This window comes from Diadema setosum, chromosome 9, assembly GCF_964275005.1.
Source record: "Diadema setosum chromosome 9, eeDiaSeto1, whole genome shotgun sequence".
Classification (NCBI taxonomy): Eukaryota; Metazoa; Echinodermata; class Echinoidea; order Diadematoida; family Diadematidae; genus Diadema; species Diadema setosum.
Window position 1 is genome coordinate 14,560,792 of NC_092693.1, and position 61,246 is coordinate 14,622,037.

Genomic DNA, 61,246 nt, shown 5'->3' on the forward strand with positions numbered 1-61,246 from the left:
TAGTGTCCAGCAATTGCTATGTTTGTGCCTCTAACCCCGCTTCCTTTCCAGTAATCTTTCTTTCTCTATAATAATCCCCGCCCCTTCTCGATTTTTCTTGCTTTTTTGTCCTGTCTACGGGTTGTTTTTTTTTTTATTCCTCGATCCTGTGGGTGTGTGTGTGTGTGTGTGTGTGTGTGTGTGTGTGTGTGTGTGTGCTTCTGTGTGATCCCATTACTTTACCTTTTATTCTTTTCTGCTTCCAGTAAATTCAGCATACCACATCTCCACAAGCTTGTCGTTTACGTGGGCCGGCCTCTCTTCTCCAATTACAATGATTTTGAAACGTATCAACTTGCTCATTTCTATCTTCCGGTTTCAATAAGTGCATATATATATTCCGTATTATATAAATCAATTGCTGTATAATTGTTGCTGTTGGAATTTAGCTTTGATTTGAGTTGAATTGATTTGAATATCAACGACAGGTATAACATTGACATTGCAGGTAAAATCCATATATACATGCAACTAACAACTGTAATTTGTTCGCCAAGTTTATATCAACAAATCTTCATTTTTTATTTTTTTTTTTTGGTAACTGCCAAATAATATTGCGTTACTAGAAAATTGAGACAGGTCAATTTTGTTTTAATTGTTGTTGTTTTGGAATGATATTGATGTGAATGGCATACAAAGTTGGAGTGAAACTTATAGTGAGATAATTATTTTGCGCCAGACGACTTTGTTTTTGTTTTGTTGTTGTTGTTGTTGTTGTTGCTTTCTAGTACTATTTTGACACTTTCTGATACGTGATGAGACATCAAACCTGGAACATGTTCCATGTTATTGCTTTGAAGTGACATAGTTAATTTTATATATGGCAACTGGTAGCCGTATGCAGAGGGGCAGTATATTCACGGCTTAGAGACTTTCTGGGTCAAAGGGTATAGAATGCTTTGCGGCCCAGTGATGTCTTTCTATGGGATGTTAACAAGAAGGGTGGTAACACAAACAAAGAGTGATTTTTTTTTTCCCAGTAATATGCTTGTGAAGAACGCGTTGAATCTTTATAATTGTGTGGAAAGCATCTGAAGCGCTTCGACATTTTCAGTGTTATTGTACATGTATTAATTTTGCTGAAGAGACGACGCAATATTTACGAGAGGAGAGAGAGAAATATATATACAATGTATATATATATATATATATATATAGAGAGAGAGAGAGAGAGATTGTTTACTTTAAAAAAACCCATCTAAATTGTGTCCAATGTTGTGTCCAATGAATACGCAGAAAACAGACTTTCTTGAACATAAATGGTTATGTTGTGTGTGTGAAAGTCAGAGAGCCTTGTATTGCAAGCGTGGACGCATCAGACACATTTACACATACGCCCGTACACACACACTTACACATTACACAGCAAATGACGTATAATCTTTGTAGTGCGAGAGATTGTTCCCTTCCCAAACGTACGCCGTGCCTCATTGTGGGTCATATAGTGAAAGAAATTAGACTTGAGACTCGAGAGCAACGTCCACCTCAAGTCTAATTTTCTCTCAATGTGTATATGTATATCTATATAATATATATATGTATATATATATGTACAAATCATAGTATATAAAGATATATAGAAATTATATATATATATATATATATATATATGTGTGTGTGTGTGTGTGTGTGTGTGAAAAGAGTTTGCGGAAGGATGCAGTGGATGTCGCTATGTTTCATTGTTTATTCTGAAAGTTCGTTTATCCTAAAATGAATTAAGGTTCATTAATCTGAAAACACTAACAACAACAAAAGTTGCCTACTAACGTACCTTCAGAATTGCTAACCTTATCAAATTTTCGAATTCGCAAACCTTGAACTAGCGAACTTCTTTATATTTCATTGTCGGATTAACAATTAACCTTCGGAATAACGAATCTTATTTTCGGATTGACAAACTTTCGGAATAACGAACTGTAAACGTGCTGTACATGATCGAGATCTTTTCACACACACACACACACACACACACAATACACACATACATACACACACAAACAAACACACGACCACTCTGTTACTATGCATTGCGTATACAATGTATGCTTGCATATACATGTATATGTTATAAGCATTTCTGTTTAATAGTTCATCCGTAGGTTGCACTTGCGTTAACAACTACGTACTTGCACACGTCTCGTTTGATACAACATTAACCACTCAGTACACACAAAATTAGAGAGTAAATCGAATTCATATTTCCGCCCAGCAAATAATGCATCATGCTATTTACCATCATCATTCAAAGTCTTTCCCCATTAACCACTTGCGTTAATTGCTTTGATTGTAAGTTGATGGTTGATTTTAGTTTCCTACATTTATAGTTGTATATTTCGCCTTTGCAAAGCCCCTGTTTGTATAAAGGTACCTGAAACTTAGCCTGTAATGGAGTTGCGTTAAACATTCACTCAAATGATGAGCGTTACTTCTCAAGACACGCAATATAAACGAGTAGTCCTCATATGAGAGGACAATATATAGTCATCTTCGTAATGAGAGTCTCGCTGTTGACATCATAACCATTATTGTCACAAGATATTTTACAAAGCGTTTGGCGCGGTGCAGAATGATGTATCACCGTAACCATCATGGTAACACTTATTTGCATGTAAGATTCCGAAATGCTATCCCGTTCAGAGCTCGGGTTCTGAGCATTTAGAGATTATGTGAAATGTAATCATGCATTTCAGGCTATACTAACAGCTTTTGGTTTATTCAGTGAGCCCAACAATCGAAATAAATCACCAGCTCATCTTTAGTGAGTCTATATCTACGTTAGATGCGCGGTCTATACCTCGCGATCTTTAGGAGTAGAAGGCACAATGGGTGTGCGTGGAGTGGCCGGGATAGCCCGGGCCGAGGTTTTCAACAGCTCCGTAGGCGGAACACTTTGACATCCACTGGCTATAGTAGCTAGAGCTGAATATCTGGAAGTCAACGGCTGTGCCACTGTAGTGGTACGAGTTGGTGGAGTGACAGGCACCGGCTATGGCATTTATCTGTGGTGCAAAGAAAGGAGGGAATAAAACGGCGTCAATTACCATCAATCTTTGACCACGCTATTATTGTTATGAGATTGTTTCTTTCTCTTTGCTTTGCTGGGTTTTTTTTTTTTTTTTAGGGGGGTGTTGAAACTAAAATAGGAACTTTAGGCACAAGAGTTCGTATCGGCTTTCTTCAAACGTCAGTAAAATTGGACAAGACACTCCATCTGTCATTGCAGTAGATTAAGAGAACACAACTTTCACAGAGTTCTGCGAGTGAATTTACAAAATGTGACACGAAAAACGAATGAAATAATAGTTACACGCTGTTTTTGGAGACAGAGTGAAGACAAGAGTACAAAGATCCGAAAATTGTTCTCCTTTATACAACATGTTTTCGGGTACTTGTCGAAGTATTATGGCAATGAAGAGAAGTATGAGGGAGGATGCTTATACCATTTGGCTGCATAGGAGTCGTAGAAAGTGACATAACAGTACAGGATAAAGCAGTAGAGACATAGAGTAAAGCCTCCCAAAAAAAGTAAAGATGCCATATGTTTTTATAGAAAAAAAAAGAGAAAGCTAACTTTCTTGATTAGCATAGTGGCAATCCTGAAAGTACATTGTGCATATCCTCATCGGGTGCACGTCACAAGACCGACACCCACGAGTCATACAGCCCACAAGTCATACAGCTCACAAGTCATACAGCCCACGAGTCATACAGCTCACAAGTCATACAGCCCATGAGTTCGACGCTAAACCAACAAGGCCCACGAGACCGACACATTACGCGCCGTGTTGTATCTGTTGAACTCGTGGGCTGTTTTTACCTAGTATCGAACTCATGGGCTTTATTTGCCTAGTGTCGAACTCATGGGCTGTATGACTCGTGAGCTGTATGACTCATAAACTTGTTTTCAATGTCGAACTCGTTGGCTGTATGACTCGTGGGTGTCGGTCTAGTGGGATGACCCCTCCTCATCTGGCTATCACGCAGCTTTAAATGGACGTTTAATTTTTCGCCAAAGTAGTGCATGTGCATGCTTCATCATTAAGTTTTCAGCTTTCTTCTTTGTTTGATGCATTGCAAAATACCTGAAGGTAGTGGCCGTCGTTAGCAAGGTCGATGATGTATTTCAGAAGAGTCTGGCTCAGACAAGTTGAACCTCCAGGAGTACATCCAGAAGAGCAGCAGTACCTTTGGGGAGGATTTTAAAGAGACAGAAGACACACACAAAAAAAAATGTTTACGAAGATGTGCACGAAGAACATGGTAAGACAGAGGAAGATAACAAAGATGGAGATGGTTGGAAAAAAGAAATGAAAAGGGGAGAAATTAGAACTTGGAGAAAGAGGGGAAGAGGAGAGATAAAAAGAAAGAAGGGGAGATGTGCGGGCTGAGATGTAGACAGGGGAGGGAGAAAGAAAGGCAGAGAAACAGGGAGGAAAAAGAGAAGATCGAGCTGAGAAGAGATGTGAGCATGAGAACAGGGGGCATTTCATGAAGCATTTTGTCCGACAAAGTTGTCAGACAAATTTGCTCTCAGCCAATCAGATGCAAGGATTTCAGTAGCTTGTAACAGCTTGTCAGAATAATATCCGACCAAACTGCTTCATGAAATGCCCCCCTCCCATCATATCAAGGTGAAGTATAAATACACGGAGAATTGAAATGAAAATAAAGGAGTAAAAATGATAACGGACAGGATGGTACATGTGTAACTGAGATAAAGGATTAAGATTGAAGAGTTATCCATGTGCAACGAACTTCGTATTCTTAAACTTTTGTTAGCCCGGGTTATTTCAAATTGCTATGGTACGACGACATGAGTCTTCGTGAGCAAGCCATCATTTTGAACGAACATGATACTCTAATAAACTGAGGTCATTATAATGTGAATTTTACTTGTCTCAATTCGCTCACAGTTTCATCTATTTCCTTTCCTTTTTTTTTTGCACTTTCTATTTCTTTCTATTTCTGTTTCCTCTTTGTATGCAGCTTTTCACCTAATTTTCCCCTTCCTTCCGAGGTAACCCACATTGTACAAGCATAGTCTTTTGAGCGGGTAACTCCTTTTTTTTTTCGTCGAATTGATAAGTGTGTCTGTGTACATCTCTTCTTGAATTGATCATAGACATGAAAATGTTTTTTTTTTTTTAATATATATATATATATATATACTTCATGTGGATTCTTCAAATGTATGTCCAATTTCAATCATTACTTGGGGGGGGGGGGGTTCTGTTGAAAAAAAAATGAAGTTTAAAGTTGAACTTTGAACAATTCTCTGAGAGCTGCTCGATGTGTGGATTTGATAGTTACGATCAAAAAGCAAAGCTCTGTTCGGCTCATTTACTCTCACATGCAAACTTATGACAGTAGAAAAAAAAAATCGTAAACGAAGTACAAGCATTTCATTCTGAACATGCAACCTGATCTTTTTTGGAATTTTCAGAGACACAGACACAAGGCGAATGTTATGATGAATATACAATTATACATCCGTGTAAACATACGAAGATCGTAGAGCCGTGTAGCCGTTACACGTATCGACAATGTTGGAGTACGAGTCCGCACCGTCTCCTGAGCCGGATGGATTGAGCACCCCGTTGTCTGTCAGAAGGTAGATGCTTCCCGCGTTGTGGGAGAGCGAGTACTTCGCACGCAAGCGACTGCACCGTGGAACCACAGGATCCGCCTCCTCCTCCACCTTCGATTAAAAATCGATGTCAAATGATGCAAATCGATGCACTGTCAACTACTTATATTTGCTTATCACGTAATTACCAATTTAAATATAACGTATAATTAGGTCTATTCATTTGCATCAATGATTGGCTATTTTGATTAAGTAGTTGAAAAATGTTCAGTGTTATCCACTGTTATTGGTATTGTATGTTTTATATTGTTTTATGTATCTTATGTGAAAATATGAATATAAATTTAAATTGAACTGAGACTGTCGATGTGATTTGTAGGTTTTTGAGTGTGTTTTCAAATTCAGTATGGGACCTGCATTTCAGTCTACATCGCAACAGTTATGTGTGACACTGTTGAGAATAAGCTATAATATAATGTACAGATATGTTCATGAATAAGTAAATGGATTGTTATACACATATCATTTACATACTATTATAGATCATCCAAAAAATGAATCTAAATAATGGGGGGGGGGGGGGCAGATTGATATTGGACGATTTTTTTTTCTCCAACTGCTCTCACTTAGCAAAAATGAAATATGTATACACATAATGTATGCATGGCTCGACACTAACTTTTTGTTTGGTGGCCCGAGAGAAAAATTTGGTGTCCCGAAAAAAAAAAACCAATAAAAAACATTAAACGTCTTTTTTTTAATGAGTCAAATATTTAAGTTTTATGATAGTAAGAATTAGAAGTTGGACATGATTACCTACTCATAAATAAACTTCAACAAACTTGCAACACTCACTCTCAGGCACTCATTCAGTCCTTTTCATCCATCCTTTAAACAAATTTAACTGCTAATTTCCGGCGCAAAAAGTTACGAATTTATTGACATACTTTTCAAAAAATTTTGGTGGCCCGAGGCGGGCCACCAAATTTGCCCTTTTTGAAATTTGGTGGCCCGACTTTCATTTTTGGTGGCCCCGGGCAACCGGGCCACCGTTAGTGTCGAGCCCTGATGTATGTATGTATGTATATATATATATATATATATATATATATATATATATATAGTCAGGTGTTCATCATAAAATGATAACACTGACAATGATCATGTTGATGGATATTTATAGCGATGATGATAACGATACAACTGGTGATGATGATAATCATGTTATAATTCATCTTATCGTACAATTATGCTAATCACATCATTGTTTTAATTATGAATGATTATTTTCTTCAATATCATCATCATTACAGGCCTATACTGCATTACATGTGCCTGATGGCTTGCTGAAGCAACACTTGACACTGTTTGCCTTGGTGGGACAGAGGTTGGAGATGTAATTGTTGTACGGACACTGAGACGAATCGATGCAGTGACCCACTTGTCCGTAGGTGCTGTGGGCGTATTCGGCGCATTCCTCGTCGCTGTCAACTGTCATGCACGAACGGGAGAAATTCAGAAAATGTTATATATTATTTGATGCTGTGGTATATCACACTATAACTTAGATGTGATATAGACCTACATTCTCAGGCATTATTGAGTCAACCACTCAGGGAAACGACTGTCCCCAACGCCTGAATATATACATGTACATAACAATTTTATACTATTTTCACCCACTCCCGACATTGTGCACTTTCATCTAAAGTTAGATGTGCTGGGAACAAATCCCGAAAATCAGTCGCTTACTAGTATTTAGATTTAGATATAGAGCGGCATACAATGAGTACTGTAACCACAATATTTTCAAATGGGTCTAGGGCAACAACCCCCTGGACCCCCGAACCCTTCCCCTGACCCTAACCCTAATCCTATATAATCCTGAACCTACTCCTAACCCTAACCTAAACTTTGTCCTAAACGTAACCCTATCCCTAAACTTTACTCTAACCTTATCACTAACCAGTATCTAACCGAGGGTATCCTCGGGGGTAATTGCCCTAAAACGTTTTTGAATTCATATATTCACAATTTTTGTAACAAAAGTGATATGATAGAGTAGGTATAAGTACATGTGATAAGTACATGTGGTAGTAGTAGTAGTAGTAGTAACAGTGGTAGTAATATATTGTAGGTAGTAGAAGTAGTAGTAGTATAGTGGTCGTATAGTATCAGAAGTTATAGCAGTAGTAGTAATAGTAGTATACAAGTAGAAGAGGTAGTGTCAAAAATAGTCAAAAAGAAAGTCAGTAGTAGTCCAGGCTAGAAGGCACCCAACCTTGTTTTTTGATATATACAATGTTTTTTGATGGTTTCTTGTCAATTCGAGGGTGCTGATTCCAAATCCGATTGATGCCACTCGCGTAACCTTGAGCATTTCGGCAAAATGCAAATATCCAAAATGGCCGCCAGATATGCTAATTCGGCCGTGATAAACATAATAATGCGCATTATATGACAAATTATTCCACCAAACTTTGTACATTTCTGTTCCTAGAGTTACTCCATCTGCATTTGCAAGAGAATTTTCATTTCATATAGGTCCATTTAGTATTTAAAGCTCATTTTTATTCAAAATGGCCGCCATTCCTATGCTTATGTACTATATGAATGGCAAAACATAATGCATGGGAATATAGAACAAATTTACTGTGTTTCCAGTCCCGTACCTACGCTGTCATAAAGTGTTGCATGTGTAATACAAATATGTTGGGTGTCACTTACAATATAACGGGCCTACATTTATATTTCAGCATTTGATATTCATAAACCTTACTATATGTTTAACACAATTTCTTATCTATTTCATTTTGTCTCAACAACGAATATAAGTTCACTAAACGTCTCGCAAGAAAGCAATATAATGTCATATTCTACACGCAGATTGAATATAAAAATGTAATACTAACACAATATCTTAAGAAGCCTAGATGCATGGTATTTATCACATAATGTTAAAAATGGAAGGGAATCTAGAAAACAAAGCTTTTAATATACATTCCCCTATAACCATATTAACAAAGTACAGAAAATCCTATACAGTAAGTGCAGAGATATGGTTGCCGACAAAAACATACCGGACATTCCGACACACCTAAAAACCCTTTACATTATAGATTTTTTTTTTTTTCCAGCAAGGAGTTGGGGGCGGGGGGGGGGGGGGAGGCGAGTTTGAAATGGATCATAACCTCCATCACTTTGATATGATATAATTTAGAAGTACCGCCTTGATATTATAGAGTAAACTTGATTTTCTTCTTGACTTAAAACGACAAAAACTGGTGAAGGCATAAACGAAACTGTCTAAACGCAATACCGTACAAACTATTCATTAAACATCAACCAAGGAGCAATGTGAGATACCTCTTTCAGTTCTCTCACAGTTCCCAGGTGTTGATAATAATTAGATACACTTTGACATCATGATCTCATTCAGTCTTGTCTTAAAACTAAAACTGTAATTTTTATTGTCTTTAAAGAACCCTTTAATTGGATGTTTGGCAGCAGGTGACATCAGCCCCAAATTTGCAGAATTTTCAGGCTAAAGATGCATATGAGTCCTGCAATTGCTTTAATAGAAACCACATCTGGTGATGTTCAGCACTTCCTCAGGGGTCAGAGGGCGATTATTTGCCATAGAAACAGAATGAAGACATAAAGACTTGCTTGATCACCACCCGTTGAAGCCCTATGGCTTTGTTGCCAGGCCAGAGACAAGTGTTGTAGGTAACTTAGGTGGTGTCAAAGATGACATCAGACCAGCATCTTCACCAACCGGTTTTAGGGTCAAAGCTTTCAAGTTACGGGAGGGAAATCTAGGCTTGTGGGATTTCAGACGCATTGATGGCAGGTTGTTCAAGGGGGCATTTCATGAAGCGTTTTGTTAGATCTTCTCTTTTTGACTAACTGTTATAAGCTACTAAAATCCTTGCATCTGATTGGCTGAGAGCAAATTTGTCAGACAATTTTTTCAGACGAAACGCTTCATGAAATGCCCCCATGTTTATCATGTTTGGAAGGTCAGGGTATGCGTTGACAGCACTGGTGACACTTGCCATCCTTTCCTTCCAGCGTGAGAGAGAGTGATCGAGTGCCAGTGAAGGAGGGTAGACTTCCTTAGCCTATGCTTGGAAGGCTTGCCACAGAGGGCTACCTTGAACATAGCATTGGCAAGATGGTTACTAAGATGGAAGGCATGGGTCGGATGATAATCTAATAAAGGTTGGGGCAAAGTCTCCAGAAAGTGAAGAACTTCTCTATTGTCTTGAGATGGGTCAGTACTCGGCTCATGTCATCCAAGGACTTTCTACGAGACGTAAAGGCAAGATCATCTGCAAACTTCCTACGTGAAGGGAATGTTATGTCACCATGTATATGGTAAAAAGAGCTCTAGTGGAGTTAGTTTACAGCCACCATTAAGGAGGCCATCATTCAGAGTCCTAACACTGCTGGTCCGGTTACCTAGAGCAATCCTGAATCTGCAAGTGCTCAGAGACTCCAACCCCAAGTACCTTCTGATCTGGAGATTCTCCCGCCTGAAACCCCTAGCAAACGGGAGACTCCAACTTGATGTGCGCGAAGCGCATATATTATCACGAGCGCGAAGTTCCCTGCGGCCGGGGTCCAGGGCCCGCTTGAGCTCTGGAAGCTCTAATAGGGTTCTTAGTGTTCTCTTGTGCTATCTAAGGCTTATTTTTCAATATACGAACACACAAAGTAAGAAATCATTTCAAGTGGGAGACACAGAGCCAGGGCAGGAGAAAGTAAATCTCAAGCGGGAGAACGGGAGATTTCGCAAAACGGGCTTTCGGCGGAAGATCTCCCGTCGAAAGCTGGAGAGTTGTAGTCTCTGAGTGCTGAAGATTAAGGACAAGCAGTGTGAAGTTGTTATAACACTGCTTTCAGAATGAGGCAGCACTGTACAGATCTCAGAGTCTGTCTTGACATCATATACGCAAACACATTCACTCAGAAAAAAAAATGGTGGTAGAATACATCTTCCTTATATAGTTCAGCTAGGTTAACATGAAAAACTTTTGGGCCTTGTTTTCATTTCAGAGATTTGACAACAGGAAGTGAGGTGGTCCCTTTTTTCCACTTTCCCCTGCCTCATGTTCTTTCTCTGGTGAGGGGACTGAAAAGTTTGTATGATATCGCTTTTAGATAATGTAGAACAGGAAAGGTAATTGGAAATTTCATTTGTGTCATCATCTAGGATTCAGCCTTTTATCAAATTGTTAATGTCAAATAATTCCTGATAAACGATGTTGATGTTGGCGTCAATTCAAGCTTTGGTGGGTTTTTTCCAAATTTCTTGGGAAAAATTCAGATTGACGGTAGCAAATTTGGATGTTTGCATCAAAGAATAAAACAGCTTTTGTTAGTGACAATCCTCTGATTTATAATCAGCACACAAATTGAGAAACAGTGTACCTGGGTGACAGAAAAAAAGAAAAGAAAATTTGTTTTTTTCCATGAACACTTTGCCGTTCATACTGTGCAGGGGTATGTGGGTGGCATCCATTTTGAAGTTTTGTATGAAGAAGAATATAATAAGCCTAAAAACAATACATTTTCCGTTTGTTTGCTTGTTTGTTTGCTTGTTTTGCTAGTGGCACTCATGAGATTTGCATGGCACATGCAAAATTTGATAAAAGCGTAGGTATGTGACTGAAAATTCGTCTTCTATTTATTTTCTATGCATATTTTTTGCCATTCATATAGTACATGAGTGTAGGAGTGGCGGCCATTTTGAATTGAAAATAAGCTTAAAATACTAAATGTACCTCTTCAAATGAAAGATTTTTTGCATGTGCAAGTAGAATTACTCAAGGAACAAAAATTTAAAAAACTTTGATGGAATAATTGGTCATAAAATTGACATAACTGGGATTATCATGGCCAAATTAGCATATCTGGCGGCCATTTTGGATTTTTGCATTTTGCCGAAAATGCTCAAGGTTACGCGAGTGGCATCAATCGGATTTGGAATCAGCACCCTCGAATTGACAAGAAACCATCAAAAAACATTGTATATATCAAAAAACAAGGTTAGGTGCATTTTCTATGGAGCCTAGCCTGGACTATAGCAGGAAAGCACCAACATGAGTTTATGGATGTTGTGATGTTGCCGAAGCTGCCGTAGCGGTACTTTTCTGCTAAAGGCGAAGAGTGAAGTCATTAAAAATCAATGAGTAAGACGAACCTGTGAAACAGCACTTGACGTTACTGGCCTGGCTCGGGCAGAGGTTGCTAATGTATTTGCCGCCGGGACAGGAGGTGGTCGCCACGCACTCTCCCACACACCCGTAATTGGCGTGGTCATACGAGGAGCATTCCGGATCCGTTGCGGCACCTCAATAATTTATAACAGACACATCAAAAAGAGGAACACTGTATTTGTTTAACAATTTATTTGGTAATTACAAACTGCTGCATGACTGAGTTGGAAATTTCAGTGAATTAAGATTGCATCTCATGACATAATCTGAAATAATTGTAATATTACACTTTATCTGGTTTTTCCTGAATAAGAACTAGGAAAATGTTCCCCATGGAAAGCAGGATTTGTGAAGCACTGTGGCCGTGCAGCATTGCACCCTACAAGCCCAGCTTTTAGCATTCCTCCCCATTTCCAACATTTCCGTATACTTACAATTTTTTGTATAACCCTTTATTTTGTATTATGATGACATCTATGTATTCAAGTTCTGTAATATATTTATATGTTTCTGTTGGAAATGAAGAAAAAAAATGAATGAATGAATGAATATGAAAATATGCCACCTATACAAGGACACAATTAAATACAATGTGATTTCTTTTTTTATTTATAGTTCCTCATTAAACATTTCATACAATTTTACATTCCATTTGATTTTAAAAAAAAAGTAGAACACAAAGTACTCAAATTTAGATGGGAATAAACATTAATAAGGTACAATATAAGAAACCTAACAAGCAGAAGTTTGTAAAATGTAGGTTCATTATAATGATTTAAGAATTCAACACAATGTATTGATGAAGAAAATGACGAAACATACGACAACGCAAAATTTTGAGGATGTTTGCTAGCATAATCACCATGTTTCAGGTAATTTTTGGTCAGATCGTGCGTAATGGCAACTATACAAATAAAATGTACATGCATATCCTCGAACTGAAACTTCCAAAGCCCAGAATGGCTTGTTGTCATTTAATCAAATTCTAGTTTTCATAGAACAATTCAGCAGGATTGAAAGCGGGGATTGAAAGACCGTCAAATTTTGCCCATTTGATGATAACGCACTTTACATCCAAACGTCCTCACAAAAAGATACTATCTTCTTTCGAGCTCTAAGACTGAAAACGTCACAACAGATGTATATATGACAGAGCGTAGGATCACACATGGTTCTAATAGGATATTCGTTACTTAAAGGGGAAATCCAGTCCAAATATAACTTAGTCTGATAAGAAAGAGTAAAATATTACGAGTTCAACGGTATAATTTTGATCGAAATTGGATTGAAATAAGGAAGTTATGACATTTTGAAGTTTTGCTATTTTTGGGAGAAACAGTTTTGAACAGTCAATATGAATGTGCAATTAGCGAAGTGAGCTTGTCATTCCCTTACAACTTACCATATAGTTTGCACATAAAATTTCGAAATTTCCAGTTTTTCACTCAAACGCAATAAGATGCCCGAGGCTCAAATCTATATTCATATATATTATATAATATATATTTATATCTATAAATTATCACTATTCTGATGTAATTCAGCCAGGAATAACATCATGTTTCAAACTTCAATGACAGAAACATTGCATTTTCTTCTTCTTCTTCTTTTTGTACACGATCAATGGAAAATTGTGAGGGTATGACATGGTTAGATCACTCATTTGCATATTCATATCCACTGTGCAAGAACTGTTTGCAGAAATGAGCAAATCTTCAAAATGTTATAACTTCCTTATTTTTCCATCCGATTTCAGTCGTATTTTTAACCTTCAACTCGTAAGATTTTACCTTTTTTATCAGATTAACTTATATTGGGACTGGATTTCCCCTTTAAAATATCAGTCTAGTATTGCAGACATCCGGTCACGTACTTACTCATCGACTTGGTTGAAGCAGAAACCTTTATTAATATCATTATTGGTATCAAAAGCAAAAGCGAAGATCCGAAGTGCGACAATCGCATCAAAGTGTCAACTGGTATACTGCTGAAATTATTTATAACCGTTACCGCTGAGATCATGATAAGTCTCATGTCTATATATAACAGTGATTTCACAGACAAGAAAAAGGGAAATATGACATTATGTCAAAGGAAAAGCAATTTAAAGGCCTAATAGAAGTAGTAAGGGTGTGAAAAAAAGAAGAAAATATATCAGATTCAATCATGTGACGCCTATTTGTCTTTCAGATAGTAATTCATTAAGTTTATATTACACTGATGACTTATGAAATACAAGTCATGTTTCACGTAATATTATATCATAAGTCAACAGTCTTCGTAATTAGGAAAACATAGAGAATAGCCCACCATTCGAATTAAAAGTGTCAAATTCGGGGGGGGGGGGGGTCGTTGAATAAATGTCCAAACTTAAGATGTAACAGTTCGCATATATGCTTGTATTCAAACTAACAGAAATATTCAATTCTACGACAGTTGCATTTAAATAAACCTGGGAGAGAAATGAAGAACGAATTAGAAATTGAGAGGTCTGGGAAATGCTTGAAGAGTGGAGAGAAAAAAATATTAGATGGAAAGGAAAGAAGGATACATGCAATGTCAACATGAAAAAGAGGTTTGTTCAAAAGCAAAGCAAAGATAAACAATATTTGGGAAAAACATATATGAAACAAAGTATTGGTATTAGGAAAACGGTAAGCTTTGGGGTGTTTTTGTTTTGTTTTGTTTTGTAAATCACTGAATCATTTTTTATCAAAACGAGAAGCAATTATGGCACATATATTATTTTCTCCGTCATCTGTTCTATAAAAATGTGTAGACTGTAATACATGTAATTACTTTGTAATACGACAAGCTGATAAAGCATCCAGGATCGGACGTCAAGACGTTCTCGGAATTCAAACATTAAGACCAGATGAATTCATTGAGTTAATTTTGTACCTTTATCGAAAGTTAGCCGGAAGAATCAGAACTTACATCAATTAACTTTGAAATGCATTAAGAAACGAAACGCGGTTACCGATTGAAACAAACAAACAAACAAACAAAAACTTACGAGCCAAGCCAACGGCAACGAACAGCACGATCGAAAGGGCGACCCTCATGATTTAGCTGTTTTTCCTGCAGGTGGAAGAGCGATACACAGTGAGCGCAGTGGTTTACTTGTATGCTTGCAAATAATAATTTTGGAGCGATGGAAGTGCCTTTTATTCTTTCAATGCAGAGCGATGGAAGTGCCTTTTATTCTTTCAATGCAGAGCGATGGAAGTGCCTTTTATTCTTTCAATGCAGTCAGATGGGCAACATGATGGGAAAACCAGCACTTGGCGGTTGAATTTGCATCTCAAGTGGAGCGCGTCACGCGAGTTCGTTCCTGATATCGTCGAGCAAAAAACGCGAAAAAAAAAAAACAAAATGAAATGAAAGAGATATGTCAGACGACGTGACTGATTGAGTTAATTAGCAACCCGACCCTCCCATCCCCTTCATATGGTGCAATATGACCTTGCACAAGCAAAATTAAAATGTAAATAACTTTTAGTCACGCCCTCTTTCCTTTCTGACACACACACTGCACTCTTCTTTTTTTTTTCTGGTTCCCAGATCACTTACACACTAACTAGTACACATAATCATACAAATACACATGCACAATGCCATAAACGAGCAGATACACAATCCTTCCTCTCGATATATCAACCTTTACTCTTGATACGTGTCTCCTTTTTTTTTTTACAATTTTTGTCCGTTATAATGATTATTATAACACGATACTCAATATCACATGGATATAACTAAAAAATGACGCGAAGTGTCTATTCAGATTTCGATTTGGACAAACTTCCGAATTCAAAACACAGTGTAAGAACACTTGTAAGAATCACTGCCAGACCATGCCATTCTTATTAAACTTCTCAACGATTTCCTCGTGAAAATCCATGATAATGAAATGCCACAGCCGATGTTTAAAACTTCCGAAACACAACGCACTTATGATTTCAGTGAACACAAAACGTGCGTAAATCTAAAATATAAGTCGCTTAAAACAACAAAAACATTTCATGTGTGTTGCTCCTCCAATACAAGCTAAGTGCTAGCAGGGAGGTCTCCCTGGTGTTAGTATGGATGTGTACAGCGCCCCGTGATATAGAGGTCACTTCTTTTTTTTTTTCTTTTTAAACTAAATGACAGACATAGTCCCGAGTCCGCATGTAATAACCCGTGATGTTTCAATGTTTCCGGGGTCGTATTAAGCCTGCCCTCTACCTGTCGTATAGTGTTACATTTCATTATAGCGTTGCAGATCTAAAGCTCGCTATATAACAAAGCACGAGCGGAGCGGCATTAAGACTGTTCTCTGCTCTTCACAAGCAACTGCGCAGGTTTACCTGATTTAGGGGTCAAAATAAATGTAGACATAAAGGCATACACTAAGTTCAACTTATTCGCGGAAATGTTGATCGCCCTGAGAAGTTGATTATTTAAAACTAATTAATAGGAGGATAACGCTGATTTGGTCACTTCGCTCCCATCCTCCAGATCTTGTGAATATCTGTGCTCTTTTGAGAGGGTTATGTTGTCATTATGTTGTCGAATAATGATTATCTTTGATTTGATTTGATTTGATTTGATTTATTTCTGCTTAATTCCGTTACATCAGATATAATAATTATGTACAAGTCATTTATGGCAAACAGTATATCGACACATAGTTTTTAGTACAATTATACAAGACAAATACAAACAGCTTAAGGAACTTAAACAGAATGGTCTCCAAAATAAGCCGAGGCTTGACAGTATGGAGACTCTATGCTTAGCTTCTCTGGATAGATTAGTGGATAGAGAGAGAGAGAGAGAGAGAGATAGGGAAGGGTAGGGGGAAAAGGGAAAATTACAGAGTGTATGTGAACCACTCCAACTACTTTACAATAATAATAATGGTATTGAATATAATATGATAATGATATTAAAGTTAACACGTTCAGTTGTCTTTGCCGGAGTAATAACCGAATATGCACTATGAAAATAGTAATGTGTGAATACAAAGTATTCTATACATATAAGGTTATCTGACATGAAATAAAATATATCGTGCTTATTTTATGTGTGCAGTAATGGTAAAGCACATCGTACACATACATAATGCTCATAATATACATACCTACAGTGTAGGCCTATCCTTTACATACACATACATACCCATATTCATAATATATATATATAAATATATAGGATATATATATATATATATACACGGATAGATAAATAAATCAATATAATTATGTATGCACACATACATGCATCATGTATCACGTACATGTTCATATACATTTGATTATAATACAATAAAGAAATCAGAATGTTATCCTGGGGAATACTGCTTAAGAAGGTGAAGTTTTACAGCCTTCTTAAATGAATACATAGTGGTCATGTTTTTAATTTCGGTGGGAAGGGATTTACAAGTGTCAGGGCCGGAGTGTCTGATAGTTACCGGAGTGATCTTCATGTACTTAATGTTGCTCTTATCAACTGCCTCTTCTTTCTATGTCTTTATGGGTCGTTACAACTTTTTTCAACAACAACAACAACAACAAACTTAATATGTGTTTTCTGTGGACAATACTATGAATTTCTGTGGTTCCAAGTTATATCCACATACGGTGTTCATTTACGATGTATTTTCTCGATATGGCGCTTAAAAAAAACCAAAAAAATAAAAAATAAAACAAACAAACACAGAACGATGTTGGTACCTATACCTGACCTACGGGAACCTTGATCTGCCAACACAAAACGATCTCTCACTGGGCCGATCTTCGATTTGAAGATATCGCTCGGCGCCTGGCCGGTCGGATAGGCGGGGAAAATTTTGGTCATCGTGCCCGGACGATACAACTGTTTCACGTTATACCGCGGTCGCTTGTGTAAGCGTACTTGAGTACACGTCCAAAGAAGACTGGTACAAATACACCATCGTAAGTATAATCTGCACTGAAGCACAAACATGTAAGTGGGAAGATTCAGACCCACTTACATCTTCCACCAACATGTGAGAGAGTAACAAATGTGAGAGAGTAAGAAAAAAATATCTTCAACAGAATACAACTTGAGGAAAGTACTTTGTGAGGGTTCATTAATCGTTACATTATAGTGGATTTACAGACTTTTTAGCCTCAATATTTTACAACGCTGGAAAATGAGTAAAGTGAAAAAAAAAATGACAAGAAGAACATTACTGAACACTGACGAGGATACTGCAAAATGTATGTTTATAAGCGTGTCCGAGTGCATAATCATACTTAAAATGATGAGGTGCTGCTGTGTTGTGTCAGAACAAGGATTTGTGGAAGCACGTGACACATTAATTCTCCTGACAAGATGATTGACAATAGGATTAAAGGTGGAAGAGTCTGTCAAACTTCCCATGATGTTTAAGCTTTGTGATAATACAGTATGCACGGGTTGACGCACGCAGGTACCGCATTATAACTGCGACGTTATGTAGATCCCTGTTTAAAACTCAAACATTGATCATGGGGAAAGTTGGGTTCCTTCTCGTCTGTCTTTTATCGACGGCATACGGTGAGTTAAACCTCTCCTCTAATCTTGTGGCGCTTTATAGACCTGTTGTAAAGATGAGAAGGCGGTATATGCCCTAGCGATCCCTCAGCGATGCCCTGTCGACTTCTCGTCGGTCGCCGGTCGATTTTAGATTAAAACGGGATAACTCGATTAAACCAATCATTCTATGATGGCGCATCAAGTAGTAATCCTCCAAATTTGAAGAGCTACGATTCTGTTGCAAAAATGAAAACAGAACGCTAAAATCAGCTATAGAATTGACTTATAAAGTCTATGAAAGTTTATACTTGTCAACATGTCGTTATTCAAATTGTGTGACTGAAATGCGCAAAGATGATAAGGTGACGTCTTACGTAAACCAGCATTTCTGACATCAGATACTAAAAGATCTGAACTAGAATTGGAATTTGAATGAACTCCCAATTCATAAAATTTGCCGAAAGACTACAATTTGGAACTGTAGGACAAGACGTGGCATCGTCCTTTAGGTATAATAAGCATTATCTTTTGAGGTATCCACATTTCACAGGCATTTATTTTTTTTCAGTGGGTTCATCAGTTTGTTTGTTTGTTTGTTTTTTACGGAACACGACAAACTTGTAGGAGTGACATGCTGCGAATCATGTCGTCAACAAATTATTGTCTCCACATATTCTTTATTTAAATATACAATGCTCTGTTAAAATATGAAGAAAATTTGAATTGAATTAAATCGAATTTCATGCGTCTTTACGCTCTGTTAAAATAATTTATGAAGAAAATTTGAATTGAATTGAATGGACCATACCATATTGATACAAAAATTATTTAACTATGGAATTCGTGGTGTTTTATTACAATGGTTCACAAGTTATCTGACTAACAGAAAGCAATATGTTCAATTGAATGATACACAATCTCAGCAGAAAACCGTAATGTGTGGAGTGCCCCAGGGTTCTATCCTTGGGCCATTATTATTCATGTGCAATATTTCAGACAAGCTTGAAATTATTCAGTTTGCTGATGACACAAGTGTGTTCCTGTCAAACTGTAATTCTGATGTTTTACAATATACATTTAATTATGAGATAAGAAAATTCATAGAATGGTTGCAAGTAATTAAGTTGACATTGAATATAAATAAAACTAATTTTATGGTGTATTCAAATAAGCTTATAAATAAAGATGATATTGTGATTCATATAAATGAAAATAGAATATTACGTGCCTCTCATGTAAAATTTCTTGGGGTTGAAATTGATGACTGTCTGTCATGGATGGAACACACTGGTGTCATCTGCAAAAAGATAACACAAAGTATTGGGATCCTAAACCGACTACGGTCCTACTCCAGATCTTTGTTACTATTATTGTATAACACCCTTATTTTACCACATTTGAATTATTGTATTTTAGTATGGGGGAAATCTAGCGTGCATAATATGCAGAGACTGTTTAAATTATAAAAGCGAGCTATTAGAATAGTCTCGCATTCAACCCGCTCTGATTCACTGTATAGGGCGCCCTCCTTGCCAATTTTTTTTTCTTCTTTGTCTATTTCAACTGTGTATGATATGTAGGGTGCTGTTCGTTATTCCGAAGGTTCGCTATTTCGAAGGTTCATTATTCCGAAGGTTCGTTAATCCGAAACACGCAAATTCCCTATATACCTAGAGGTTCGTTAATCCGAAAATGAAAAAGGGTTCGTTAATCCGAACATTTGTGGCGTTGTTCCGAAGGTTAGTTATTCCGAAGATTCGTTGATCCGAAAATGAAAATCGGAACAACGAACCTTCGGAATAAAGAATCTTCGGACTAAAGAGCCTTCGGAATAACGAACCTTCGGAATAACGAGCTGTAACCGATATGTATTTATTACAGAGTGCAATACATACTTATGCTATAATGATATTTTACCTGTATCACAACTTGGGTATTTTAAATTAAACAAAGATAATCATAATTATGGCACAAGAAATAATATATTGTAAAAAATTTTACTTGCCTCTGATTCGTACATCCTCTTACAAAAAGTCAATATTTTTTCAAGGCCCGCAAATCATGGAATTCTATACACTCTGATGTGAAATGTAAGAAGACAGTAACAAGTTTTAAGAAAGCTTTCAAGCGTATTTTACTTGAAAAGTATTCTGGAATTACTCAATATCATTCTGAATTAATAGTAGAGGAGCATGACAGGGGTGTGTTTGTGTAAATGACATCTTGTGTATTGTTAATGTGCTTGTGTATGTTTTGTTTGTATATGTGTATGTATGCGAATGTGCTGACTTTTTTTTTTCAGTTACTGGTTATAGTTTGTAGAAAGAAGAGACAATACACTGTATTTACTTTCCCGGGGTTAGTTTTAAATAAGGCCTAGCGCCTTCTCATTAACCCCTTCACTTGATAAACTTTGGTTGTTTGTTTGCTTGTTTGTCTATTTTGTCACTTTTCATGTTATACTTGTTATACTATTGTCACATTTTTATGTATGCATGTTTTATTAAGTGGAAATAAAATGAATTAAATGAAATGACATGAAGCTTATCACTATCTTGTTGTTTCTTCTTTTTCGCATTTCAAGCGATTGTGTATACTCTGTCAATGTGTATTTTTACTTGTACATTATCGTAAGTAAATTTTGCCAGTGAGCAACTTTTTGAATTGCTCTTGTTATTCTCGAAAATTTCGATGAACGAAAATTCAAACAAATTAGATTATTAAATCTAAACGAAAAAAAAAAAAAACTTTCGAGATGATTGTTTGTATTTTTCAGGTTACACCGATCCAGAATGCAGCAGTTATGATCATCAAAATTACGGCTGTGTCGGTGAATGCATTTCGACAACCTCATGCCCAGGTGGAAAGTATATCAGCGGATTGTGTCCATCTCAAGCTGCTAATATCAAATGTTGCTTCACTGGTACGAACTGCATTACATCGTTCGTAAGAATTGTTCTTCACTGTATATAGATTAGTCATCATTATGAGATTTCATTCTGAATGATCGAAATCGTCAAGCAGAAAAAAAAAATCTGTACAAAATAACAACGTTCCTACACCAGTGATACTGCAAAAGGAAAATCAACCGTCTTCAAATGATGACTATTAGATAAAAAATTTGAGAGGGAGAGTTTGTATTCATGCATGTATGGATAAAAAAAACAACATATACCACACAACAAAGCAAACTGAACACTTATGGTAAAGGAACTCGAAAAGCAAATTGAAATATATGTAATATTAAATATGTAATATATAATATATGATATAATTTTATGATACATAATACCTAATATCAAAAGAATAATAACTTCTACTGCTACTACTATTACTATTACTATTACTATTACTATTACTATTACCATATCATTATCATTATTGGATCATTGTTACCAATTTGAGTGTAATTTATGTCTTAGTGTGCGGATAGAAGCAGCAGTAAAGCAATATTGATACGATTGATGATAAATCTACTTCCCTCGAACAAAGTGATCCTTTTCGCAAATCATGCAGTAAAGATGCATTGTTGATAATGTTGATATGTTGTTTGAAGGAGTGGATAACTTCGGCTTGAATATCCGCATATTTTGACACATTAGTTAATTGCGACGTTGCGTCAGTTGCCCCGTGATGCATTTGAACGATATACTCTGATCTGTATGTGTACGATAATTTCGTTTGTTTGTTTGTTCGTATGTTGATTTCCCGTTTAACAGCGGACAGTGATTCTGAATGCGCTGAACATGACCACCGGCGATATGGAGATGTCGGTCACTGTATTGACACCTCGCAGTGTCCGAGCAGCAACTACATCAGCGGGGTGTGTCCGACCAAACCCAACAGCGTGAAGTGCTGCTTCTCAAAGCCAAGTGATACATGTAAGTGGACTGGTCAATGAACAAGAGGACTCCAAGTATTCATCATTCGCTCGTCATCATGTCATCGTTATGAAGGTTGAGAGTAAAGATGCCACTACCGAAAATAATGTATCGAAGTTTGCAATATTCACTGATACTTTCTTGCAACACCCGTTTAGTGTCTTTTTTTTTCCCCATTGGCTGTTTAAGCTGATTGTTCTCTTCTTTTGATGTAATTTAAATGTATCAATTCATTCTTTCTTACATTGTCTTTTGCTTTGAGAAATGCTGAATAGATTATATCATTTGAAAAAAAAATACATCAGAGTCGAACTTTTGCCAGAAAGCCTTGTTATGCCATCATTTCTGAAAACGATGTTTATGGCCTCGGTGGGTCTATATGCTATTTAGTCTATAGTTTATGTCTACGCATCATGACTCTAGTCTTAATAACTAGCACATCTATCATTGTGTGATCACTTGCGAGAAGAATGGTGCTGCGTCCTCACAAAAGTGCTTGTGACTATTAATGGTTTACCGGCGTGCAACAAAGAAAAGAGCATCAACACCGACAAGAAAGAAAGAAAGAAAGAAAGAACCCCCAAATTATAGTTTGTATTATAAAACGTGAATGCCCATTATTGTACATAAAACATGCAGTCAGAATGTATTGTGAATATCTCTTCTGATTCCAAAAGGTTTTTCCATGCGAAACTTTCTTCTATCCAGATTTTAAGAACATTTTCAGAGCAGGGGTAAGGAAAGTTACTTGGAAGGTTATAAGGAAATAGACCTACAAGTCACAACATCTCAAATCGTCAGTACCACTTAAATTCCACCTTGCTTTCTAACTAATGACAACATTAACATGTGCTTCCTGATACTACTGTTAACATCGTTATTTATTTGCAGGTGGATCTGACGGTGGGGGAGGAGGAGGCAGCGGGTCCTGCAGTTGGACGGTGCGGTCGCTTGCGTGCGAAGTACTCGCTCTCCACAACGTGGGGAGCATTGACCTCCTGACAGATAACGGAATCCTAAACCCACTGGGTTCCGGAGACGGGGCGGACGCATACTCCAACATCGTCGACACGTGCAATGGCTACACGGCTCTACGATCTTCGTATGTTATACACGAATATCCAGTAATAATTATAACATTCGCCTTGAGTCGATCTATATCTCTTTGCTAAAAGAATGAGGACATCTTTCATGAAGAAATAGGAAAGAGATGTAAGGCTGAAATAGAAGGCAATTGCCTTATTCATCCCATCGCATATGATTCATTTCTGTGTGAGAGAAAGGGGTGGGGGAGTGGTAGAGATGGAGAGTTTTGCAAGGGAGAATGAACAGTACGCTGGGAACCATTTGCCGACTTCCAAAAACCTTTCGAGTGACGGCCCATGGCAACCAATATAACTGCCGAAGGGTGAATTCAGAGGTTGTATAGAACGGTCGGGGACTGGTCTTCGCTTAGGGGCCTATGTCTGAGCCCAGGTCCAAGTGAAATGATGACCATGGTTAATTATTATGTATAATAATTGCTGTCATTAAGTATACGTGCTTGTCCAATGATGTTGCTGGAAGTTTCAATCTTTTGTCGGCGAATCCCCATGGCTATATAGGACAATACTCCAGCACTTTGCTTTCCGTTGAGTTCGAAGAGCAAAAAAAAAAAAAAAAAAAAAAAAAAAGTTTGCACACTGCCAGAGTACACGTGTATTATTATCCTTTTATTATTTCTTATCCTTGCAATGGTGCAGTATAAAAAATTATCAGTCTCCATGCATCTTGTATCTCAGTTAACTGTACCGTCATACCCATGTACCCTTCTTTTCGTTTACTCCTCCGTTTTCATTCTTTATGTTCCTCACTGCACGTTTCCCACTCTCTCACTTTATTTCTCTTCCAAACATTCTTTCCAATTTTTCAAATCAATCTTGTTTTTTTCGTCCAGTTTTTTTTTTTTTTATTGTGACACTAATTAACATTGGATATGACCCTTGTATATTTTAATCAGGAGGTTGTGTATACGAGTCCCACCCGAGCATGCCCGAATGTGTATGTCCATGATTTCTTTTTTAAATGGCTAAACATTGAATAGTCGGTGTGTGTATAGTTACGTCGATGAAGAGCAATTCGTAAATCACAGTGTGATTATGTGCAATCAAAAATATCTCCCTTTCTGTCTATAATTCTTCATCTTACATTGTCTCTCTCTCCCTCTCTGCTTCTCTATTTCTCTCCCTCTATCTTTCTATTCTCTCTTGTCTTCCCCTCCCCATTAAGTTCCATTTTCTCATCCTCTCTTTATTTCTCTTTCTATCTATCTATTATATCTCTATTTCTCCTTCCATCTGTTTTTCCATGTTCTTAATGCACAACTTTATAAACTTTCTCTTTTGGTCTTCTGTCTCTTTAAAATCCTCCCCAAAGGTACTGCTGCTCTTCTGGATGTACTCCTGGAGGTTCAACTTGTCTGAGCCAGACTCTTCTGGAATACATCATCGACCTTGCTGACGACGGCCACTATCTCCAGGTATTTTGATAAATTTGGAGCCAGAAAAGTAACAGAGTGTATATGTTTATAACATCTCTCGATCTACCAGTTACTGGTACCATCTTCGATATGATAATAGTGGCTTGCAAGAAAATATCGCGTGGAGGTGGTAATCAACAGCCGAGCATGTTTTGTCGGTGAGGAGGTCGTAACGTCAGTTTAAGTCGTAATATTTGCGAATTGATATCGAAAGCTATAATTTGCTATTGTTTTTTGATAAATCGCATTGATAGCTTCTATAATTTATTTTATACTTCTTTTTCCTTGGCGATAACGATCCAGTATTTCTATGAAGACAGATAAGACTGATATAGGTATGTCCTACCTTTACTCGCATTATAATTTTGATGTGTTTTGCGCAAGTCAAAAGGTGAAACAAAAAGTTGTTGTGAAAGCACGAATACATAAAAAAAGGTTTACTCATCCGCTTTGTAATTGCATCCATGTAACCTATATCTCTCTACTACAAACGCTATAAAACTACTATGCAACGCTTGCGAAGGCATTGGTTTAGTCTTTTCCATGCAGTACCATCTCTTTCATAACTTCTTGTATTACCACTGATAACGTTGTCAAATTCCACGGGTTTGTTTGCCACTATAGAGATGAAAATAATTTTCAACTTCAATGACGTGGACGAAGAATATTTCCTTCCTTCTGTATACACATCACAGATAAACGCCATAGCCGGTGCCTGCCATTCCACTAATTCGTGGCACTACGAGGGCACAGCCGTCGACTTCCAGATTCTCAGCTCCAGCTCCTACAGCCAGTGGATGTCGAAATGTGCCGCCTACGGCGCTGCTGAAAACCTCGGCCCGGGCTACCCCGGTCATTCCACGCACACACATTGCGCCTTCTCATCGTAAAAGATAAGGTGGTTAACCTCGCATTGGCATAATAGAGCGTTCTCATAAGGTTATTCCACCAGTGGGTATATCGATCCGATTAGTTTGTTTGTAATTTTAAAGACTTTAACTATGGGGAACCAAAAGAAGCATAACTTGTAGTGGCGAAATTATTTAGCATAAGACTGTCATGATGAGTATGAAGAAATAAAACTGCCAAAACATAAGTCACATATATACCCTTCATGAATGTGAGATAAGAGATGGTTCGAGCTATTCCTGCTAAGCACAACAAAAATGACACCTGCTTGTCAAAACCGTCTTGTTTACTGATTTTATTACGATTAGTAAGATAGATGTGAGGCACTAGAACAGCAGCGATGCTTGATCCTTTACGATATTGCTTTTATGATTTCTTCTAAGACTTAAATTGGACCCTTATAAGTACATGTTCATGGTTTTAACGAGTATTATGATCAAAATGATCGGAATAATGTTTAACTACCCTTTGAGTAATCAATTCTATAATAGGTGTTGTATAACTTCTTTAGGGTTCTGAAGTTTACAAAAGTAATATAAGGAAGCAAAAATGGACATGATGTGGTATATTGATACAGGAAATGTGAATGCATCAATTATGGAGAATTGCTCGCTTTCGCGATATCATTAAGGATAGTAAATGATAAATAAGTCACAATAAGAATAAAAGATAAGAGCGATTATTTCTAAGAGGAGATTACAAATTGCCAAAGAATACATTGAGAAGAAGCATTAAGGAAATATTACATAAAACTGTAATATCTACTTACTAGTAATCCCACTGAGAGGTGCATTATGATATCACAAGAGAGGCTGGCAGTGCACTTGGTTTCATTACGTTTACGGCATATATATATATGTGTGTGTGTGTGTGTGTGTGTGTGTGTGTGTGTGTGTGTGTGTGTGTGTGATAAAAAAAAAATTAAAGGACCCATACATTGCAAGTATATGCTGACTTGTGTTGATTTCTAATAGTCTTAGAATTATTGGTATACATGTGGCTAGTTAATATCTACAATATTTTTCTTCGGTTTACTTGGATAACCCGGCCCGAAAAAAAAAAAAAAAAAAAATACTTCTAAACCAAGATTTTGTCCACGACGTCATCTGTTGATAACTTCCAAAGTAATTTTGGTTAACAAAAGATATTGGAATGCACCTTCCCCTATAGACTGAGCACCTAATGTTTCCATGATATCAAAATGATATACAAAAGGTATTGCGCTGAATTTTTTTTTTCAATCTATTAACTGAAAGGTATATAGTATCGTTAATTGTTAATCGTATTAGCCGAGTAAGCAGTGAGTGACTGATGATGTCATCGACAAAATCTTTGTTCTAAGTGTGTGTATGTGTGTGTGTTTTGTGGGCATATCGAAGTACTCTGAAGAAATATAAATATGAATATATTATATCATAAACACAGTAGAAAAATATCATAAGATATATGGCAGGTATAAGATGTTCTACTCGCCACTTATAAGGATGATCAGGGTATTACAAATCAACACAAGTCAACACATATTCTGTCTTACACTGCATTCACTATACGTCCTGTAAGGAAGCGACTTGGATAAGTCATTGAACTTGAATTTGCGAATAAGCCCAGTTGACACCTTTAAACTTCCATATCCAATTTCTGAGACGAAAAAATATGGTATTTTCAGGCAAAGTTTTTAAAGTTAAGAAAGTATAACACCATCGTATATGCTCTTTGAAATTGAACAATATAATGACTTTTCCTTTTTTTTTCACTGTCTCTTACACGCAGAATAAACATTTATCTACCTTTCCAAACGGCTGTAATGGAATGATATATAGAGTTTTTATATTTCAGCTCCACAGACATAATGTATATGATATTATATAGTGCATGGAAGGTACAGTTATTTCGTCGTTTGTATAATGTACAATTAAAAAAAAAATGAATGAATGAATGAATGAATGAATGAATGAATGAATGAAACATGTCATACATCGTGACAGTAACATTACAAAATGATATGTACAAACGTACTAAATATTGTCTCAATTGAATACATTTGAATGAAAATATCTGATGAAAACAAATCCAACAGCTATAGTCATTCTTCCCCCCCCCCCAACATAAACACATCGAAACTGACCACGTACACTGTATTAAAAAAAGGGCTCACATTTTCAGTTTCGCACTCTTCACTCATTACGTACAGAGTCCTGGGCACCGTTTCGTGAAAGTTGTCAGCACTGACCAAGTTGTCAGTCTCTGACAATTTCAGTAAAATCCTTGGTTTTGATTGGCTGAGAAACTCTGGTCACTGACTGTTACCATGGTGATTGTCAGAGATTGACAACTTGTCAGGGCTGACGACTTTCATAAAACTGTGCCCAGGCAACGCCATTTACATATAGAAATACATTGAAGATCATTACTTTTAAAGGGATGGTAAAGTTTTGGTCGAGACCTAACATCAGGTTTATAACATTAACCGGTTAGTAAGATAATGACAAACCTCTTATGAATATGAAAGAGCATGTAATTTGAAGAAGGATTCAACGTTTAGTTTATGAAAATTAGTCTTGAAATGACTGAGATATCCAAAAAAGCAATCCTGATAAAAAATGATTATATTGACAGGCCACGACTTTTATTAGGACCTCTTTTGTTTTCCTTGTATTTTGATATCTCAGTTATTTCAAAACCGAATTTCATCAAATAAACTGCTGATTCCCTTTAGAATTGTACTCTCTTTAACATTTCATAGAGTGGTTTCTGAATATCTCGCAAAACGTTACAAGCTGAGTCCTCACCTCAACCAGTACTGTACAGTCTATTTAAAAAGGAGAAACACATTAGACATTAATGAATCTAAGTTTGATTGACAATAATGTGGCATTATTGAAAGAGCGTGTTAATTCCTATATATCAAAGTCATCTTAAGCATTGGTTCTTGATGTGATATATAGGCCTATACTTGTTTGCAATGATCGTAATCTTAATCGTAATAATATCTATTTTGTATGCAAATCAGTCCAATATGTTAGTAAGTAGTGGAACTTTAGCTTTGGTCTTTAGAAACAATTAACTTTTGTTAACTACGAAACAAAAACATGAGTGAAATTTGGAAAGCGCATCAGTTTATCAAAGAATTCACAGACACTAAAACTTCAGACTGATACTTGCACATATTTTTTTTTTCAATAAATCACAGACACTCGGTTTTGGAAGGGCCAAAGAGGTTACATACTCTACATGGTCAACTAAATAATATTTTTTGAGAAGAATAAATATGTTTAAACTTTGGCGAAAAAGGATGATGTAATGTCTGCGGTGCTGCCAGTTCAAATACGTGCATGCATTGATTATCAACCATCACTTTTCAAAACCGCCACGCTTAAACGAACACACGATAAACTCTATCTTGAAGTCATAGCTGATGACTTAAAAAAATGCCTTTCTTTTGCTGACAGAATTATCTGAACACAGAACTGACTGACAAGAATTTGGCAATGTGCAATATATTAAACATGACGTCAGTTGGCAGGCTTTTATTTCCACAGGTAAACACTGCTGTATCATCATGACAATTTGGTAAACGAAGTAAATTTCAAACTACAATGATATAAATCATATTTTATGTGTAAACATTAAGCATGAATAGGCAACATTGTCGAATATAGAAAAATAAGAGAATTAATACTTATGAAAAATGAAGGATGCAGCTACATTCAGTGCTTATTTGTAGATAATGTGAACAAATTTTGAACACACTGAATGATCAGGTTATTAAGCCAAGAGCATTATCATATATAGGCCCTAAACCTGGACATTTTTTGGTAACAAGCTGATTTTTTTTTTCACGAGGGGTTCAGAAATATGCCTATTTAGAATAACATACTATAAGTCCTCATAAATCCTCCTTTGGAGTTTTCTGCAATCCAGCGTAATGGCCGTCACCACTGTAGCTTTGCACGCAGGTAACCCCAATACACACTTAAAATGTCTAGATCTAAGACAGGAACCGGGCCAATGAATATACTTATTTAGAGATTTTTACCAAAACCAATAAAAATCACGAGCTCTTTCACAAATACAAAATAGCCGCCATTTTTGTCTTTAATTCTCATAACTTTCATAAAAATTATATAGGCAACCCCAATACATACTTTGTATTAATGTCTAAATATATTTTCAGACCCAAGAAATCCAATGAATATGATTATACTTATTCACAGATTTGAAACACACAAGTACCAATAAAAACACTTGAGGATTCCCGAAACTGAAGTATGTCCTCCGAAATGGCTGCCATTTCCCTTTTTTTCTCATAATTTTTTAATCATGAACAAAACTTACCGTGCTTTCAAGAATTCTTCTCGAAATCCAAATGGTGTCCAACAAAATGATCGCCGTTTGCACTACATATTAACACATCTGTTTCCCAACAACAACAACAACTACTACTACTACTACTACTACTACTACTACTGTATGATTAAAAAAAAATGTAGTAATCTAATTAAGGTACCCTGGAATAAACTTTATGGCTCCTTTCGAATCGAATCAAACTATGAATAGTTATTACGACCCGGAGAATGGGAATGTTCATTTGCAAAAGAGTTTTGAATGAGGGAATGATATGAATTACTGACCTTGTCTAGTAAGGTGCTTTTAAAATTAGTAATTATTATGCATGGCAGATCCAGGAATTCCGTAAAGGGGCGCCTTTACAAAATTAAAGGGGGGCGCACCCCCCGCCCCCTTTTTTTTTTGGGGGGGGGGGTTATTTCTTTTGTTTTGAAGGAAAAAAAATAAAGATGGGGCGCGCGTCCGGTGAGCCCCCCTCTGGATCTGCCACTGTTTATGGATGGAAAAATGATACTGAAGTACTATAAAGCAAAAATAATGTGTATCAAATCACGATCGTTCCGCCAGCCCAGTTATGGGGAGCGTATGTACACACCGAGCGCGTGACCATTATCCTGCTGGCGGCGTTGGAGACCAAAACACTGAGATCCAGCAGCCACTTGTGAGCCAGTGGCCGTGGACGGTGGTGGTGGGCGGACCGACGTACCACCACTTGTACACATACAGTCGACGCGACGATAGACTTTACATGGTGGAGAACGCGTTATCGTTCCAGGTTATTTCGTGTTTCTTTCCGACAAATTATTTGATATGATGGCTGCCTCATATTCCACGGATTAGTTTCATAACCTACGAACAACATAATTTATCCGTGATAATCTTCTGGGTCACAGGTTGCTTCCAAGAATCGAATCTGTTGAAGGGCGGTCCCACATATTGCTTTATTCGTAAGTACTTACGACGCGACGGCACGTACAACGTGACGTAGTTTATACACTTGTACAGTGTAGTTGTACTGGTAGATCTACTGGTATTTTTAAATAACAAAGGTGAACAACAAGAGTCTTGAGCAGCACACAACTCTGCAACGTAAACAATATTCCCAGCAAAGTCTTTTTAGCTTGTTGTTGTGTTTCCATAATGAAACATGCTAATGAGTATGGAATTGATGTTGATGAAGCTTAAAAACTAGCTAGATTTACTTAATTGTTAGTGGAAAAGTGAGCAAAGAAAATGGGATTCCATCCCGATGGAATCCCATTTTCTTTGCTCACTTTTCCACTAATAATTTATATTCTTTCTGGTCAGTTTATTCTGTCTTTATTTGTTAGATTTACTTAAGTTACACTTTGATATCCTTGTTGAAATGAGTGAAGCGTGAAGGAAGAAACAGAAGTTGTTTAATGTATAGATCTAGTCACTTTACTTTTAGTAAGCTATTTAGAAAAGTGATGCTTAATACTAATCACAAGCTAATTAGAAAAATAATGCTGTGATATTTATTTGTTAATAAATTAAAGCATAATGAGCATGATGAGTGTGGTCATGAAAGTGGAAAGCATCATTTTGTCCAATGTAGAATATAAAATATACCACACGGTATATAATTTTGTCATTGATATTCTTGAAGGTTCATTGATTGTCACCTATACTGAAGTCTATTTGCTTGTTTATGTTTTTTTTTTTCATTTTCAGTGCAGCTGAGAAATACACTGTGACAGTCAGTGTTTTCCATATAATCAGGTTTAGGGTTTCTTGAGAATTCCGTAATGGAATAAATTTAAGCTTTTTTTTTTTCTTTTCTTTTTTTGCCAGAGCATAACAATGTTGTATTCAAACAAGTTTTGCTGATAAGATGTTACAGGTTCATGTCACAGCTTCATGAAAATGTTAGATATTATCCATTTATGCTTATAATTCATTTAGTGTTGAATGTGGAAAGCCATGTTATCTTGGGTCATGCGTTCTGCATTATTTAAGTATAGACATAATATGTACATAATGTAGATCAAGTGGAGTTTAAATTCAAAACAATAATCATGACACAGCCATAACATACAGTGAAACAACTTCTTCAAGCTCTGCCATATTTTAATGTTGTATTTTAGCTGAATAAACTGCTTATCATAATCATCGATGTCTCATTTCAAGGAAATTTGTGAAAAGGTGGTTTTGTACGATAATGTATGTCAAATTAGTTGCATGCATCTTTCATTTACTTTCCCTTTGCATTTAGTTTTATTCAGTGGAATGGTGTACTACCATTGTCCATTGATTCATCATCCTGTCAAATGATTTATGACGTTGATTAATGAGCACTTCTTGACTAGATGCATATTATGTATTTCATGACAACATCCCAATTTCATTTGAGATATGGTTACTACTAGTAGTGTGTGAACAGAGTTTTTGGAAGAAATGCACCACATTGGTTATGGTGACATTCATCTTTCTGTTTTGTTTTATGTCTAGATGCAGAGCCATGTTTGACCAATTCAAGGAAAAAATTCAGTCAGTCCAGCAGGACCTGAATGCTGGGTGAGGAGTTGAACAATAATGTCAACATGTTGATAATCATTATAACTTGTTATCCTCGTGGCTTTTTACTCTTTTTTTTTTTTTTTTTTGAGGGGGTGTATCTTTAGTGATGTAAATGTGACTATGCAAAAGATTGTAAGAGGATCAATCAAATCTTTGAATGGGATATACCCATGCTTTTAAAGTCCAATTCTGCACTTAGAGAAAATATACTTTTTTGAGTTGAGCTAATCAGATAGTAGAAGTTTTGTAACAGTGACCATTAAAAAAAGTTGATTATGGAATTTAAGAGTTTTACATGTTTTCACCAAAAACACAGATGATGTCATTACTTCACTCTTCTCCTATTGCTGTATATGTAAAAAATAGTATCAAAATCATGTTTGTTGCTCAATGATTTAATAAAAGCAACCTTTTTCTCCTTGAAAGATATCATTGCTTGTTTATTGTAAGATGTCAACAATTCCATGCAAGGGAAACTGTTCGTATTAACTAGGTGTCCATAAAGGAAGTATTTTATTGCTTTACTTGCCTAAATGTGAGTTGTCGTGAACACCAAATGCAGGTCTATGTTACATGTTATTGATTAATGTCAAACTCAACATTTATGTGTGGTGCCCTGTCGTCTATAAATACTTTAGCTGCATTTTGAATAGCCATAGATCCTTCTCTCCTTTGATGGCCATCACTCTTTGATTTTTACAGCCTCTCAAGTTATTTTGTTGAATGTATAACATTCTTTTTTCTTTTACTCCAGGCTGAAGTCACTCAGTGAGAAGGCAAGAGAAGTTGGGAGATCAAAGAAGTAAGTTTAATCACTGGGGGAGATTGCAGTGCAAGATTTAATGTTTCCTTCCAGTGCTGTATGAGTCTGTCCCGCATTTTTCTGCCATCTATTTTTTGTAAGGGTTGAATAATGTGATATAATATAGAGAAACCACAGTGAAAATAGAATGTTAGGGAAAATCTGATTCTACCAACAACTAATATTTAAAAGAATATATGTAAAGATACAGTGAAGGGGAGGAAAAGAAGATTAGATGTACAAAAATATGTATTTTCTGACATGTTTTTGATTGATTGAAATCACAAGAATAATTGATAAATGTAGAAGCATACAGCATATCACAGACATTGTAGGACCAACTTCTCTGTATCCCCCCCCAAAAAAAAAAAAAAAGTGAGTAGAAAACAAAGTATAGATATTGATGTATTCATTCAGTCACGATTGCAATGTTTATGGTAAATGTTGTGTGAAGAATACAGCCATTATGCTGGACAGTGAATTGGGATTTCCACAGTTTATTTCCACCAAAAATGAAAATGTCAATATCATCTAAAAGTGTACAGTACTGGAAATGAAACTGACATTTCTTGATTATTTCCTTCAACCATCAGGTTACCTGGAGAGCTGCATGTGCTGGAAAATAAACAAGGAACGTGAGTGAATTTGTAAATGTGGAATTCACAAATTGAGAGGAAATATGCACATAATTCATTTGAGAATAAACATAGCCTAAGCATCATTTTTGTTAGCTGCACTGGATGCCCTATGAGCCATGGAAAGTTCAGAGCAGTGATAATATGTTACTGATATTACTATTTGATATTTATTTTGACAGGAATAAATCAAATTAATTCATTTTGTGAAGTGTTTGTCTCTCTCTTTTGGGTTTGTTTACAGGGCAAAATTTTACCAGGACAATATTCTGTGGTATAATTATGTACGAGAAAACCGTGATTCTTTCAAGGAACTGAAGAAAAAAAGTAAAATTTCATTATTTGCTTTGATTGTCACAAAGGCAAAAACATGAGTGGTACAGCACAAAGTTAGATGATACCCACTGCAGCAACAAGATTAGACAACAACCATTGAAAAGATGGTGGCACTGTGGAATTCTTACCAAAGTGAACATAAAAACATGATCACTCACCCTAAAAAGCCAGAGCTATACTGTCAATTTGTTCCACCCAATGGAAATTGGCTTCATGGTTCTTTCCTTTTTTACCCATTTGCTTGTATGGTAAAAAGAAGAATTTGCCATCTCACTCGTGTCACAATTACATTTATCCTGTAATTATTTGTATTTATTATTACCAGTAGGTCCATGCATTCTCCTTTCTTTCCAGACATGACAGAGTCGTAGAACATGATGAAGATAAGTTGTGAAAAGGTAAAAGAAAGCCTGACAGTGAATTCATCCCAGGATGTATCAAGTTTAATGTATTTGTGATTATCCGTAAACACTGTGTCTCTTTTCCTTTCATGCAGATTGTCAGCTCTGAAGCCGGAGTATGTCGATGCAGGAGAAGAAATACTCAACAGGTGACTAGAAATTTGTTCTTGATATTTTGGTTTCACAATCAAGTCTCGTGTTAAAGAATGTGTGAAGAATGATCTTTTCTTTATAAGTGTGTCAAGATCCGATTGGAAGCTGTCCGTATTGATATTTACACTAGTCAAAACATAGCCAGTGTCAAATACTATGCTATATCAAAGGTCATTTATTTCATCTTTTATGTTTTTCCCATTTTGAACAAGAAACAAGCATATTGTCATTCATTCCTTTTATTTCAGATTCCAGCAGCTGTGGACTCAGATTCATGTCAACATTGAATACAGTGCAGAGAAAGCAGTGGTAATTTGATTTGATTTGATCTAACAGCTATTGTATCACCATCCACACTTGGATGCATATATACAAATTAATGTATGAATGCAAATCCATGCATGTACAATAACGATGAGGGAAAGAAGGGATACTTTGAGCAAACAGAAGAGATAAACCCTGAGTCAGGTTTGATGTCGGTACTACCCTTTGAAGAAGATGCAGGAAGGAAAAAAGGAGGAGGATATACGTGCATTGAGATTTGTGTCCAACAGCACAATGTGAAATTGGCATTTGGAGTGTATATGCTGCAGTACATGAGCTTAGGGCAGATTGAAAATTTTTTCAAAAATTATGAACTCTTCGTTGCTTGAATGTAGTTTATTTTAATATTTTTGAAGAAGAACTATTTTGTGTCAACAAAGAGTTTCAATGTGTGATGTTGTTCCCCTGTCTCTTGTGACTATAGAAACAAGACAAAGTCATCCAGGACATGGTGGAGCAGCATGAAAAGGATGTTAAGACATTCAAAGAACTCCAAACTCACGTACAAGAGATGCCAGACATGGTATCACAGATCCAGACACTTGCTGTGACATTAGGTGAGTTTGAATGCACCTACCCTCTCCATGATTTCAGACTAAAGGAGCCTGAACATCGAAAGTGAAATGAATGCTACAAGAGGGAAGATCCCAGTACAATGCACTTATTCTTCTGCTGTGTTATCTAGTATAGATAATCATGTGTAATTGATTCTCTTGAAAGGGACTGTATGGATAGTCGATAGAAATATTCTGAAGTCCCCTTCAAGATGCAATCAAAATGTCTCCAACTCTTAGACCATTAATGGCCCAGTGTGTGAAGATATTTCCTCCAAAACTTTTTTTTTTTCATCGAGAGAATGAGAGTGAGAGAGTTTGTTCTTTTTTGATGTGTGTGTTAGTGTATTTATTGAAGCATTCCAGGAGACCAGATTATTATCTGATGGTGGCGCTGTGGCATAGTGGATAAGACTCTTAACTCCCAATCGGAGGATCCGAGTTCTATTCCCACCCAGTGCTTACATCCTTGGACAAGATGTTTTTACCCACCATGTCCCTCTCGACCCAGGTGTATAAATGAGTACCTGGCAGTGCTAGGGTAATAGTAATGGCAGGGCCCTCTGGTAGAGCAGTGGCAACACTGAAGAGGCTGCTCTGGATAGAGAAGACCTTATGATGATAATGGTGATGATGATAATGATGGTGATGATGATGATGATTATTATTATTATTACCTGCAATGATACCTTATACAGGAAATTACATATTTCTCAATTTTCAGCAAAATTATCCTTTCTTCTCTTTTCTTTTAAATGCCTGTGATCCCTGAAGGCAAGTTGGAGGCCCATTTTGAGGAGATTGAGACAATGCTCGAAGGACTTGAAGACACATGTGAGGAGGAAGAGCTACTCAACAACAAGAAAATTCAAATCGCAGAGTTTGTCAGATACAAGGACCAAAAAGCGTGAGTACAGATGTTGTTTTTTTTACAGCAGAAATCGTGTTTTACTGTAATTTGATCCATTTTAAAGGGACTGTACAGTACTGGTTGAGGTGGGGTTTCATGTTTTGAACATTCTTAAGTGAGATACTGAGAAACCTCTTATGAAATATGAAAAAGCATGTAATTTTAAGAAGGATTCAATGTTTATTTGATCCCAAAAAGTGATAATAATAAAAGGCGACAGGCCACGCCTTTTATTAGGATCTCTTTGTTTCACCTTGTTTTGGATATCTCAGCCATTTCAAAACCGATTTTCATCAAACAAACTTTTGATACCCCTTAGAATTGTATGCTCTTTGACATCTCATAGAGTGGTTTCTGAATACCTCGCAAAACGTTAAAAGCTAAATCCTCACCTCAACCAGAACTGTACACACCCTTTAAAGTTTCATTTCCATTAACATGATAAATATTGTGTCCCTATTGGCTTGTTTTGTTGTGTCTTACTAGTGCTTGTTTTTGTTTTTCATTTGAAAGCTATCATAGTGCAACTGTGTTTTTGAAATTCGATACATGAGCATACAACGTATTACCATTAAGTCAACCTTACCTAAGTCAAATCAATTTGGACTGAAGGAAGAACTTCGCCCTAGAGAAAATTTGACTTATGAGGGATCAAAATCAATAGAATATGAAGAGAATAGGACTTGAAAAGACCTTTGACGCAGGCAATTATTCGACTAATGCGAGGTTGACTTGAATAAGCAAGGTTGACTGTATTGACATATTGTTCCAACTATCACAAATATGTCTCCATGTGATGTTCTTTTTCGTGTCTATCTCAGTACAATAGCATGATCAAAGTTTCCAGCTCTGTTATTGCTGAATCACTCTTAAAAATCAGCTGATTTCTAAAATGCCAACAGATCATGTTCTATGTATACAATCATAAGTTCGAATAATGTAGTTTTTTTGTTGTTTTTTTGTTCTTGAAGCTGTTGATATGCCTGAGAACATAAACTGTGCTTGCAGTTCAAAAGGAATGTTTTTTCACTGATCATTTTTATTCCATTTCATGATGTACAGGAAAGAGAGAGAACTTAGAAGAGGTAAGTTTATTTTCAAAGCTCTACCTTTTTTAGTGAGCAGTATGGCAATAGACACTACACAAATCCCCTCTTAATTTTGAGCGCTATCAAATTTACCCAAGTAGACTTTGCTTTATTTGTTTGCTTGCTTGCTTTTTGGGGGATGGGAGGGATATTTGTTACAAATTATCATTAAACGTTGTGCACATTTGAATCAAGGTTGGTATGAGTGATACATTGCATTTTCTATCAATGACCATTTTTAGAGTATCCTATGTTCTAAGCGTACAGTGAACCTAGATTTAATACCCCCATTCCGCAGAGATTTTTCTCAGTGGTCACTCATAGGAAGCAAAGTTTGTTGCTTCTGGCCACCCACTGAAGTGTATTGGATCACAGTCTGATGAATCCAACTTGGTTGGTCGACTATCGGGCGAGTGTTAGACACGAAGCATGTGATCCTCATCAGACGATCTTGCCTCATTGGATCACCGCCCGACATGTCTAACACTGACCTGATAGTCAACCAACACAAGTTGGATTCATTGGACTGTGATCCAATATGCTTCTATTTGTGCCCAGAAGCGATAAACTTTGCTTCTGGTGAGTGACTGATGAGATAAAATCTCTGTGGAATGGGGGTATTAGTACAGCATATATGATGATGCAGTTGTGAGAAGACTCCAGTGAGTGGCTGATTATTTGTCGCATACCAGTTGGCATTAATCATCCATTTACCCTCTCTGCCCCAGAGCGCTTGATGGATGAGTACAACCAGAAGTTCCGGCGGCTGGAAGAGAAGGAAGATGCCAAGAAGAAGGAGAGACAGAAGGCCTTCCAGGACGTCTTTGCAGCTGACATGGCACACTACCGCACTCATGGCAAAATGTCGAGTAAGGGTCCAATATTCTTACTTTGGTTTTGTTTGTTTCATTTTCCATCTGAGAAGATGGCTGGATAGCCTATATTCAGCTGCAATACTGTATAAGTGGAAATGTTCACACAAGTAGTTTTTCATGCTGGCCAGGTAATGTGAATTTCATGTGTTTTTATTTCCATGGAATCGAGGTGGTAGCTATTGGAACGTATGGCAAGCAAAAATATTTGCTTGCTTTTATTTTTGCGCTAGTTTCTGGTTGCATGAAAAGTGCAAAAATTTCCACACCACGAAAAATTTCCACTTGTACACTAGCTGGTTTTTCATGGGGTCCCATTGGAAGTGAGACAGGACCACTTCTCCAGGATAAACACCCTAATCTTTGTTATGAATTAATGAAGCAGGATCTTTTAAGTGCTCCAGGATAAACACCCTAATCTTTGTTATGAATTAATGAAGCAGGATCTTTTAAGTGCATGAGTTGTGACTCTTGCACACATGGGACCTCCATTTTATGTTTTATCTGAAGGACAGAGTGTTTTGCCTCTTATTAGAGAGGACAGTATGATTACATACAACATTGCATAATGAGACTCGGGAATCAAACTGGGGTCCTTTTGATCTGGAGGCAGACGCACTACCGACTAAACCAACTCACAGACCTGTCGTGAGCTTTTCACAAACATTACCAAAGTTAAGTGATCCACTGCATTCCTGCAACAGATCTGTACCAAAAAAAAATTGCTTTAAGAAAACTTTCAGGAAAAGAATTTTGACAAACTTGCATTTCATTGGGAATTCTGCATGTGTATGTCCATTCAGATGATCTTACATTCCATGTTCTTACATACAATTTAATCTTTTCCTGTTTCTGTGGTTGATGCAGAACTGGTGACTCAATCATCAAAAGACCTCGAGAGCACGCTGGATGACTTTGAGCTGACAGTGAACGCAGATGACCAACAGGCACTGGATGACTTCTTGGGACCAGACGACAGCAGCATGGTTGTCATGACAACCAAGAAAGAGGCAAAGAAGGAGGAGGAGGAAGAGGAAGAGGTGGTGGAAGAAACCGAAGAGACAGAGGAAACGGAGGAGGAGGAGAGAGTTGACGTCACAAAATTTCCCCCAGTGACTGAAACTGAGGCACACAGAGACAATGATCCTTCAGCATCAAGGAAAGATGAAATCAGTACAGAGAAACATCCATCAGACTCAGCCGAGGGAGAGACGTTTGTCGAGAAGAAAGAAGACAGTGCAGCAGACGGTGAGCATCAGTGAGCGATTAAATCACTAATGCGACCTGGCATTACAGAATCAACCAACAACAACAGAACAATTTGCCAGATAAGATTTGCAAGTTAGGGTCAAATTCTTGGAGAGGAGAGCCTCAGCTCCAAGATGTATAAAAAAAAAAAATGGGATAATGTCAAACGTGGAGAAGTGCTACTCTTCAGTAACCTGTTTTTTGTGTGGGAGAAAATAGAGCTTTATAATCCAATAGCAGTCATTGAAATGGGGTTTAATTTGGCACACTAAAATTGAGAAAAACCAATCTGAGAAGGAAAATAAAAAGTGGTTTACAAAACGTTCATAACACTATTTATGACAATTTTATGTCTCAATTTGAAATGTTCATAGATGGGAGGCAACAAAAGTCATTCAAAACTAAACTCGGCCAAGTTTATATGGCTCTTTGTTGTCATTGCTTTCCTCGGAATTACATGAATTCTGGCAAAAAATATCAAGTGACCAACATGGAATATATTTATACATTGCATATAGAGAATTGCCCATATCAGAAAGTTACAGGTACCTTAATGGTGAACAGCCAGTTTCAGGCAAATGAATGTCAAAATGTGCTAAAATGCGAGGTTAAGCAAGATAGATTTTGCTCCAGTGTTGAAGGCATGTCTCATTTTAAATTGTGCACACCTCTAGTAATTCAAATTTACACCGTCACAAACATGGTATTTCTTACATATCAAATGTATTGCGTTTTGGTTCTAGGAACCAAATCCCGAGAGGGAGACTCTGCGAGCCAACACGTGGAAGCAGGGGCAGAGGATGGAACAGATGGTGTTGTTGATGAGGAGGAGGAGGACGATGAGGATGATGATTTTGGAACTCCAGATGAAGACGGAGGGAAAGAAGAGTGAAGGGAGCCATGAACATTCTGGTTGGACCTCCATTGTAACTGCCTTGAAACAGAAGCATAGCGAGATATATGCTCTTTGTGGATGTTCCAAATAATTGTAGTAACAATCACAACCAACTCATGTCAAACTTGATAGCCATGAAGATTTTTTTTTTACAGAATTTATCCGCATTTGTCTGTGGAGGGTACTGTAAAACATGATATATTTGCGGCATGAAATTTTCGCGAATTGGAGCGGACTGCCTTTTTCGTGGCATGAAATCTTTGTGAATTGCCACTGGCGTTCAATGCATGTAGTGTCGACAAGAAATTTCAAAACTGTAAGAAACTGTAAAACAAGGAACGTTCGCGTGCATTTTAATTTTCGCGAATCTTGGTGCTCGTGAAATTCACAAAATTAAAATGCGCGCGAACATTCCTTGTTTTACTGTATGTTTTGTCCGGTCCAGAAGTAGAGATTTAACAATTTTTGTAATATAGAGTCAATTGAATCCAGGTCATAGAAGAAAGATTAAAAACAAAAGGCAAGGACGAGTACAGTGTGTAGAAGGAAACAGTATTACCCAGAAAGAAAGACTTTGTGTTCTCAGAAATTTTTACATTCCATGTTGTGATATGAATCTCCTCAAGTTACAGATGGCCCAATTACCTAATAGCCTTAATTTTTCTATTTATGAAATGCCGCATATGTCAAATGTCATTTAGTGGTATCACAGGCACAACACATGACTGTGATAGATTCATTTTTTTTTTTCTGCATGCATATGGAAGACAAACGAAAATGAATAGAGGGAAATTGTTAATTTTGTGTAGATTAAGATATTCATGCAATTGGCAATGTCCTATGGATACAAACTGTACAAGGTCTGCTGTACTTGTTACCCTCAGGTTATCATGCAGTAACACATTTTTTTTTTTTTTTTTTTTTTTTTTTTTTTTAATAGGCACATGATTTCAAAACAATTTTGCCAGTACACCCAAACCCTTTTATACTTGAAGTATGTTAAAGTAAACAAGCAGAAGTGAATTTTGTGATTTCAAAATGAAGACCTGCATATTTTTCAAAAAGCATGCGGTTTTGATTTTACACAGGGCACAACCGTTATCATGAACACAATTAAGTGAATCGAGACTCTTACAACAAAGTAAAAATTCAGGTCCCAAAATTGTTACCCATTCAATCCTTGTGTACTTTATTATTCGGCTTTCATGAAATTTCAAATAATGAAAACTACTGATTCCAAAGACTTTGTTAAAACGGGAGTTGCCCGTATCACTTAATTGTGCAATAATGTACAGTACAAGCACAGTACAAATATTTTTATTATGTTTTCATGAATCAAGACAACTGAAGTATAGCATTGAAGTGCAAACATATAAATCTATTTCTTAGCTGAAAGTTAAGGCATGCGCTGTACGAGAGGACTAATGGCATTCACCACAGAGCGGAATTTATAAAATATGAATGTGTTGTGTGAATGACAGCATCTACTGTATAAGTGGTTATTTTCGCGAGGGTTTAATTTTCGCAAATTTCGCGAATCACAGTTGGATTGCGAATTTAACAACACTCGAAAATGTCGCCATACACTAGAGTAACAATGCATGCAAGTGTCAATTCGCGAAATCAACATCTCGCGAAAATGTCTGTCACCTTCTAATTCGCGAAAATATCTGTACGCGAAAATAACAGCTTATACAGTACTTGTAACTTAACATGCCATTTTGCTTGGTCATGTGACACAAAGCTGGGTTATTGTTGGATTTTCTCTTCGTCCAACTGAGTCTGGTCCAGAGCTGCCATCTGATTGGTTCATTTTTTATCATATTTAGTACGACTTTTCTTCATAAAAAAATGAGATGATACATCATTGAAATTGAAACATTTTTTTTTCTTCTGAAATTTGATTTAACAGGCTAAGTATGTGATTATTCCCATTTGTAATCACAATATGATCGATTCCTTCACACTAGAGTAACAATGCATGCAAGTGTCAATTCGCGAAATCAACATCTCACGAAAATGTCTGTCACCTTCTAATTCAGACGACTGTTTACCAGTTTTTCGATTATCTTACTAATTATTGGAAGGACCGAGATAGGCCGATAGTTTGAAGGCGCATCTTTAGCTCCCTTTTTATAAACAGGTAGTACCTTAGCAATCTTAAGCGCATCAGGAAATACGCCAGATGATATTGATAAATTTATGATATATGCTAAAGGATATGATATTATAATCTATATCATTGAAAGGACTGGCCTCGACTTGCGTGCACGCTATTGCCAGTTCTTTTTTGCCAAACTATAACTATTAATTGTTGCGACTTTGTTGACAATGTTTGTTTGTTTGTTTGGTAAATAAATCTCATTTCATTTCATTTCATTTCATCATTTTTCATTTCATTTTATTATTATTATTATTATTATTATTTTTTTTTTTTTGGGGGGGGGGGGGCTATGCATCAGTGTTGTTTTTTTTGGGGGGGGTGGGGGAGGGGAAGTGATCTCTACAGGTTGGCAGCTCTGTATTAATGTATGTTGCATGGAACACAGAAGACAAGATACTGTACGAGCTTATAAATTTACATTTCAAGATATACAATATATTTGCTAATTGCAACTTGTCAGAAATTTTTTGCATGTTGCTAATTTCACAGTTGCTTGAGTCTGTTAATCATTACTTTACCTTCCACAAAATAAAAATAAGAGTGAATAGCAGGGGACAATACTAGTACTGATTTCTTTACCTGTGATTCCTCACACATCACATGTACTGTGTTCTGCATTGGAATCACTGAACTGTAGGAGCATATTTTACTACCCCACATAAAGCTATGACCCACACAACATGCCTAGACCTACAGTAGTTACTACATGTAGTTGCATGTGATCCAAGCGTCGGCATGGCTTGGTGTTGTGTGTGGGTTTCTTTTTTAAGAAAATAAATTTTTGCGTGTTGTTCAAAGGCGATTTACCAAACTCACTAAAATATAACCGTGGTGAAAATTTCATCTCTTGCAGTACATGGTTCATATGTTGAAAGTAGTCCTTGTTCTCTCCTTTAGTGAGACTTGTTCATCGCCAATTTGTCTCTCACAATCATTGTCTTCCATTTCTTCTTGTGTCTAATAAAAATTATCATAAGGACTTGGATGATCCATGTACCTGTAGTTGAGTGATGGTCTATTAATCAATAATTGTTCATGGTTCCCTGATAGGATGTTACTGCATGGTTGACATGTACAACTGACATCATCTCGGTACCATGCCCCATGTAGTGGACGGGGAAAGGTGTTATAGGATTAAGGGAGAATTCTGGACCAGAAGTAACTTTATGAACAAAAAAAGACAAACAATTTACAAGCACGGCAATGAAAATTGTTGCCAACTCAGATTGAATATCAAATACAGTCAACCTTGAGCTTGCTTAAGTCGAATAATCGCGTAAGTCAAAGGTCTTTTTAAGTCTTCTTCTCTTTATATTATACATCGTATTGAATTTAATCCTTCATAAGTTGAACTTTCTCTAATGTTGAGGCTGTTTCTGCAGTTCAAATAGATTTGACTTGTACACTTGTATAGGCGAGGTTGACTGTACATTAGGTCCTAATTGATATGAATGTGCAAATGAGTGAACTTCACACTTTCATATCTTCCCTAATTCCTACGGATTTTTTAAATAAAATTTTCACTGTTGTGTTCATAAAATCGTACTCTCTTTTCAGTCTAGTTTTTAACTGGTCCAGACAACTAGAGAAATAATCTTGCCAAATGTTGTTTCCTTCATCATATGATGAGGACATTGAAGCATGGATGTCAAGTGCTGATAAAGCAAGAATTAACTAGTTCTTTGAGATCAATGTTTATACAATTAAGTCTCGGGCACAACATAAAAAAGACAGAAAAGAAAGAAAAAACATGTCACTAATGTCCTCTCCTAGTACTGCATGTATGTATGTATTCCAGATTCTTTTTTGTTTTTAACAAAAAAGAATCTGGAATACATACATACATATTGAATGGCCTAACAATTATATATACATCCATTCAATATTAATTTTGTTGGGATTATCAAAGTACTAGTACAATGTACTTTCTGCACATATGATATGGGAAAGGGATTGCCAGCACAAAAATGTAGCCTGCTTGTTTTGTAACACAGCATGTACATATCCTGTGGAGAACCATGGAGTAAGGCTGTAGCTTGGGACGGGATAGAAATCTGATCCTGATAAAGATTCAAAACACAGTCTTCAAGACTGGACTCTGGTATATGTACACTTGTATTACCATTGGTAAGAATGATTTGTGAGTTCTCTTTAGTATCAAAGTTGCTGTCCTAACAGAGTATGTTTTTGTAAAAAGAAGTGGAAATCATGCAGCTGTATTATGATCAAATTCACACATTGAATGAATTTGACCACATTGGTGTCCAAATCTACTCTGTTTATCCCTCAATTTACTCTTCTACGTCATAATACTGTAAGGTACAAAGAATATATGTATGTGCTGGTGAGCCCAGAATAATTGGTCTGGGGAGATACATCTCAGGTAAATGTAACACAATGTGATTATTGTGGTGTCCAATTCTATACAAAGATTGAAGGAAAATACACCATTGAAGTTCAAGCTCAGTGTGATGTGATGTTATTCATTTATCTTCGCCCATTTGGCTTTCTGATCAGTCCATCTTTCCCTCTCTCTCCCTTGTATCTTATATAAGAATGTGAAACCATGTATTTGGTGTTATGTCTAGTCCAGGGGGGGCATTTCATGAAGGAACTTGTCGGATAAAATGTCCGACAAGTCAATTATATCCGACAAGTTCAGAGAGATCAGCCAATCAGACTAAAGAATTTCTCAAAACTTGTCGGATATAATTGACTTGTCAGATATTTTATCCGACAAGTTCCTTCATGAAATGCCCCCCAGGTATGTGACAAAAGGTTCATTCACACATGAGTGGAATGGCTTTTGGATTACATTGCAGAATTTGATTTTATTGCCACCGTTCACACACAGCAGATATTTTGTTGAGCTGGGAGCAAAGAATTTTAAATTCCCATACTGTGCATTCCCTAACAATGGCTGGAATGTGACCCCAGGCACCCTAGCATATGAACGTAGCGTAGAAATTTGCATCATGAGATATTTTTTTTTTTTTTTTTTTGCATGCCATTTACATGCATTGTATGAGGGAAAATATCCGGAGGGTTTTTTTTTTGTTTGTTTTTTTTTAAATAAAAAATCAAAATGGAATGCTTTATGCATTACATTTCCAACTGCAATAGTAATTTGTGTGTGTGTGTGTGTGTGTGTGTGTGTGTGTGTGGGTCCACACACAAGAATACTGTACCAGGTAAAAGTCTTCACATATCGAACATTGCTGTAAGCATTTTTTTGAAAACTGTTAGTTTTGAGTGTGTTAATGGGCCTACACACTGAACACAGAAGAGAGCCAATGATGGAGACACAAACCAGAACTATTTGTTTATCTATAAACAGAGTGTTTATTTGCTAATGCTCATCCACAAAGATGGAAAGACTTAGTGTATAGTTGAGACACAGAGAGTAAACCTCACATAAGTTGACATGCATGGGACCAGGGAAAATTTGTCGACTTGTGTGAATGTTAACATACAAATATTAATTGCTACCCTGCTACACACAGCCATAAGTTTCTACGTGCAATATATATATACACTGTATATCCACTTCATGGTATAATCCTATCTCTGTAAAAACCTGACCGGACATAATTGACGCTATGAATACCAAACGACGCTTTGTCAGATATTAATCTCCTACAAAAAACAAACTTTAATAACAGGATATGACACAAATCATGGGCACTTGACTGTAGAGTACACCATGATTTCTACACGCAGAAAAATGTGACACTTGTTACTTCAAAAGGCTGCTTTGAGAGCAGAATCCATTATTGTCCTAGTTCACCTGCAATACAGCTTGTACCAACAGTTTGGATCATTATGAATTTTAACCAGGATGTGGACAATTACATGTATGATGCAGAAGTTAACAAGATAACAAATGAAAATAAAAATTAAGGAATCTTTCATTGCATTGATTTACTCAAGTTGTTGACTTACGTGATGTTGACTTATGTGAGGTTTGCCGTCTAGTGTCAGTTGATTCAGAGAAACTCGGAAATACAGTAAATATTACAACTTACTGGGCAATCACATCGGATCAATTTACTCGTACACTGTACCATCATTTAAAGAATGCAGTGTCCACACTGAGGCAATATTACAAGGCAGAGGCACAGGCCTCGGCTGATTGACTTCAAATACATAATCATATTTTCATCATAATAAAACAGTGTACATACCTATATATTTCATGGTACATTGGTAAACAGTGACACCTCTAGCAGCAGAGTTCCACATAGCACTGATTGCGGTCACTCTCACCACAACTAATACAAACTCATTTGTAATGCTCTTGGTCACTTCCCTTGGCCACCTGATCCATCACAAGGTCAGTCTTGGGAAGATAACAGTCACACTCACTGTAACTAATAGGCTCTACAGACTCGTTTGCATTGCTCTCGGTCACTAACCTTGACCGTTGCTTCGTGTACATTGTACCTTGTACCTCACAAGGACGGTCTTGGGACAATCATAGTCACTCTCGCTGCTACTACACTGTAATACAGACTTGGTCATATTGCTCCCAGTCACTAACCTTGACCATCACTACATTACAAGGTTAGTCTTGGGATGACTGTAGTCATTCCTACTGCAACTGATACAGACTCACTTGTGTTGCTCTCTTCCAAAAACTTAACCTGTCCTACCCTCAATACCTGATCAATCTTGCATCAAGGACGGACCATAATCATCCCGTTGAGGATGAATCCCGAGTATACTCGGGCAGGAGTCTATTGGAAATGCGTGTTGTAGCAAAATAAGCCCGTCCTCAACAGGTTAAAGTAGACAGGGGTGCATGTGCTTTATTGCTAGCGGTTTTCTTGCAGGTTGAGTCTCCCATGAGCAAAATATTAGGATGCCTCAGACAACATACATGATCAGAACAATTGACACCTGCGCAAAATGCAGCTGATAGATATGGATAAAATTTGGGCTAGATTTTCATGTTATTTATATCTCCCATGATGCAAGTCACATCTTGATGTGTCAAACATGTAATGAAAACTGGGCTAAGTAATGAGAATGAAAGACATCGTTACACATTTTCGAGGTTTTGAGAGTATGAGTATTTGCAGAAAAAAAAAAATCTGAGAAAAATCTGAAACCTACGGGAAAAAAAAAAGTCTGAAGTGCATTAAACTAAACATTTTAATGCATTTGAATTGCCAAAAATCTAAAAAGCGGGTTTAGGGCAGAGTACCGGTAAAAAAAAAAAAAAATCTGAATCAGATACAACACTGAACTCTTCTCACATCCCTGCATTCTGTTGGGTCAATCTAAGAAATTGTTATACAGTGGACTCCCATTATAACGAAGTCCTTGGGACCGACAGTATTCTGTCATTATATCGAAATTTCATTATAACTGAAGAAACAAACAATACAAAAAACACAGAGAGGATAATGTTGCAGCCTGAATTTTTACTTGGTTGTAACCGGAATTCCGATATAACCGTGTTCGTTATAACGGGATTACACTGTACAGTGTACTTTGCTGACGGAGCTGTACAATGATGTTACAATGTATGATAAGTCTGCGGCATACAAAAATTTGGATAATCATGTTGTCAATCTCACTAAATCAGTGAACAAATATTGCCATGCTTATCACTTCATGGTTTCAAACCATAAACCACACTCCATATTTCCAGCCAGTAATGTTACAATAATAGCCGTGGTCACTACGCAAAACCATATGTATCGTTTTACTTCCTGATAACTTCCAGAAGTTTGAGCACATGATCACTCTACAGACACAACTATAAACATGTAGTTAACAAGTGATGTGAAACTGCAGTGGTCCTGTAATTTTGAATATGTATAAAAATTCAAACACGCAACAATGCGCCAAAGAATGTGCAATGTGCGTAAACTTGAAATGGATCCAATCACATGGCAAACTTCTCTCAGTTTCAGCCCTGCTCGGTCACACTGTGAAAAACTCCACATGGTTTTGCGTAGTGTGACGGCAACTACACTCAGGTGTGCCCTTTCTTATTTCTTAAATGAAAGCATTTAGATCCGATTTTCAACACTAATATTTGCACAGCGTCTTATCTACACAATATCAGAAACTCTCATAGCATGTTGCAACCATGCAGCTCAGATCTTTTTAAAGTAGGAAGCATCAAACAGGAAACAATGTTAAAAAGAACTTCAACCCTTAGGTGCCAAGGACCTGGTTTACTTTGGCAAGCTTTTTTTTTTTTTTTCTTTCTTTTTCATCACCATCCAGCAATCCCTCCCACGTAACTTGACATACATGTAGTTAAAAAGTTAGTAGGCCCGCTCAGGTGCAAGCCTACCAATAGAATGTGCCTCAATCCAACAGGAAGGCCATGATTATCTATGTTACTCGGAACATCATGGAGCAATGACAATATGGCAAACTGTGCTATTAAAAACAGGTCTTGTGTGACAATTCCAACAGCCCTGCCGGTCGCTCCTAATGGCTGAAACCAAAGCAGAGAGGGCGAAACCACGCAGACGAGAGTGATTCCATGCCCCTTAAAACCCCTCAGTGTTAACCTGTTGACGGCAAGTCCCGGCTATGCTCGGGCAGGTGTCTATAGGAAATGCATGTTGTAGCAAAATCAGTGCATTCTCAAGGGGTTAAGGCATTGTTATCGGCATTCAGGAATACATCCCTATATGACCCAATTGTCAAGTGTAGCAATGTGTCTCAGTCTGACAGGAAGGATATAGTGACATAATAGAGATTAGGGGATTAGGTAATCTCTATTCACTGACAACTATTAGCAAGTGGGCTTTGCTAATGAAGCACTCCAGTGTACATACCAGTGTGTGAACAAATCACGCTTGGGCCCGAATTCACGAAGGTGGTACAATTGAAACCATGGTTTAAACCATGGACAATTTGTATGGCCTATTTCGTTATGAAATCAGTCATTTCGACAACGAAATGGTCATTTTGTCGACGAAATTGTACCAACTTTGTGCTTTCGGGCAGTAGGGTTACACCACATAGAGAAGAACCCCCCCCCCCAAAAAAAAAAAAATAATAATAATAATAATAAATAAATAAATAAAAATAAAAATACTAGTAAAAAAAAGAATCCTCCTTCATACATACAGACTGTATAAAAACATGGACATGTTGGAGTTGTAATTGAACATGATTTGCTAATTAGCACAAACTGAGGCACAGTAAGAGCCTTAAAAAAAAACACTACATGATCTAGCTAATGGCACTATTTTGCAGTTCGAGTAAAAAAAAAAAATGTTATTCATATCTTGGAGACACAATCTCTGACATGAAAATAGATCTGTGGTACATTTACATCACACATTATGTCAATATATAATGTATGCACAATAAATAATCACACTCTCTCTTAGCTTTGACACTGTGTTATGTTTAGACAAGAGTAAGGTCAATGCACTTCATTCATGTACATGTAATGCTGACATCATCTCTTTGACTGCGTTTCCAACAGATCTGCACCTAAAAAAAAATTACAAGGGTCTGGTAGATCTACTCAGTTTTAAAACACTGTATTCACTTATGGCAGTCGTAACTGGCGGCGCTTCCAAAATAAGAAGGAAAGATGATTCAATGGGTAATGCAATGAGTCAGGTGCATTGCTACGTCAGTGCATAAATCAACTACTGTTAGGCATACTGAAGCACCACAGTTATGGACGAAATATACACATGCACATTAAAGGTAAAACATAGTTCTGTGCGCCTGCAGAATTATCAAATTTTGGTCCAAAATGTACTATGTATGCCCAAGAAATGTGTGGAATACTGCTGTAATAACAAGATATTCATCGTCAGATAATAACAAGATATTCATTGTCAGATATTCAATGTCAGTGCATAAATCAACTACTGTTAGGCATACTGAAGCACCACAGTTATGGATGAAATATACACATCATGCACATTAAAGGTAAAACATAGTCCTGTGCGCCTGCAGACTTATCAAATTTCGCTCCAAAATGTACTATGTATGCCCAAGATATGTGTGGAATACTGCTGTAATAACAAGATATTCATTGGGTAATGATGAAAATGCAAAATATTAATAACCAAAAAAGGTTTGCTGGAGCCGCAATTTCAGAACGGGGTCAGGTTAACTCTGATTTGGGGACAACTCGGCCTCACTTTGACGGCGGGGCCGAGTTGTCCCTCTGGATTGTACAGTGTTGTACTATGGGAGCGCTTTGCGTTCTGGCTGGTTGCAGTTATGGGCTGAGTTGATTCAACGCACGCATACAAAATGTAACGTGCACCTATGTACAAAATATGGCGATCACAAACTGCCGTATATTGTCTGAAATAGGGCCGAGTTGTGCCTGGATCCTTCTGGAATAAAAGTCGGCATACCAACTTTTATTTTTCCACCTATGAATCAAGGCACTGAAAATGCTCAAAATGAGTTCATCTATTTTAATGTAGGCCCATACACATACATGTACCATACCACAAGTGCTACATAGTAGCATTCAGCCTCATCGTTTCTCAAGCATAAAAGCCTCTAGACAATAAAAAGTTGAGTCAATGCATAAAGAATTGCACTAACTTGCACATAGTAAGTATCAATTCTGTTACAGCTACATACAATGTACATGACTTGTGGACCGGTCACCCTAGAGAGAAACATTAGAGTGAAGAACAGACATACTATAGACCTACACATTGTATTTGGTTTAAACACATGGTAACTTCTGTTGCTTGTTACGGGGGGGGGGGGGGGGGGGGGGGGGGGGCCTTCAAATTTGAGAAAAAAAGATGATTCCATGGGTTATGCAATGAGTCAGGTGCATTGTTATAATCATCTATTGTTATGCATACTGGAAACCCATAGTTACAGTTGAAATAAAAATTAACGTAAAAAACAGCACTCAAACCAAACAGGTCTATAGCACAACTATACGTATGTTGTAAATAGTTAATAATTACTGTAATATTCATTGGTTCCTAGACTGCCCAAGTGAACTACATGTATAACATCAATCAATCACCAATGATTTCCCATATGGCTGAGAGAGATGGGTACTTCCTGTGTCACTTTAGTATGAAAATGAAAGCCTACAGGAAATACATGTACTTTTCTCTGTGCTACATTTAGGTCTGCACAAGAAACACACAAGTGCATCAAGCGGAAAAAGGAAGTATCAAAACCCGTCTTGGAACAATACATTACAGATGGGATATTTCCGCAGGAGACTGTTTAATGTAGATTGTACACCATGTCATGCAATGTTTTCTTCTGTACACTGTATGTTACATTGGTGGTATGCTGAAATAACTTTTGTTATATACGGAGACTTCACACACAATTCAAACTCATCTAAAAAGACATTTATGCCACAGGCATGTACTGGTGATTACGAGAGCATGCGAGAATGGTGTCCAAGATTTCATTTTCGATAACTATGTACTGTCAAATGCATACTTTAGAAGCATATTGTCATGGTATCGGGGAATGAGGGACACCTCAAAGACAATCACTCCTTAATTTTGTGTGTCTGATTATCACATGTAATTTATCTATCATGTACATGAAACTCACAGTTCTTTAGCAAAGTATATGACAAACATCATCTGCGAGAAAAGAGTACATGAAATTCTGGCAATTGAAACAAGTGTGTCAGAATGAACAATCTGATCATGGCTTTATCAAACATTTCTATGGACATTCCGGCTGATTCCTCCCTGCAAGCTGCAAGACAATACACGCATAGTTTTGTAATACATACAGTTGTATTTTTAAAGGACAAATTATCACGGCAGCAACATAAAATCTTTAGTATAACTAGTGACAGTCATAGAGTGGGGTGAAACATTACAAATAAATATAATGTATTGCTATCATGTCCATCAACTGGGATGCTCACAACTTTCAGCCGTAGAAAGTTGGAATACCATAAAAAAATAAAGACTGATAATCCCCCATTTATGAGTCAATCTCAGTCACATCAATCTGCACATCAGAAATCGATTTGGTTTGACAATGATTGTCTACCATGAATAAACTACATGTATATCAATATCCACATTATCATTATGGTGGAAACAAAATTACTTCTACATTACAAGCATCTTTGCAAAGGTGATATGATTACATGTACATGAATATTTTTGTACTTGTGACTTAAATTGTGATCAACTTCTTCACCTGTGTAGGAAACAAAACAAAAAGAGATCTAGAGGGGAAAGGGATACTGAAGGGGGCATCGGAGAAAAAAAAACCATGGTCACATGTATGTATCCAACATTACTTACGGAAGGAAGTATGCTATAAATTTTGATAATTCTGTCAAATCTATGAAGACACATGTTCTCTTTTTAAATTAGTTACTCCAAGCTGTTTTTATGCTCTTAACATGCTGAAAATTATCATATGAAGAACTAAAATAACATGTGGATACGTATTTCATGAAAAGGCACAGCAGCAACAAGTTAAGACTTCCCGGCTATGGTCTTTAATGTCAGACGATCAAGTTGACTATTTCGGTCCAACATTAGTAGGCCTAACCTCGTCATAGAGCAGAACAAATTACAAAATGTATTCTTAATTTCATCTCCTTAAGTGTACTTTCAGCCAAACGTTTAGCTGCAGAGGTATACATGAACATTGTATCTACCCAGTACTAGCCTCAATTCTACAAGTATAAAATTCCACTGGACATGAATTTGAAAATCTAAAGATGTTCTTCACAAAAAGTTTAGGATCCAACCAACACATGGCATATCTACAAAGTGTATGCATTCCTCCGGGTCGCCAATGATCGAGCTTCTCAACCTTTTGCAAGCCAAGGCCAACTGTGACTCCTAAAAATTATTTAAAGGACCACGCATCAAATATGAATCTATTGTATGTTATCTTTGATACTGATACTGCGGCCTGTCTGCAAAAGCTTCAAGGCCTACCGATTGAGAAGCAAGGGTCTTTGGACGCATTGACACAGATCAAAACCATAAACAAACCATGTACAGTGTACATTGTAAGCATTTCATGCATACCACCTCTGAAATATAGACCATGGACCTTGCGTTTCTCTTCAAGCACATAACAATGAAATAATTGATTTTCGACTGATGTCGTGGGGCTTAAGGTGCAAATTTCAGCCCCATTAACGTTATCACACACCTCTCTTGAGCTAACTGAATGAAAGATTGGTTACACTACTCTGCAAAATCGACTGAGTAAATCGTTATGCTGTTGAAAAATATAAATAAAATTGCATTTTTATGACACTATGGTCTGGACAGTTTACTGATATCATTTGCATCAATATCTTATTTCTGCATTTAAAACTTTTGCATAGTTCCAGAAAGTGGCAGTACACAGTCTGTCATGAATACCCTGTCTGAGCACCTTATGTACAATAACGACACAAGATTACCATCAAAGGAAAACAAAAAGCCTCTCATACATCAGGTCAAGTTACCAGTCTTTAATATAAGCCATGGTGTCTCCTTCTGAGAAGATGGCTGGAGATTAACTGAAGTACATGTAAGATACTTGCTTCATTGGTATCAATCACTATGAGATGTACAGTGTATGTTGGCAGCAAAGTGAAAAACCTGGCAGTCTTTTGCATATGAAATTTCATCGGTATTCAGTCAAATTAGCTGATGTACTAATCAGTTAAGAGAAAGAAAATAATAGGAAGAAACATTAAGTCAGCTGCCTGGAATTACTCTATGACATTTTGCTGTGGTCTGAGAAGAAGACAGTGTGAAATGTCTGATCTCCCGACAACAGGCCTGTTTACACTAAAATACTAAGCTCAATTTCCTTTCTTCTCTTGGCCCAAACCCTGGGTAAATGTCAGCAACAATAATATATTCATAGGGTTGCTTTTCAGGGTTGCTTGAAATATGATTATAAAAAATAGGCAGTTTTAATTGAAAAACATGATACCAGTCTAGAACAGAAATGGATTTAGTTTAGCTTAAAATATGTGTATTTCTGTTAGTAATACCACGTAATTGCATCTGTGGTAATACTGCAATATCAATTAGATTACACAGTTGACACCGTCTAGTGCTTCGTCAGATACTGATTACTATAGTAATTACATTTGTAATTGTGCACTATGACGCATTAAAGTGTTAAAGGCAGGACTTCAATTATGTTTTTGAAAGATTCAGTACCCTTCAAGGACACTTTAAATGAATGATACAAACCCTTGATCTGGGATACTGTTGGCAGGTACTGTTGAGTTACAGTTGCGGTAACACGGATAAAGAAAAGCAGTGTCCAGTCAATGGGGCCAGTTTGACAGATGCAAAAGCGGACATTGCTGGTGCCTCGCAGGGGTGGAGCAGAGAGAATTTCATCACCGCTGGGAATGCTTGCGATGGCCGATCAATCCAGTGGCCTAGAGTTTAAAGTGTAGGAAAGCTTGACCATGAGCGGACCAGCAATCTCCTCAATCTCTCGGACCTGCTCAGTGGTCAGTTCCCTCTGCCAGGCATCGATGGAGCGCTCGGTGAAGGCCAGCTCGTAGGGCAGCTTGTAGACACTGCTCTTGGCTGCTTGCACCAGCTTCTGGAGATTTGTCGGTCTCACCGGAATACCTGGAACGGACATAAGAGTTTTGATGGGTTAGTTCAGCTAAAGAGGCATTTTTAGTGCTCTGTAAACCAATTCATACATTTTGAAATGTTGTCTCCAGTAATGGGGATAGAAGTTCATTTTTTTCACAAACATTTTGAAGAAAGCTAGTGTCTTGGTGGAGCTAGTTTACTCTTTGATTTTATCGAGAACTAGCTTGACACATGTAGTGATTAATGTGTCACAGTATGTGTAGTTAGGGTAGAGTGTTTGATGTCAGTGTAACGGGGTTTGTACACGGCATGTGTAAATGCATCTACAAAGTGCATGTAGTTTTGTATGGTGAATTGATTGTCCACTGCAAATTTAATATGTTAAAATGTAAACCACAGTTCTCTAAAAATCACCTCTCATCGCCTCACAATTTCCTCAGAATTTATATTTACACACATTTCAAAGACATTCTACAAAACAATAAGAACAGAAAGGCTTGTCTGGAAAAAAATTCTACCTGTTTAACTCCATCATCCTGTAAATATAACACATATCTGAACTGTTTGTCAGTTAGTATGTCAATTAAGAGGAGTACAAATGTATCCATTAAGCGGTACTTTATTATGCAGAGACTACTGTACTTGAGTTGCATTGAATGCACTCTGCAAAGGAAATATGTCTTGGCATTCCTAAGTAGCAGATGAATGGACTGTTTAAACACAAAAGAACTCGGCAGAAATGTACCCTGTCCACACTGGCAAAAAGCGTAGATTATAAAGTGAAAACAGAACAACCCACCCACACTTCTCCTTTAACCTGCCCAATATTATTTCCAATACTTGTTTCTCAGTATAATGAAAGGCACTCACAGCTTATAACTTTGTAACGCTCCTCTCAAATCAATTTCATATTTTTCATATGGGTGAAATTGTCAGTCAATTTACCCCTCAACATGCCTACTGATTTGCTAGCCTGTTTCAAGTTGGTCGCCAGCCAGTATCAGATTTAAGATACAGTACTGTAAAGCTGTTATTTTCACATACAGATATTTTCACGCATAGGAGGCTGCAGACATTTTTACAAGATGTTATTTTCACGATTTGACACTGAGGCTTATTGTAACTGAGCTATTACCCTAGCGCATGGTGACATTTTTGTGTGCTGTTGAATTTGTGGTCCAACTGGGATTTGTGAAATTCACAAAAATCAAACCCTTGTGAAAACAATAGCTTATACAGTAAAGGGTGAATAATATTTGTCAATTCCAGCAAAATACACATTGAAAATACAGATAAAGCTTGGGATAATAAAGTTTCCATTCTCACTGAGGCAAGTAACACACGAATGTTTCATTTCCACAAAGGTGAGTAAAACATGAACATGGCAAATTAAGGGAGATCAAAATGTGATGATAGCCAAGTACAACACTCCTACTCGAGCCATGTGCTGCACAAACAGATGTATGAAATACAAAAATCTCAACACAAAAAACAATTATTCCTCCTGCTTCTTACCTATGTGATTATGAATCTCTTTTCCTGTTTTCTCTGAATCCAAGACAATATCTTCTAGCTTGACGATTTTAAGTGCTCCTAAAGGCAACTCTTCGGCATTCCTCATTACTGCTTCTGTGTGTGCCACCCATATCCACGAAAGAAGTCGCAAGGCAGAATTTCTACTAGATGAATAGTCTGCTCTCAGTTTTTCAAATTCCCATGCATACTCCCCGACTGGCAGGCAAGATTTATCAATACTCTCAAAGAGTTCTCTTACTCTCTTTCTTACATCCATTGAGTTGAAAAGTTCTTCCGATTTCCTGAGATAGTTTGCTACAAACGCTCTTGGGTCACGTATAATGTGAATGGCATGAAGAGTGTTCTTCAAAATGGCATTTATCCATGGCAATTTCAGAGCCCAACCACCGCTTTTGAGGAACACAACACCCTGTGCATTAGGGTACATTGCAAGATGGTTCTTGAGGCTCTCTGGAGAATATGTCTTATAAATAATGTCATTGTTTTCCTTTTCCTGAATTTTTGGTTGTTCCCTGACATCCTTTGCAAGGAGACGTCTGCCAATTCTTCTCGCGTCCAGCAGTTCTTTTGAAAAGTGGACATCACTCTGTGGGTTTGAGTCTGTTATAGAGGAAACAAACAACTCAGGGCTCCATCTCAAATCTTGAATCCACTGCCTGAGCTTGGTTGAGTGCAAGGATTCACTGTCATTCCATTCGCAGGCATCTGTGATGGGATTGACTTCGATGCCATCCCCCTTGGGGAGTTTCACATACTGAGATGGAGCTACCATATACACAAAGTCAGGATTCTCGTGAAACAGCCAGCTGATGATCTCAGCTCCAGATCCTGGTAAAGATGTAATGACCACAGAGGGCAGCATTTTCTTGTTCAACTGCTTGGAAGGCGGCTGAGGCACAGCAGCACGGGCAAAGTTTTCTTTCGAGTCATCAGCATCACACTCAAACCAGCCACAGTACTGTATATAGCAGACCCAGAGCAGAACCCACATGAAGCAGACCCCAAGACCCATTGATCGCAGTTTGTTCCTTGGTCTGTATCTGGACCTCTTTCCACACAAGAAGAAGCTTATCCCCAAGAACAGGAGTGTCATGAGAAAAAGCCAACCCACTGACCATGAACTTGCTTCGATGCTATCATCAACCAGTGTGTCTTGGGATACACCAAACTTGACGATCTCGTCTGGCCGACTGAGTTTTTTCACAGTCGCGTGACCTGGGTATTTGAGGTATCTCAGTCGAGCCACCGGATCGGAGTGCTTGGTGCTGACCATGATTTCATAATCTTCTTCGGATGTACCCACGAACATGGTGACACCATCCTCGATGCTCTCAAGGAACTGCAGATTCTTAAGTTTGATTGATGGTCCACAGAGGATGTACGCTAGTCTGGTGATGCGTGGAGAGAGCTTGATGGTCATATTGACAAAGCTAGTCTCGCGTGCCTGATACTGAGAGGGCTTCTCATTCTGCACGACTGCGACAGGACTCCTGCCATCAGAGCTGATCCAGTACATACCATACTTCTCTCCTTCTATCATGATCATTGCACCCTGCAGGAGGCCTGAGAGCTTGTCCAGTTCAAAGCTGTACTGGACATTTCTGAAGTAGGCAGCCATGTGTGTCAGAGGTGAAGACTCCGCCGCCTCTACGTGATCAAACACCAGAAGAAGATTGGGATTCAGTAGGACCAATGAGCGGTACACAGAGTCCAGCTGCATAGATGGATTGTATGCAGTAACAGCTTCACCACTTACAAATAGAAAACCATGAGATGTAGTTGCTGTAACGATTTCCCCGTGATAGTTGACAAGATCTGGGTTCTTCCAGTCAAGCCACTTAGCACATTCACCAAGCTGCCCTTCCCATGGTTCCATGCAGTGGCTTGTTGGGGAAGGGGAAAATGTGAGAATATTGTTGTAGTAGGACATTTTGGACGAGTACAGCCCATCTGTCACAAACAAACGTCCATTCGGAACAAACTCAAATGTATTCTGATCGGGATGTTCATGGCCAGGGTTGAAGCTGTTCCAACCATTCATGGGCCATGACAAGTACATTTTCCTCTTGACAACGTCACTCATAGCAGCTCCCATGAGATAACTGGACTTGAATGACACAAACGTATCGTTGGGGTTATGCGGGTCTGTACTGCTGTATGTCACCACTCCCCAGTCTGGATACAAGTGCATGGTTGGAGTGCCACTAAAAGGAGGAGCTACTGCTGGAATGTTCGCATCATACCAAATGTACTCTGTGTGTATGGTGCACCACCTTTGTGAATCTGCAGACTTCAGCTTTTCAACATCTGTATTAGGATCAGGTCGGTGCTTCCTTATTTCTCCAGCCAGCCAATTTCCCCAGCCTGTCTTCATGACATAAGCATCCAGGAACACAACCTGGCTCTCTGGCCCATAAAACCAGTTATGATTGGAGTCAGCAGCACTCATAGTCCTCTGGAACTGAGGCTTAATGGTGTGATAGTAGAACCAAAAATGTTCCTTGACCCATGTGTCTTTCGTGTGATCGATTCTGAAGTGCCGAAGAGCTAAAAATAGGTACTGCATGATAGAACGCGATGTGTATGATCCATATGGTACTCCTTCATCTGATGAGCCATCAACAATGTGATTAAAGAGCTTCATATTTTGTTCTAGCTTATAGACAGCAGACTCCACCCACTGCTTCCCTTCTTCAAGGTGAGCATGGACGATCAGAGCCCCATGAAGGAATGCAAGTAAGTTAGATGCTACATGGTTCTGTAAGTAAAAATGGCCCCAAGAGCGGATTTTGGTGTATCTCGCAAAGTCCTTGGTCTCATTCAGTATCCGCTGCAGATAGAGCTTCTGCCGTTTGCTGTCTAATGTATTGTAAATCCAGTCAAATGCTGTAGAAAATCCCGTCAAGGAGTGTGCCACAGGCACTTCATCTGTTGCTGCAGCAATCACTTGCCACTTTGGGTGTCCAGCCATTAGATCCATATACTCTAGGAGAAAGATCTTTGCCTTTTTGTCCTCAGGATGAAGCAAGGTGTACAGTGCAAGTGGCGGCAAATTGTTCCCATAAAACTCATTCCATTTTCCGCCAAACACTTTGTAATCTTTCGGCGGCAAAAATCTCTGTGGGTTGCCCATCAGGATGTTGACAGCAGAGTCTATCTCTTTGGTGATGTGGGCATGAGTGGTGCTGGCTTTGGCCATGAGGTCTGGAATATCTCTCTTGCAGAAGTAGAGGAGGGGATGAGTCGTGTATTTGGGTTTGTAGTTTGAAAAGTCGACCGTCAGTGCATCGGCTGCACACATGAACAGTGGGTATAGCGTGAGAAAAAGGATGTGAATCTCCATCATGCCTTGCAAAACTGTTCTTTAGTCAGGCAACCTCTCCAAGTCTACGACAAAGTTCTGAATGTCATGAGAAATCAGAGCAATCAACGAGCTGTGACAGGCGCCTGGTGCACTTCTGCTTCAACAGATTTTGAACTTTCATGCAGTCTGGAGGTTGCAGCTGTGTAGGACGAGATTGACGGGGAGGTGCCAGCTATCTCTGTTTCCTTCCCAATCTGCAAACAGAAGAAAAGGTAAATGAGAAAGGATTAAATATTTCAGTCCCATGGAGAGGAACGTGGCTTCTAAACTTATCAAGTTATTGTAAACAAGCATCTTTATCATATTATCTTAATATACAATAAACTGCGGCTGGAGAGACTGCGGATTTGGACAACTATTTCAATTGATTAGGGCTCTGTTGCAGAAAAAGTTGCAATCAAACATAAGTTAGGTATTAGCCAATCAGAATTGAGTATTCAGAGACTTATGTTTGATTTTCTGACTTATGATTGATTTCAACTTTTATGCAACAAGGCCCTGATGTATTCATCAAAGGTACAAGGAATTCCAATCAGTTTTATGTATACTTTCTTCAAAACTGTACTGTACTCAAATCCATTCCAAACTCAAATTAGATAAAATGTAACATTTCCTATGAAAGTTTAGCGAGTTGAAAATTTGAAGTTTAGTTTTTTTCTCTTTTCTTGCTTGTTGAAATTTTTCGCTAAGAATACTCTTTTTTCCCCTACCAAATCCATTAAAAAAGAATTTTGATTACTAGAGTTAAACACCAAAACTGGTATTTTAAAGACACAATATTTCACTTTTGGCCCTTTCAGTTGTGACGATTTTTGGTGACAACAACAATGACAATGAGTTTTATTTCTTATAACGGCTCTCCT

The 61,246-nt window shown here is 37.5% G+C and overlaps 3 protein-coding genes and 1 pseudogene across 3 annotated transcripts; 2 read left to right on the plus strand and 2 right to left on the minus strand.

Moving 5' to 3' along the window:
* Positions 1 to 2,542: 2,542 nt before the first annotated feature.
* Positions 2,543 to 14,974, minus strand: LOC140233180 (uncharacterized; annotated as a pseudogene).
* Positions 14,975 to 18,344: 3,370 nt separating this feature from the next.
* On the plus strand, positions 18,345 to 25,661 carry LOC140232874 (uncharacterized). Its single transcript, XM_072312986.1, has 6 exons — positions 18,345 to 18,393; positions 21,149 to 21,295; positions 22,092 to 22,244; positions 23,145 to 23,355; positions 24,669 to 24,771; positions 25,467 to 25,661. The coding sequence occupies exons 1-6, from the start codon at positions 18,345 to 18,347 to the stop codon at positions 25,659 to 25,661; spliced, it is 858 nt and encodes a 285-aa protein (XP_072169087.1).
* A 5,192-nt stretch (positions 25,662 to 30,853) lies between these two features.
* Positions 30,854 to 40,783, plus strand: LOC140232875 (dysbindin-like). Its single transcript, XM_072312988.1, has 12 exons — positions 30,854 to 30,974; positions 32,500 to 32,565; positions 33,323 to 33,370; positions 33,964 to 34,005; positions 34,838 to 34,891; positions 35,144 to 35,204; positions 35,644 to 35,776; positions 36,548 to 36,680; positions 37,746 to 37,768; positions 38,500 to 38,640; positions 39,511 to 39,891; positions 40,635 to 40,783. The coding sequence occupies exons 2-12, from the start codon at positions 32,510 to 32,512 to the stop codon at positions 40,781 to 40,783; spliced, it is 1,221 nt and encodes a 406-aa protein (XP_072169089.1). The 5' UTR covers positions 30,854 to 30,974; positions 32,500 to 32,509.
* A 14,509-nt stretch (positions 40,784 to 55,292) lies between these two features.
* LOC140233115 (dermatan-sulfate epimerase-like protein) lies at positions 55,293 to 60,365 on the minus strand. The gene is made up of 2 exons (XM_072313229.1): positions 56,999 to 60,365; positions 55,293 to 55,513 (listed from the first exon to the last, which is right to left on the minus strand). Exons 1-2 carry the CDS (start codon positions 60,363 to 60,365, stop codon positions 55,302 to 55,304), a joined length of 3,579 nt encoding a protein of 1,192 aa, XP_072169330.1. The 3' UTR covers positions 55,293 to 55,301.
* Positions 60,366 to 61,246: the final 881 nt, after the last annotated feature.

Excerpts from the sequence above, each read along its gene's own strand:
- LOC140232874 (XM_072312986.1), top strand. The coding sequence starts at position 18,345 with ATGGGGAAAGTTGGGTTCCTTCTCGTCTGTCTTTTATCGACGGCATAC. Across the intron at positions 18,394-21,148 it reads TCTTTTATCGACGGCATACG|GTTACACCGATCCAGAATGC; the intron begins GTGAGTTAAACC and ends TGTATTTTTCAG. Across the intron at positions 23,356-24,668 it reads TACACGGCTCTACGATCTTC|GTACTGCTGCTCTTCTGGAT; the intron begins GTATGTTATACA and ends TCCTCCCCAAAG.
- LOC140232875 (XM_072312988.1), top strand. The coding sequence starts at position 32,510 with ATGTTTGACCAATTCAAGGAAAAAATTCAGTCAGTCCAGCAGGACCTG. Across the intron at positions 33,371-33,963 it reads GAAGTTGGGAGATCAAAGAA|GTTACCTGGAGAGCTGCATG; the intron begins GTAAGTTTAATC and ends TTCAACCATCAG. Across the intron at positions 34,006-34,837 it reads CTGGAAAATAAACAAGGAAC|ATTGTCAGCTCTGAAGCCGG; the intron begins GTGAGTGAATTT and ends CCTTTCATGCAG.
- LOC140233115 (XM_072313229.1), bottom strand. The coding sequence starts at position 60,365 with ATGATGGAGATTCACATCCTTTTTCTCACGCTATACCCACTGTTCATG. Across the intron at positions 55,514-56,998 it reads AGAGATTCATAATCACATAG|GTATTCCGGTGAGACCGACA; the intron begins GTAAGAAGCAGG and ends TGTCCGTTCCAG.